General features: G+C 39.2%; 1 protein-coding gene across 2 annotated transcripts; it reads left to right on the top strand.

The window, feature by feature from the left end:
- Nucleotides 1-6700: 6700 nt before the first annotated feature.
- Nucleotides 6701-54149, top strand: ENAH (ENAH actin regulator). 2 transcript variants are annotated; one of them, XM_018085030.2, is made up of 14 exons: nt 6701-6862; nt 8267-8444; nt 19048-19059; nt 19420-19504; nt 34017-34336; nt 35537-36337; nt 38112-38419; nt 38686-38834; nt 39220-39274; nt 39541-39589; nt 41268-41334; nt 47343-47421; nt 49141-49198; nt 50336-54149. In XM_018085030.2, exons 1-14 carry the CDS (start codon nt 6731-6733, stop codon nt 50371-50373), a joined length of 2331 nt encoding a protein of 776 aa, XP_017940519.1. In that variant the 5' UTR covers nt 6701-6730; the 3' UTR covers nt 50374-54149. The 2 variants fall into 2 exon arrangements, with proteins under 2 accessions (XP_017940519.1, XP_017940518.1); XM_018085029.2 differs by lacking the exons at nt 6701-6862; nt 8267-8444; nt 19048-19059; nt 19420-19504 and adding exons at nt 23113-23203; nt 43785-43847.
- Nucleotides 54150-71933: the final 17784 nt, after the last annotated feature.

Genomic DNA, 71933 nt, shown 5'->3' on the forward strand with positions numbered 1-71933 from the left:
TGAGTGTCCTGCAATGATTTCCTTCAGCTGTTTGATATTCACCTGCTGCTATGGAACAAGCTACAATTGCAAAATCATCAAGGAGCAGATTTATAGCAAGAGGAGAAATTTATGCTGTAAATTTTCTGGCTCCAAGAGCAGACTGCTCTTAAATTAATGTTAAATGCTTTTATACACGAGATGAAAAGCAATTTTCTTTCAGTGGAAGGTGCTCATTGAGCGAAGTAAGTTGGCCTTCAACAAACTGTACCAACTAAAACTCTGGAGTGTTGCAGAATTCTGTGCCAAAAGCAAAGCACCTTTCCTATGCCAGCTATTAATCCTAGTGATTCAGTTTCCACTGCTTTTCAGCAGTACTGGTTTTATTTCTAGTTGGGACTTTCCTATGCAGGATTTTCCGCTGGTTTCTGATGTTGCAGCTAATCTGTATTCTGAGTAATTCATGAGAAGAAAAAGTGGGAGAGATGAATGAATCTCGGTTATCAGAGACTGAGAAGTGGGAGAGATGAATGAATCTCTCGGTTATCAGAGACGAAAAAGTGGGAGAGATGAATGAATCTCTCGGTTATCAATCAAAAGTTTTCTAGGCACAGGCAAGTACTAACTCATTAGCAGCAGAGCTGTTAGTGAAGCAATCTGGAGCTACTTCTGTATTCATCTCCTATTTGAACAGCAACTCTTGAGTTTGATCTGCTAGGAGGAATCAACAAGCACTCTTGTTCTCTGGGGCATTGTAGTGTCTGAAGAAAAATCCACCTGAAAACTGATGAGATCAATCAGCTGGTCCTAACTGAGTCTTATTTTAAAACCTAAATAGCAAGTAAATTCTGTACTAGCTGAGGTGTTGGAGTGGTCATTTGAAGTTGGGTGCAAGTAGAATAGCACAGCTTAGTTCCTTCTGCTGTACTAAGCCTGAAATTTTCTCCTGCAGCAGCATATTCAACTGGGTTTTAGTAATGCAGAAAAAGTTGAGACTCTTGCCTTTTAGCTGCGGATGAGTTAGAGAAAATTGGTTTATTATAAGAACCACTATGTTAATCTTTGCTGAGTCCAAATGGGTTGTATTTTCCATGATGTCCTGTTGGTGGTGTGGATGCCAGACTGGTTGGCAGGAGAAGGTAGCAATTGTTATACTCAGCCTTCTCTGAGATGTCCTTTTGGCTAAAGTTCAAGAAATGAGTAAAATTAAAGTGGTTGATTATGAGTTAAAAACTAAAGTAACCCAAAGTTCTTCCCCTCTACCCACTCACATCACCCTCCTCAGCAAATCCAACCCCCTTCCCCTACTCTCCAAAATAAATATTTATCTATATAATGGAGTTCAATCTGGATTTCAGCAGACTATAATGTGAGGAGCACATTTGAGGGCATAGGAAACATTTCTTGTGTTAACTTTAAGATGCTGACAAGTAGCTTAATTGTTGTGTTAAGCCAAATGAGCATCTTGGAATACATGACAACTTTGTCTACGGGGTGTCTGTCTTAGTTAATGAAAAGTAGAGGTACAGTGCACAGTGTGTTGTGGGCTTTTTGTTGTTGGTTGGTTGGTTTTGATGTTTTTAATAGCAAAACGGAGAAATGTGTTTTCACCAGGATGTGCCAGTCAGGGTTCATGAACAAGCAGGGAAAATCATCTTGCAGAACACCACCACCAAGGTACATAACTTGATATCTGGACCAGCATTTAACTGCTTTTCAAAAACGTGTATTTTTAAGACGTTGGGCTTGGAGGTGTTTGGAATTTCTTTCTAGCTTTGTGCCACATGGTTTGTAAATCCTAAACAGGCGTTTGATGAATCAGTGTCTCTTTCCATTCCTTCTGCCCCGCAAAGACTGCACATTTAAGAACATGTTGTTATGTCTCTCTAAATTGAGAACATAGCAAAAAAAATCCCTGAATCACCAGAAGCAGCGGTAGTGGGAAATGATTTTTCAAAACCCTAATTGTTACATCACTGAGAAAAATACTTAAAGGTTGAGAATGAGAGCAATCACAGCTTTTCCTTGCTCTTGTTAGTATAGTTAAATGATCTATTCTGTGGCTGCTATCGTGCTGTTTTTCATATGAGTTTGATCAGTTAAGTATGTTTATCCTTTTTAGTTCTTGAGAGAGGAAAACCAAGCATTCACTTTTTGTGGAGAGGGGGAAAAAAAAGGCTTAAGTCAGCAGACTGTGGATTGGTGTCACTGTGCATTGAGCTTAAGAACTTGGGAGTGAAAGAATGAACACATTCCATCTGGGCAAAAGAATGATGTCTGTTAGGGTTCAGTTTGCTATGGTTTTTGAGCTTTCCGTATGATCTCATCACTGGAGGAGGAAAGTATATTCTCCCATAAGAATAATCTTATAGTTATGATTCATTACTACTGTGGTTTTTTGTGTGAGCCTTTTGAGTGCCAGACCTCCCCCCACTCTTCCACCCCAAATAAAAACCAGCCACCCTGTCTTTGGCTTTATATGGTATTGCTGTAGGTGGACTTACCCAGAATAATGGTTGGCTTTAACAATCAGAGCCTTAACGTCTTTGTCTAGAGAAGAAGTCTTCCTAAAATATATTTATTCAGCTATTTGTCAAGCTTTACATTTTGGGAAGAAAGCTTGTACACTTTGTTTCCTAAGGTTTGGTAAGCACTCTTTTGTGTGACTGTTCTCTTGTATGAATTTTCACCTTTCTGCAAATATATATATATTATAACTCATATACTGAATTTAGTAAGTTTACTTGGGAACATACAGTTTCTCCATTTTTCACAGTTAATGTTCAGATTGTCACTTTAGTTCCCCAGACCACTGCCCTAATGAGTTAGCAATCAGTTCTTAGAGCAGCTGTGCCTTTTGGCAGTATCATTTGAAGCTGGAGATAGATCCCTTCGCTCCTTCTCCCACATCCCCCAGTGAGCTCTTATATGGGGAAAGGGCAGGCTAATCCAAGTGTAATGGTTTCTGGAACTGTTACACGAAACCAGGAAGAGGCAAATTTGTAGAAAGGCAAGTAAACCCTGTAGGATGCTTGGCAAATAGGTGAAGACGTGGCAAATAGGTGAAAACCCTTTTTGTTTTCTCTTTCAACGTGACTGTAGACGGTTTGTTTATTTCTCACTAGTGAAAAGTAATCTGTCTGTAAGAAATGTGCCTTTCTGAACAGACCAGAGTGATTCTGGTGCAGTGAATGAAGTCATCCTAGCACAGGTCAGTTCCTGCACGTAAGGGACATGTGTTACAGCAAACCCTGTGGAGAGAATTCATGTATAAATATGGAGATCAGTGAAGACTTGCTTCCTGTTAGAAGTACAACAGAGAAGTGTAATAAGCGTGATAAGCAAGAAGTATAATAAATTATACTGTTCTGATTCAGTTGGCTGAATTTTAAGTTCATATATATTTTCAAAGGAATACAAGAGCACTGGCTCAGGTTTTAGCAACAGTCTGTATGTTGAACTCGGCATTTTCCTAGGAAAAGTTGGAACATGGTAAAAAAACAAACCTTGTTTTTCATTAGACCAGTCAAAGACAATCATGAGCTACCAGCATGAATTTTTGATTTGGTGTAGTAGCCTTTTGAAGTTAGTGGAGTTGTAACAAAAAAAAAAAGTGATTTTTTTTTTTGAGACTTAAATATTTACTTTATAGTGTTTAATGGCTACAATATGTGATATACTGTATTGAAATGCTAAACTATCAAATAACCATTGAAGAGCAGACTTAAAGATTCTTTACTAAAGCTCATACCTCCATGCTTTTCTTCAAAACGAAATGTAATCGCTATAGAGAATTGTTACTAAGAGAAAGTAATTAAATAAATCTCCCCTGCATCTAGTAATATGGAATTATTGAATTCTGGAAAAAAGCTGGCATACTGTGATGGTTTAATTTGTTTCTAGTAGGGATAGCTTCATTTTTCCATCTCTCTGTTGCAACCTGATAAACAAAGTGATGATTGGTGGGAACTGTTGGCAGGAGGGGAGTATGTCACCTTCAAATTGATACCTGGATATGAAAATTACATACCTGGAACACTGAAATTTTAGTTTTAGGATTTATGTGAAATGAGGGCAGAAGTTTTATTGTGTAGTGATTGAAAAGGTCAACTGAAAATTGTTTTTATTTGTAACTTCTAAAAGTATGTGAATCATCTCATATCTTTATATGGTTAAGAATAATTCCCTCTTAAGAAAATTGTTTTATTTTAAATGGAGCATGAAGTATTTGAGATCTAGACTTGGGTAATAGTTCCAGTTACAAGGCATAGCCTGAGAAGCAGAACTAAAAATAGTTTAACAGTTGTTAAAGAAAAGCTAGAAATTCTACTCAAGGTCATCGTATTTGCACTTGTGAAGTGTGCCATTGAATACCAAATAGTTCTAAAATGAATACGTTTTTCTTTTTCTTTTTTTTTTTCCCTCCTCTCGGTATGTTAAATAAAATCATAAAAACTTCTATAAACTTAGGCCTGAGAAAGGACCAAGGCAAGGCAGGGAGAATTCTCTGAATAAGAACACCTGATCTTTGATGGTCTGTCCTGATAATTAAGTCTTCTGATCACTGTACCATTACTCAATCACTCTCTGGTTCTACCTTCATTGTAATTGGAACATATTAGCGTAGAATCATAGTCTCAATTTTTAATAGAATTTTTTTTTTTTAATCTGTCTGGCACATGACTGAGTTGAAGTTATTTTTTGGCAAGAACTCTGCGAACCACATGGCTCTGCTTCCAAATCAGTATCTAGGTCCTGTCACCTACGCTTTATCATGCCTGTGATTGATCCAAATTCAAACGTAGCAAGAAATTGTTATGGGTTCAGAAGTTTTCCAAGTTTACTGTAATACTGTTAGGCATTTTAGAAAAACCACTACTGTTTGTCATGTACTTTGTGAACAGTACAGAATGTTTCTGGGTTTGAACTTTAAGATGTGTGCCAAAATATCTAAAAATAAAGGAATCCAGTAGGTTCTTGCATTGCCCTCTCCTCGAATGAGTGAACATTATTTAACTGTGCCGTATTTTTAATGGCGCTGTGAAACACATAAAAGTTATAACTCAATTTATTTTCTTTGCATCTAATCTTTCTTCTTGGATCAGATGTGGTCCTTCCAGTCTAAACTGTAAATTATACTTAGAAAAAAAGCAGTGTATATATGTATATTATAATTTTAATGTCCCTACATTGAACTAGTTTCTGGCTAGAAAAAGGGTAGTCTAATTAGAGGTTGCAATCCAATTCTTATCTAGCTGTTGAATAGTTGATGAGACTAGAACACGTGCATTTTTAAAATTAAGAACGTATTTCCTCGTTTGGTCTTGAATCTCTTGTGTGCATAAGAGACATGATCTCAGTACTCCCTCTTCTCCCCTAGCCTTGAAAAGCATCCCAGCGTTCAGTGCTTTTCTAGTTGTTAGATTGTCATGGAAAGTATTGTAGAAATTGATGCTGTTTTCTCAAAAATGTCGGTATTGAAAGTTAACAAAACAGCTGGATACAGTGCAGAATTTTCTTGTGTTGGGAGACAGAAATAAGATATTAGGAAATTCAACATGGTATTTAAAAAAACCCCAACCCAACAAACACACACTCCTCTCCCCAAACCAACCAACCAACCAACCAAACCCATACCCTCCCCCCCTCCAAGAAAGATGGTTGGGAGTGGCATCCTTCATGAAATATGAAGAAATACTTCATTTCTTTCCTTTTGTAACTTTTGAAGAATGTATGTCTCTTCGGCCTTCTCAATTTTCCAAATGGCAGGCCACATTCCTTACAAGCCAGGCATCATGTGCTTTCTATAATGTTGGATGTACTGGAGTGGTATGTTCAGAGAATTTGACTTACTGATAAGAAATCATTCCTTTCTATTTTTACTTCCTGTCTACATCTGGACATTTCCCGTAAAGCCAACTTGCATGGTGTCACCCTTTCCTCTCCTAGTAAACAGTGTGCTTATGGTATGTTCTGATTTCTTGTGTTTCTAATATGATGACATTCGTGATACGCTCCTTTGTAACTTCAGGCTCTACCTTAGCTTCCAGATGACTGGCATAATCAGGAGTAGCCACTGATAGCAATCTCCTGATGAAATTGCACTTTTCAGTAATCAGTGGAACCTTTTCTCAGGGAGAAAATGTTACATCTAGGTGTCGACTGTTGTAAAATGTGACAAAGCCAAAACGCATTTCATTTATGAGCTGGTGAATTTTTTGTGCTGAACTTTGTCCCACGTGTGTTTGTTTTCTTCTATATGTGTTAAAGGGAGCAAGGGCCTTCCAATCCTCATGTCTTGTGGAAGTAACTGCCACTGGAATATCCAAACTGTATGAAGCTAGTGTGACACCACATTCTTTGCTCTTCAGATTTTGCAGAAAACTTTTGTGTACTGTTATGGCATTTTATTAAAATTCATGGTTGGTGGTGAGGAGAAAGCAGAGGGGGAAGGTGCAGGAAAAGTAAATATCTTCTTGATCTCTTTCATTAGTAGTTAGGCCTGCCTGTCTTAACCATAACTCTCTAGAATGAACACATGTAAGCAAAATGTCAAAGTGCTACAGGGTTTATATTCAGAAAGGTGGGTGTTTCAGCAAGTTGCAAGGAGTATTGCTTTAACATTTTGAGTTAAAAAAAAAAAAAAGCTGACCAGAAAATTGATGGTTTGCCCTAAGTAATTTTATTTTCTCCTCCAAAATATTTGTATTTTAACAGTGAACAGAGTATCTGCCAAGCACGAGCTGCTGTAATGGTCTACGACGATGCCAATAAGAAATGGGTACCAGCTGGTGGATCAACTGGATTTAGCAGAGTTCATATATATCATCACACAGGCAACAACACATTCAGAGTAGTGGGCAGGAAGATTCAGGATCATCAGGTAAGGAAATCTCTGAAAATTTGGAATGTTAAGAAATAAGCCTTCAGCAAAATTATGGGACCAGGAAATAATAAATGGATTTTTTTTTTAATCGAAGGAGCAAAACTGTATTATTGCTTTTTCCCCCTGAACTAAGCACTTTGCATACCTCCAAGGCAACAGTCCTTTTACCATTCCTTCCTACAGATATCTATCTACAAAGGCTAGTGGTGTACACAGAAGTCATCTGGTTGTTTTTAAGGCAAAGTAGCAACCTAAAAGCTTTTCTTCCCTGCTCTGTGCTGTCAGCTGCAGTCTGCGTAGACACCAGCAGTTGTCTTTTGGCTCTTCCTGTCTTATCAAAACTTGGATGCATGATATCTCATTTCCCCCGATCATTTTGACCAAAAAGCTCTCTGATATTCGGTAATGCTTTGAGAGACTGAGAAGGGAGTAATAAGGATTATATCTTAATTTCCTTGAAGAAGTTACTGGATCGGGATTACATGGCAAATTTGGCATCGTGTCTCGAAATATGCTCTGCCATGTGATACTTACGATGGGGTTAAAAATCCAGTCTTTTATTTGAGGAAAGCTTCTTATATTTGTTTCCCTTTCTCCCAGCATTTCATAGAATTGTTTTGGTCTGTTCTTGGTCATTTATCACACACCTGAAGCACAGACTGATAATCTCCCATGTGATTTGTCACTAAACACTTATTCCAAGTAATAAATGGTTTCTGTGCATTCATCTGGGAACAAACGTGGGGTTTTTTCCTCCCGTTATTCAGCAAAAAAGGTGAGAGTGATCCAGTTATCAAAGTGCAATGGGATCCTCTTAGTGGATAGCTTGTAGTAAATGGTTGTACTACCAGCTCGAATTTATCATCTTTTGTGTGAGCCATAACGATCCTGCAAAATAATACCTTGTGATGCATCGTTGAAGTTCACATGAACTGCTGCTGAGAGCCCTGCAGGCCAAGGGGTGCAGCAGCCTCAGAGAGAAGGTGATAACTTGGGTAAAAATAATTGTAACAAATACTCTGTGAAATTCATGGAAAACTGAGTTTCTGAATTCCAAGTGCATATTCACATCAAGCAGTCTGCTGCTGAAAGTCAGAAGTGTTGATGTTACTACATTGCTGTTACGAAACATCCCGGCATCTTTTGAAGTGAGAACACTTAAGCTACAAAAGTTGATACAAAATATCTCATTAGTCCCCTTGTGTATTCTCATCACTGATTACATGCAGCCTTGGAATTAAAATTGAAATGGTTATGTGCTTCAGCATTGTGGTCTTTCAGATTGTGGGTCTTGAATTAACCCATATGGTTAAGGAATAAAATCTACACAAAGCTGAAACTTGTGATGAAACAGCAATTTTAAAGAGAAGTAATATTTTTTTTTTTTTTTAATGATTGTAGGTGGTAATAAATTGTGCCATTCCGAAAGGGCTGAAGTACAATCAGGCTACACAGACCTTCCACCAGTGGCGTGATGCCAGGCAGGTGTACGGTCTGAATTTTGGCAGCAAAGAAGATGCCAATGTCTTTGCAAGTGCCATGATGCATGCCTTAGAAGTATTAAATTCACAGGAAGCTGGTAAGAATCTCTTAAGTATTTTTTTTTTCTAAGATTGTTCAAATACAGAAATGGAAAAAAAAATTCCATGATTATGCGGGAAAGTCAATAAATCTTGTTTCTAATCGGGATTCAGCCTCTAGGCATTTTAATTATTTGGGTGTTTTGTCTGACTAATTACTGCTTCTTAACAGTGTTTCTCAACTGCACTGCCATCCCTGTAAATGCAATTCCTAGCAAGTAAATCAATTTTCATATTATCTATTACCTATAAAAACTGCTGGGTTTGCCTTTTTTTTTTTTTCTTTAAGGAAGCAAAACCAAAAGACCTGACCAAGAAAGATGTACTCTGTAATTAGAATACTTTTCAGGATTTCTAGAGTCATCCACTGTTCTTATGGTGTGTCAGTATCCTTGCTTCTCATTGATTACTGATTTATTATACAAATAAGAGGTTTTTTCCTCCAAACTTTGGAATTCAGGTCATCCTCTTTGGCAGTTCTTACCGTAAAAGAGTTTTCTAGCTTGAAGACTTTAAATCTAGAGGTAACCTTCAGATGAGCACATAAAATTTAGACAACAGGTCTGTCATTTTGTCTGTTTGAAGACTGGGGTGACATAGGGTGTAAAACATTGGTGGAAAAATTAGTTGCTTTCAGTCTTCAGGTGATATCTGTAACATATTCTAGGTAGGCTCTACAGCAAATTGATCAGTATAACACTGTGATACACACACAGGGAGTTTTTCTTTTAAAAGACTAAGAGTCCTTTGTGTTCTTGTAACCAAATAGAATTCTTTTGTCCTCATTAAACTTTAAAGATTGCCCATGTAACAAGAGATAGTTCTTCTGTACTGGTTTTCTTTCTCGTGTGTAGGAGAGGCTGCAGATATCTTTACTAGGGCTCTCTCAACTACAGCAAAAAAGGTGACTTTATCAAGTTGCTCTTTATTCTGGTAGTTGTTTCAAGACTTACCTTTTGAAACTAAGCTATCTAGACCACGGCTGATACATTCTGCAGTGCTTACACTGTTATGCAACATATGAGGCCAAAATAGAAATGGTAGCTAGAGTTATAGGGTTTCTTTTTGCCTGCTAAAATAATCCAGTTGTGATTCCCATTCTCCTACCCTCAGCAGGCATGACAATGCTCACTTTTTGGTCAGTGTGTCTTCATGGATTATTGTAATTTGTCTAATCCTAATTCTCTTGCTGTCTTATGCAAAATATATGTGGGCTAACAGCTGCATTGATATATTTTTTCAGTAGCAGAAGTTTTACTGAGCTAAGGTGCCACTTCAGTTGGAGTTTGTCTGCTTCATTCAATTTAAGACCAGTTAATCTCTGATGATTGGTTGTTTTATTTTCAGGCAAATTTTGAAATGAGAGTTGAGTATGACTGTGGTATCACAGCCCAGATGCTGGCTACAGTGCTGTCATCTACTGGTTCGTTCTTGACAGTTTTGAGGTGTAGCTCTGACAAGGACATGAATTAAGTTCTGTAATTATGTCTGAAAGTGACTGATTGTAACCTTTAAGTTTTCCGAATTGTAAGGTAGTCGCTTTGTTTCTCCTTGTGATTTGACTTGGTAGCAGCAGTAGGTACAAGTCAAAATGCATTAATTAGCTGCATCACAAGCTAATGATGGGCACAGGAGATAACTGTTCTTCCCTAGCCCCTGTCAGCCAAAAAGAACTGTAGTTGTTTAAGATTAGCTTTTTCTGTCACTGACACATAGGTGCTCTTAAGCTTCATCAAGATGAAATAAAACCAAAGCTTAACATTATCAGCATGGTTTTCAGCAGATGTCTGAAGATGAGTAGTTTAGCACTGCTGCTTTTTAAAAGAAATCCTAACTATGCATATAGGATTGCTCTGTAAGCCTTGTAACATTGTAACATTTCCAGAGAATATTTAAAGATAATGTTCATAATGTGTCTGTGTTAGAATACTGTCATCAAGTGTTCCAGAGTTTTATCAGCTGGGAGGTTTGTCTTATATGTATGATCTACATATTTTAATATGTATGATCTACATATTTTATGATCTCTATCAGTGTAAGAATTAAAAAAGATCAAGTATCTTTCTAAACGTGCCTGCTTCAGTATTGGAAATGGGATACTGAGTAGCTTGCAGTTTAGGATCAAGCTAATTGGACTCCTTGCTCAAAGTTTAATGCATTTCTTCTCTCTATAGTTGATATAATTTCCTAAAAGTGCAGCTAGAAATGAATCCTTGCTGTTAATTTTTCCCCCTCAGCATCTCTGAAATAGCTGAATATTTACTTAGATGGGTCACTGGCTCTGAGGCTTTCATATTAGCTCTGCATTTTAGAAAATGGATTGCAACTTCCCTTCTTTTATAAACAAATTAGCCTATTTTTTGGAAAGGTGTTGAGAGAGTATATGTTATAAAAGTGAAGTTATAAATACGTGAAGATCAATGCATAATATATTGATGGTTTTGTTTCTTTCAATTATCTGCTAGGATTTTAAAGACTTCTAACACATGCAGTTGGTATTATGAAGATACTGCTTCAAAATCTGTACTTAAAGAATTGAAAAATCTGTACTTGAAGAGGACATCTTGTCTCTAATATTTTAAATAAATTGCTGTATTTTCTAGCGTATGAAATATAGCATATAGAGCTTCCAACTCAAGTAAAATAAATGATATATAGGTAACTTTCCTTCTCCTGTAGAATTGCTTACAGTCAAAGTTGGATTCTTGCAGTATCCTTATTTTCTGCTGTGTTTTCTCACTTTGGCGATTTCTTTTATTAGCTTGGTTATTCCATGTTGTATTTTATTCATAAAAGGAAAGCACTTTTAATGTTAGCTGAGCATACTATTCAGAAATTCATAAAGCTGGAGATGAATTTTAAATTTTATGCAAGGGTTCACAGAAATCTAAATGACTTCTGAGGAATATTAAAGATTGTGCTGTGTACATCCTTTTAGTTTGCAAGTCAGCTGTTGGGTATGGCTCTCTCGCTCTTTTTAAAATAAAATTAAATCACGGTCTCCTTCTCTTGCATATATTTGAAAAATGTCATTGATCTTTGCTTGCAGTTGGCATCCTCAGCTGTTCTGCTGGCTGCTGGTGAAATTGGAGGTTGCTTAATTTAGGATCTCCCTCTAGTGGATCTGCCGAAGCCGAGGTGAAGGCACTGGGTGCCCTGGTGCTGAGCTCGCAGGGATGGGCTTTTCCTCGTTCTGATGAGTTCAGAATGCAGAGTGAGAGTCTCTGAAGTTAAAGGCTTTACTGCAGCTGTCAGTTTTCTTCTAAAACAGTTTTCTTCTAAAAAAGCACTGCAGGTTTGTCTCAAAGGGCTCCGAAGCAGTGGCTGCCTTGTCAGTGAAACTGTCTGAAATATTCTGCAGGTCTAGGTTTTTTTCCTTCCCACTGATTTTCAGGGCTGATCATATAAACATCCTGACTTATATGCTTGAACTCTGCTTATTTTATTTTATGTAAAAATCAGTGTTTTAACTCTGCTCTGGTTTGAATAATTGCATTAGCTAGTTCAACCAGACACTATTTTCCTGCTGGCTAGTTGAGCAGATTGTAGGCCACCTGCAAATTCAGCAGAGAAAGACAACAACACAGGACTTTATTTTCTCCTGGAATTTTAAGGTAGACTACTAATACTACAGGTTCTTGCCTCATATTATTTAGAAGTTGCATTAAAACTGAACTAAGATTTCTTTCTGTCACACATTTGGGAAGACTTTGAAAGACTTACTTATTTCATTAAATGATTGTTTGGAGTTAGCCCTTCATCAAATGACAAGTGTGTGCCGTCAGTTTAAGAGGTCATTTGAAGAGGATTTTTAAGACTGTGTGCAATGAGTTCAGATATTCAGTTATCGATCTTGTCTAAAGCTGATGGCTCTGTGAAAGTTTTGCATTTAATTACAAAGAAAATATTCATATCTGCATTAAGTAGAGCTCAGTGTTGCAATCAAAGTGGCTCTGGAATGAGTAAAGTGTCAATGAAGGGAAATTAGATGGCTGGGAAAATTCTGTGTGTGAGACAATGGATTATTTCTTTGAAGGAATAAGGGCAAGTGCTCTGGGAGATGGGAGGAACAAAGGAGCATCATACTCAGTTTTGCTGCAGAAGTACCTACTAGTTCAGCTGGAATTGGTGTTGCTTTGTGTGGCATCTCTCTTCAATCTCAGGAAAGCCTTGCTAAGGGAATAAGAAACGAAAGATGAGATTTATATATGTGTAATTTGCATTTGAGGAGGTACTTTGAGTTGTTTGTTGCAGAAGATGAAAGCGTCGGAAGAAGAAGTGAAGGATGTCATACAACCGTAAATAAGCCTGTTCTAATTCTTATTACATATACCTAAGGTTCATGATGCTTTTTGTGCTAATCTTTAGCAGTTATATATTGATTCTTGAAAAGATTTTGGGGTGTTCTGGATATAAAGGCAAGGGGGGGAATGGCTTCAGTGACGCTGTTGTAGTACTGCCTTAGATTGCAGTTTAATTCATAGGAAAATGGGGAGGAGGAAAAAGAAACAGTTTTTGTGTTTCCAGGGTCTCATTATTTTGTTCATCTAATCTTGGGGAAAAAAGCTCCTGTGGTTCACGTTCTTTGAATTTCTCTTGAATTATTAACTCTAGAAGTTAGGTTGTCCAGTTATTAAATTAAAAAAACTTTTATGGGGTAAAGATGCGTGCTTTTTCCATGACTGTATCTGCAGTCCTTTTTCTTAAAGCAGAGATAGTTAATTAAATCCTTGCTGATAGGGGAATGCACTTATATCGTGGATTGAATAATTTAATATCTCTGGGAAATGCAAACAGAACCAAAAATTGAGGTTTCCTAATTGGAATATATTGAAAGACAATGGAAGACTGAAATGAGAAAAATACATGCGGGGCTCGCGGGGGGATCTCAGATGCTTCTCTTCATACTGTTTTGGTTCATGTCATGCTAAAACTTGTTTAGAGAAAAGAGAAATTCTACAGCAGTGAAGTAATTAGGCTATACCTGTACTCTAAGCCAGCCTCTGGAGCAGGCTGTTAGCACTCCCTGTAAGAAAGAGAGTAACGTGATGATATTATTACCTGTGTTGTCATAAGTTGGATGATATCTCCATTTTTGCTAGCAAGATTTTTCCTTCCTTTTAGATGTGGGATTGATTAAAGAAAAAATTTTGGTAGTTTGTAGATTTTTACAATAGCTAATCCCGATTTAACTAATCCTAATTTGTATGCCAAAATATTGACCAAGAGGAAGTTTTAACTATTTATTGGACAAAGTACTTCCTTTTATTTTAATTGCAGTTGAGATTATTGAAAGCATCATCAGTGTTGGTTGTGGTATTTAGAAGTGAAGAGAGAGTTCCTAAGTTTTATGAACTCTTAAGGGTTGCCTGTATGGTGTTTCTGATTTCCATGGTTCTTCAGAATTAGTGGTGTATCACATGAAAGCATTTAAATTTTTTTTAAGTGAACAAAGAATTTAATTAAAACTTGGTAGTTGGTCTAAACTGTATGGCAAATATAAATAGAAGTATATTAATTTGTGGATAAAGTTTTATTTAATAAATATTGGGGAATGTCAGTATATTTTACTCTTGAGAGTTCATATTGTTGTCTTAAAAATATTCCCAGTAGAAGTTGTGGATAGATTAAATCTGCCTTTTGGGAACAGGATGTTTTCATAAAAATCATGAACATAGTTGTGGAAATACAGCTTTGTTAGGCTCATTTCTGTAGTATTATACAGCAGTAGCAACAGTCATCACCTATAACATTGCTATTTAAACAAATTTTGTCAGAACGGGGTGGTGGTGATGGGGAAATAGTAAATATTCCACAGTAGATGGGACTGATATATTTTATTTCAATAATTGCTATTGTAAGTTTGTGCTACTGTAGCTTCTTTAAGCAACCATAGTTCTCTACTGCTGAAGCTTTGTCTCCCCCTGTATGAAAGGATGGCAGAGGGAAACTGGAAGGCTCCTGAAGGTTGCCCAGCACACTGGTGCTGAGCCAAGCCTGGCACTCAGGTTATCAGTGCCTGGTGTCCAAGGCACTACTGGCACTGATAGGAGGCTCTGCTGGCATTGATAGGAGGCTTACCTCTACTTAAATTCCAATGTATTTTAATGAATATTTTTGTTATTCTTGCTGCCTTTTATTATCTTGATCAGGTAAAAGTACTTGTGGAGTGAAATGGAAGGTATTTCCTTTAAGTGTAGAGTGATAACTAAATTAACTCAGCTGAAGGTACTTACAAAATGGTAACAGCATAAGAGGAAGGAGGTATTTGAAGGAAAGGGAAGTCTCAGCTGAAAGATGATTCACCCAAAAAGAAGTACTAGAGAACAGTTTTGTCACTGGTTAATGCCCTAGTTTTTGACCATTGTAGTCTTGCATATAAATCCATAACACAAGTCCACGTCTTGAGTTGTGGTGTGGCTTTGTTTCTGCTGGAGACTGGTTAGCAAGTCTCCCCAGACTTTGTTCTGTCATGTCCTAGAGCAGGACAGGCTCTGAATGGGAGGAGAAGGAGCTAGGGACAAGTAAAAGAAGGTACTTCACCATAATTGTGCTTAGTACTCCCTGCATAGGTCTCTGAAAAGCCTGCTTTCTGTTTATTCAGAAAACATTTAAGCATTTAGTAGAACACTTTTTTCTGTTATAAGTTCTTATATTCTAAAACAGAAGTACATCTTAGTGGCTGTGGCTTTGAACTCTTGCCTGTGGTCTTAGCTTAGTAGGTGTACTCAACCTGTCCTTAATGAAAATTGTCTCTGAAGATTATAGTTAGTCAGTACAGTTATGTTTAAATTATATACATGTATAAATAAACTTGCTGTTCACTTTCAGTCTTTGAAAAGACTTTGAAAAGTCAAGTCATACTTTGATTTGGATAGCAGACTGTATAATTGGAATGTTGCTTAGTCTTGGCACTAACATGCTGAGAAAGGAAAGAGTAGAAACTCTTAGTTACTGAGTTGTTTATATAAACTTTCTCTGGGGAGAAAGTAGAGATCTTCACCTCAAACTAAAATTCTCATGTGTGATAGTTGACCAGCTTTACTGGATCTATTAAAAAATTAGAGTTTTTTTCTCTTAATGCTCTACTCTGAACAGTACAGTAATTGGAGGAATGAGTTTTTTTGTGTGTGTTTACTTTCTTTAACTCTAGGGCATGTGGGGTTCTGAGGAAGATTTCATGTGATCTGACTGTCAGCAGTCCCCACAAAAACCATTTCCCCCATCCTTATGTTACCTAAGCCTGTCCACCCAAATGAAAATATACATTGTAGCTCATTGTATAACTTGTAATACATGTATTGTGCCAATCTTGAACAGCAGATAAATGGGGTTTTTTAAGGCTATAGAAACCTTATGTCCTCAATGTCAGCCAGGTGCTATGTGAACACTGATAATATAATGCAGGTGACATTAAAAGAAGGGGGATAGACTGTGGTGTGAAACTCCAAAACAGACACAATATAATTGAAAGACTGGAGGAATGGAGGAACCCAAAGGCATCGAGGGAGGAGAAACCACCTGTTTCCATCTCCAGTTTGCTAATTATGCCTGTATGGGATCGTGCAATGGAAGTTGATTCGGCTTTCGAATGGAGGTAGAGGTAAGATGTCAGTTAGGACTGAAAATGAAGTTAAGGAGTTTGATAAACTACAGCTCTGGCTGTGGTTTAAAAGGGTGGTGTTGGGGATGCCTAATTTGGTTAAAGCAGCCCCCAGCAGCCTGTTGTTCTCTGAGCTACGCCAGTGCCAGCATAATTGTCTGTGTGACTACATGAAGAACCAAAACTGGCTGTGATCTAGCCGGTAAAAATGCTTCATGCAGGCTTTTTTTCCCTGGGTTTTTAAAGATTTTTGGACTTCCCATCCATCTCTCACCATGCGGTTGCCTGAACTGTCATAGAGGAAGGGTGATGTGATGCAAAGGTGAGAATAAGCTGAAAAACAGAAAGCGCTGAAACTGGAATGGCTGCTGAACAAATTAGTATGAAATTATATCCTCTGTCAGAGTGTGCTGCGGAGTGCACCATCTGTGCTTTCTTTAGAAAAAGAAAGATGTTAGGTTTTCCTTAAAACTCAGAATGAATAGACTATTCAGCCTCATCTCTTACTTGGCTTGTACTGGTTTCTGAAGATTAAGTGATCCTGTAGAAAGATCAGACTTTTTTTCCAGGCAGTATCTGTGAGATTTTCTCTTGGGGCTTGATTTTTCAGAAGTATCTTGAAGTGTTCAAAAGCCTCTGAGAAAGCTTATTTAAGCTAGCTACTGCTTATTTAATATACCACCTACCCCACTACCCAGACAAAGAAATGATGGTCTTTGCTTGCTGTAATAAATTTTCTCAGATAAAATGTACTTTGCCACCTGGTATGTGCCTTTAACTTGCCACTGTCCATTTACATGGTAGTTGTTAAGAATCTGTGCTTGCAGAGAGAAATTTGATGAGAAAACTGGCCAAATGACTTGGTAGCTAAACTTTTCTTTCTTGAAAGCCTTTGGTATACTCAAATTGCATTTCCTTACAGCAAAAATTTGTACGAAATACTTACAAACCAAGTAACCAGCAAGTTAATTGTCAGCAGGTGATTGTGTTCTGCTCTCTTGCATATACAGCTATGAAGGAAGGACATCACTGGAGTAGGTTGGCCAAGTCAACTAACTTGGCTTGCTGATGATTGCCTTCTGCAGAATTGACAATATGATTTTCTGGCAGACAGAGCTCTGGAACAAAGTTTGAGGCTACAAGAACAGGTTTTCTCACTGCTAGGTTGGTTGGAATAGCCATGCAAGTGAAGCTCGATGGTTGGTTTCTGGAGGGGTTGGCTAAAAAGAGAGTGGGAGCACACTAGTAGGAAGGTTGTAGAGTGGTGGTCCATGTTGAGCTACTGCATCATGATAATACCTTGTTCAAAAACCCCCTGTTAAATACTCTTAAGGATTAAATGGGTGGAAGCTTGAACTTCTCATTTCTGCTGTACTTTCAGTGCAGTAAATGGTTGGTAAATGTCCATAGTATGACTATTTCTTTTTATTTCTGTTCTTTGTTGTTAATTTTCAGGTCAATGTGTTTCATACTCAGAAATACGAAGGGAGTTTCATCATATGTCGGATACTTAGTGTTACTTGGAGTTTACACCTCAGACTGTGAACCTTGACTTACTCCAAGCATTCTATTAGACGTGGCAAGCAGTAGTGGTGTATGTGGCATCTCTGAGCAGCAGCACAGCTGCTGCTGGATTGTGTCTACTTGTAAAAGTCCATGAAAGGCTGCAGCATGGTGCAGGCAGCAAATAGCCCGGCTGCCTGGGAGCTGCAGTCATGGTTTTGTGGGCCTTAAAGCCTTCCACCTGTCACACAGGGGAGATGAGAGCAGGACGTGTGTCTTATGGAAGTTTTAAAGCTGAAAAGTTTTCCAGATGAGCAGTATAACAGATGTTTCTACTTAGTGATAATTTAATTATTGATTATCATTGCAGTTTAATATTTTGCATTAAAAGTAGTATAGATTTATATCTGTGGTTATCTCTTGGAGATACTCGAAGCAAAAATAATACATCAAGGGCAGCATCACGTCATTAGGTACATGCTGAAAAGAATAAATCAGGAAGATACCATCTCTATAGTGCAATTTCTGCTTTTATCTTCCAGAAGTAAGTTCCTACATTACTTTTTGACTGTAGGATACACAGATAATGTACACTTTTATAATTTTCAGGATTAATTGTCTTTATGACCACAGTGGACACAATACTATGCTGTTCTGAGTAAATGAACCTTTTTGTATAGGCTTTAAACAGGGCACTTGTTTGACTGTCCTAGATGTGTCAGTGTATCACACATGGTCTTCTCATGGGTTTGGATGACTTTCACAGGTTCAGATGGGAAACAAGTTCTACATTTTGGTATTTGATATAGTGGAGATCTCATTACAACTCCATCACTGTAACTAGTTTGGTGGAATCTCAGCAAGAAATTACTGTTTTGCTTTGGGATGTTTTCAGAATTTGACACATTTTAATCTTTTTTAATTCTACTTGCTTATAAATTCCATAATCTTAAGTGTAGCTACAATCTAAATAATTTACTGGTTTAGTGCCCGTTTTTACAGAAATAATGCATTCTTGATCCCCTGTATTCCATTCCACACTTTGTAATTCTTCACATCTGTTAATTCTTTGTAAATAATTCTGTGCTGTAAATAGACTTGAGAAAGATGGAAAAGTCACTTCATTTCTAAATATACATATTTCATTTCTAAATGTACATATACAGTTATTTGAAAATTGTATGATTCAGAATTGCCCATCAATTAAAACTGAAGATGAATTTGCGTGTCCTTCTCTTTTGCATCTCATGTGCTTAGCAGAATTCACACTTTGTACATTGGTGATGTGCCTCTGTTCCTTTGGACCCAGTACTTACCTATCTAAAAAAGAAAGTCTTTGATCCAAGTTGATGAGCTAAAATCTGAGTAAATTTTGGTGTGACCTGTAGAAACATACTTTATCTTCCTTCTCTCAATGTGGTGATAAGGTTCTGATGTTTTTTCTCTCCTGTTCTTTTTTTTTTTTCCTTTTTTGTTTTCCTCTTCCCCTTTTCCAGTGTTCTATTTAGGTGAGTGTTTTAATTTTTTGAGCCCTTCCTGTTCCTCCAAGAGTATTTGTTCATTGTTTTAAGAAAATCTCAGACTTGGAGTGCTTTTCAAAGCTTTTGTCAAATTCCATCATATATAAAATCTGTTTTGCATTTCTGTGAAACCTTTCCATCCATGTGAAATAAATTCATTCCGTAAATGCATAAGGTAACATTTGTTGCAGCTTTTATTTGCTAAATTATGTTTTTGAGCTTGTTTGGCTTAAAAGGCAAAAGTGAACAGTTCTTAAAGTCATGTGGTGGCTGGCCTTTTTCCTTGATTATGTGCTTTTTTGCATGGTAAAAATTCAAACCATTTTTATGGTCTGTCTTCACTTTTAGGTCCTACGTTGCCTCGACAGAATTCACAGCTTCCCTCTCAAGTGCAAAATGGTCCATCACAAGAAGAATTGGAAATCCAGAGAAGGTACGGTATTAAAAGTGAACAGATGTTAAATTCAAGAAAGTGATACCTTCTAAAGATGAGAAATTAAATGTCAAGGACTTAGAATTACTCTCTTGCATTAGGGCAGCATTTGTATGCGTGTGGTTTTCCTTAGTGCAGCTCGGCCATGTAAAAACTTTGATTGTAGCTGATCCCTTGTTCCTGCTCTCCACCCATTCAAACAATGCAACTGCTATTGGCCTGTCAGGAAAGAGCTGAAGATCAGAGGGGAAGCCTTGGGAGGTTTCACTGCTGTCATTTCCAACCAGACTAATTAATTTTGCAGTGACTGTTGTGTCTTCAGTTTTTGACACACGCTTGTAAGGAAGAAAGCAACAAGCAAAGAAGGAAGTTTTAACCTTTAGAAGCAGAGAATTGAATCATCACAAATGACAGCTTTTCTTCCTGAACGTGGATGCAGTAGATCAGAACATTCTATTGGAAATCTTGTTTGCCTTCATCTGTATTACTTAGCAAAGAAACCTTCCTTTTCTACTTCTAGTGTATAAATTTATGTTGCCTTTAGTTGTTTAAGTTTCAGCTGTAGCAGTGCTGGTTGTATCTGTGCTGCCTTCAGCGAGTAGTCTGTGTTCCCCTGACCAGCTGGCACTTCTCCAAGCTAAGCTGTTCCCTGCAATGTGAAGCCACTGTACCCTGTCCTATGCCCTGTGGGATATTTTTCAGACCCAAAGCATTTTTAACATACAGATTCTTTCTGTTCCTTTTAAAAATTGCTATGTATCAATGATGTGCCCAAGTTCTAGGAAACTCTGTAGTTGCCAGGTTCCCTCATTTGTTTTGTGGCAGTATGGGTTAATGCTGTAGATTTGGTGTGTGGGATATGGGTATATGAAATGGCAAAGTCTTGTAGGACAGTGCTGTCAGACTGGTTAAAGGAAAACAGCAAGACCTTGGGCTGTGTCAAGCATACTGCCTGTGATGCAATCCTGGATTGTTTTACCATCAAAATACTCCCAGGAGATTAGCTGTTCCCTTCCTGAAGGGATGCTGGGAGACATTTAGGTCACATGCAGTACAGATGCAGGGAACAAGATCCTTGAATAAATGGGAGGTGGTCCAGACTGATGGTGTAAAAGCACCTAATAGCTTTCTGTGGTAACTGGAAAAATGCTTAAACATGTTTGGGTCTAATTGGCACTGAAGTTTTTTCTGTGTTGCTATTTGGCACTTAGTTTGTTTATGAAAAGGTGAGCAGAACCAGACTGCTAATTTGGGAATAATTCATATTACGGGTTTGATAAACTAGTAACTGAAACATATTGAACAAAGTTTTGACATCAAAATTGGTCATAGTTGTCTGTCTTTTTTCTGCGGTATGTTCTTATTCTGAGCTGGGATCACTTTATCTGAAAGTTACCTTGTTTAAAAACAAATAGCAAGAAGCTCATTACAAATTCGTCTGTTTGATGTACTTATGTACAAGTTTGCTGTCATAGTAAAGGTCTTTTATGTCACTTCTTTTGACAGACTTTTAAAAAGCTTTTTTTCTTTAGATATTTTTTTCTGTTCTATATTAGTGGCTTTTAGTATTTTTATTTCTTGTCTGTTCCTTTAGAAGGCTGTATTAACTGAAATTTCTAATGCTGAAATATTTTTCAGAGTAGCATTGTAGATAGGCATCCCTTCAGGAAAAAGTGCTGCCCTATATTAAGAGCTCTGCAAGTCTCTTGAAATTTTTTGTATATAAAGGACATATTATCAGATGGCATTCTTATGGCTTCATTTCTCATTTGATCAGCGTGCTCTAATTGTTTTCATCTACTGTAATGTCCTCTTTGAAGTCTGGTCCTGGTTTTCATTTGTTTTTTCCCTAAAAGAGAATGGAGCTCTGGAGTGTTTACTCATGCTGCCAGCCAGATTGTCTGTGGAAAGACTATTGGCGTTGTGTCATTAAGCTTTAGAAGAACATGTAATTTTGTTAAAACATTTCACAAGTGCTTCTTCAGTCTTGTTACTGCTGTAACTACATGGTTTTAATGAAGGTCAATTAACTCTAAGCTCGAACTTGTCTTCTGTACTAACTGTCTTTCAGCTTTCAGACTGTAAGAACTTACTCCCATAATGTAGAGAGTAGTAAATAGTTGGGAAAAAAAGGTTTAGGCATGTACTACTTGTGACATATCTATGAGTGACATTTCCAATCTCAGTAAAGGGTAAAGGCAGTGTGGGCAGAATTGAATCCTGTGGGGAGCACTAAAGCTACAGGGAATGTAAGAAATGGGAATAAATGTTACTGCGTAGGAAGGAACATGGGGTTTGTGACGGATCAAGAGAAAGGCAGGCTTTGCTAAGTCTATGGCTTGTGAAATATGTATCTGTTGGATGGGGGTTTTCTTTAAAATGTGGCTTGATAATAGTTGTCTTTAAGTGCTGTTCTCATATCCCTGCCCTTAGGTGTACCTGGATTTAGTAGTGTTTAACTGACTACCATGTTGAGTGCAGGAAAATATTTTTTGAAATTATTCTAAGCTGGAGGAAAACATCTGCTTGCGTGAAAATTAAAGTTGGAAAAAGGACCCTGTGGAGGTCTAGTCCAACCCTCTGCTCAAAGCAGGACTAATTTCAAAGTTAAATTATGTGGCTTTTAGCTTCAGGGTTTTCCTAGGCAGAAATAGAAACATTTCTTCAGAAGTATTTTGCCAAAGGACTGACCAGTGAAGAGTGGCATAATGAAGAGAGCTCTTCAACAGATCTGATGGTTTTTTTCCTTTGCTTTTGTAACCAGTGTTCAAGAATCTTGGGGAAATTGGGAACTGAATTAGATCATTCCCAGCAAAAGTGTATTATTTTGCTTCAAAGAATCTTTTCTATTTTAGAAAGGATTTAGATGCCTTACATTTTAAGTAGAAGTGCTAAAGTAGTAATATTACTTTGCTTATTTTGCTGCAGAACTTCTTACTTGGATGCTTGTATTGCTTACTGTGCAGTGAGACAATTCTAAAGCTACAAGGACCAGATGTACGATCGAAAACACCAAGGGTTTTATGAAGCCAAGATTACACATGAGGTGTAATAAAATAATTTTATCTGGTGAATTGTAACCTTTGTTACTCTCTTTTAAGAAACCTTAACACATGACTTATGCTTTCCCTTTCAGGGAGTACTTGAAGTTAACTGTAATTTTCCTTAACTTGCACTCACTCAACTACAGTAATAACAAGCTTTAAAACACTCCAGCTTCTATTTTTAATCCTCAGAACTGAAGGGATATTTTGTTATATGGGTTGTTTTACATTTTGTCAGCCTGGTAGTCAGGCAGTGTTTATGAATTCCACCGATTGATAATGAGCCAAGTTGAGTTGACATATGTATTTGTTAATAACTTCAGAGTTACTTAATGTCAAACACCATTTTAAAATATAAGATTAGTTCATGGCATGCTTGTGTGTGCTACTCGTGCATGTAAATTTACCTTCTCTTCAGACATGGTAAATATATTGTCAGGAATATGAGTCATTGGGTTGGTATCTAATATGACACTTGGGAATTTAATGAGTTAATGTTTATAAATAACTTCAAAATCATCACCGCTTCATAAATAAAGAGACCAAGAACACCAGAAACAGAGGAACTGTATAGATAGTAAGGAATAATGAAGGTATACAAGCCTCCTGTCGTCCTTCAGGGACGTAATGGACCAAAACTTGACCGAATTCTTTCGTAAGTACTCAGAAATGTTAGAAGCTTGCAAAGCGCAACAGCAGAATATTGGGGGGGAGGTTATAATCGTTAAATACTTCAGATTTGCTTACAGTTTTAGTTTGTTTTGTGGATTGGGTCTACCATGTTAAAGAAAAGTTGGTGTGTGACTGCTAGAAAATAGTGTTGATATGGTGTGGTGTTTTCATAACATCTTGTGAAAGGCTTCTTAGTTTTAGATAGTGCAAGTTCAGAGGCTGTCAAGGGTAGCAATTTCTTATTTACCAATAGACTCAAAGGAAAGATATTTATTTTACAGATTTAAAATGTTTTTTCTGAGACTTTGCTAATTTTAATTTTTTAACTATGGTAAAAGAATTCTCCCCCTCCTTGTAATTTAGTAATTATTACATAGGTAATTTCTGAGCTGTTTTGAAAACATGGACATGGTGAAAGAAAAAACCTGCATCCCACGATTCAGTGGTAATATAGCTATAGTAATTTGAAGAATGAAAGCTTGCCCATCACTTTCTGTCCCTGATAGCCTGGTTTCTACTGATTTTCCACAGCCTGTAGTGGCCAGATGTAGTGTTTCCAGTTTTCCTTTGCTTTTGAAATTGTACCATTTATCCAACAGCTTATTTCAGGAAGTAGGATTCCTTTAAAAGGCGTACAGATTGATTAGATTATAACTGACCAGTCAGTTCTAATCTGAAATACGCATATGAATAGATATAGTAGTTGGATTTTTGGTTCAGGATTTTCAGAGTGGTCAGTAGAATACAATCATATGATTGTATTGTGTGCTGTGCGTGTTACAAAATCTGCATGAAGTTTGCACCCCAGAGACATGGTTTACATGGAATTGTGTACTAGGACGAGAGACAAAAGGAGACCAAAGCAAGACCCATCAACTGGTTTTGTTTGTCATCATAAAAGGTTATTTTTTTTTTTCCTTGCCCTCAAAAGTTTCTTGAGAACAGGGCTGAGTTTTGGTATAATAATGACTATTTTCCTTTCTTTTTTTTTTTTTTTAAGATGTGTCATTTTCTTTCCATTCGTAGTAAGGTTTTCCTTAGTTTTGTCAAGTCTAGTTTTCAGAGACTTAAAAGGCTTTTGAGGAGAGGTGTAATAGTCTGTCTGGTTACAGCACTGCATAACTATACATGCTGGGTAACATTAGTCTGTTTAGCAGGCTGAGAAGAGCACTCTTCCATTAAGCAGTCTTTTGACTCCATTGACAAAGTTGCTATGAAATCTTACCCTTTTTGAAAAATTTTCAGTTCTATGGTTTTTTTTTTCTATTTAATGCGAAATGTGTAATTTGGGTTAGAAACTGGTCTATATTTTTCCAGATTTTTAGTTATTGTGGTTCCCTTTTATGAAATTGTGTTCCAGATGTACTCACTGGAGTATACCACTGAGAGGGAGTTGCCAATAAAAGTAGATTTTTCTACTACTGAGATTCTTATTTGTTTTTCTAAAATTGTATGTACACAGGTGTCTTCCTGCAGTCTGGCTTCTGCCAGGAAAGTTCAAGTGTTCTGTTAGTTTAGATGATATATTGAAAAAATCAAGGTGGGGGAAACTGGACTTAATGAGCTTTGATCCAAGAGTATTAATAGATCCCTTTGTGTATTAAAATTCCTGTATCTAATAAAAGGTTGTTGTATCTCTATGTCTTTATAGTGGTGGCTGGCTACTAGTTTTTGCTTGGCTGATAAAAGCTAGTTCTTAGTACTTGCAGCTAATGCATTTTGAGCTTATAGCATAAAAGCTTCTTGTTAAACCTTAAATCCCTTTAGATCAAGGAAATAAAAGCCTGTTAGTTTGACTTTGGTCCCAGATATGACATAGGATACTAAACTGGACACAGATAACATTTTCTTTTGCAAAAGCAGAAAGGCTGTTCCTGGGCTTTAGTAAGGCATTTAACAGATACCAAGAGGGAATTTCTTAGGTAATGTGGAAGAGAAAAGGATTGCTGTGGACGTGTGTGGAGCATAAAAACAGGCATCAGTGGGACCAGGAATAATCAAATTTGTTCTGATGTTTTGGTGAACAAAGCAAGTCCTTGATGCTGATGCGAAAGAGAGCAGGAGTTGGATGATCAAAATGGAATGAGAAATAGTTCATAGTAGGTGTTCTGGTTTTGGAGGGGGAAACCACCAATCTGTAGACCCTACCAGTGTATGGAGAAAATCAAATTGACAGTGGAAGTGTTACATGCAATGGTGATTAATCAGGAAAAAGTTGCCTGAACACTGGAAGTAGCTATAATGACCTAGTTTTTGCTTAGTGTTTCAAAATCATGATACATATAGTCAGTCAAATGCCTTTATAATTTTGCATTAAATTGTGTAAAGTGTTCTTTGATACAAATTAAAAACAAAACAGAATCAAAAAAATCCCAGACCCAAAACCCGCATAATTTGAAACAGTCTCACCTCTCACTGCTGTTTAAAGAACCGAAGGCCCACACCACTGTTCAGACTGGCAGTAATTATCAGTTTCAGAGCATATACATAAACTCATTTCACAAACCCTGGCCTTCAACAGTCAGACTATGCAGATCTTCTAAGTTTCTGTTTCTTGCTCATTGTATCAAGGTGACTAGATCTTGTCTGAGTTTCTCTTACATGATGTGCATTATGCTCAGGTAGAAGCTGTAGGGGCTGTCTAGCACTTGAAAAAAAAATAAAGCTAACTTGGTAAGAGTTTTAGAGCATATAGCAAGAGTTCAGTTTGTAAAGTGAAGTTTGTGCAACTGAGATTGCTTAGGAAGATGTAAAGAGGTGAAATATTGATCACTTCTGCTGAGGTTATGTTATTGGTGCATCAGTGTACTTTTTATTCATGAAGATTCTCAGCCTCTGTGGACTCTGCCTGTGTTTGATGTCCACACATATTGTATATTTCCAAGATTTAGGCTATATTTTCTCTCTGTAAATAAATTACGAAGTTCAGGGGGTGGTGTGTGTTCATTCCATGGTACATAACGTGTAGGCCTTAAGATACATATTCAGAAGGTTTGCGTGACCATACAGGAGAGTGAGCTGTGTGGTAAATGCTGAACTTTGGAGTGATGAATAAATATTTAATATTAACGATGGAAGGGCAAATTTAATGTTAGGACTCTGTTTTTATTATTCAGATAAGTTCCTACAAATTTGAAGGGCCATAACAGACACACTTTTCCTTTCCTGAACTTGTGCAGAAGATGATCAGGGGATTAAACCATTAAAAATCAAACTAGCAGCTAGATTCAAAATAACATGTTAAAATGCCTTTTCTTTGGTTTTTATTTTTTTCCCCTATAAATGCTTTTAACAGTGATAAAGTAGCTTGGCTCTATCTACTTAAATTGATGTCCAGGGTGCATAGGGTGCTGTGCAATAACAAGGTAGCTGCTCTTCTGCAGAGAACAAAGTGCTTCAGATGGAGCTGAGGTCACCCTGCATCTGGTGCTGGTGCCTCGAGCTCAGCCACGCATTGTGTAGCCTGTTTGCAGCCAGCTGCTCTGTTTGTGGCAGTGACTCAGTGGTGGGAGGAGGAGAGCCATCATGTGAGATGTATTCTAGCAAGTAGTGACTGTTGGATTAGATAATGCTATCTGTGCCCACATGCTGGGGCTTCCAGCATTTTAGAATAAAACTCAAAACGTTACTGTCTTGTTTATTGCTCCATAGACTGAGGCGAGGTTAGAGGAGCTGGTGTAAGAGCTTGGAGCAGCCTTGAAAGCCTGGATATACTGAGACTCCAGTTTGAACAACTCAATTGGTTTGGATTGATTAATCCAGGTTTAATTATAGCTGTGGTTGTACACTTTAACATAGTAGTTATTCCTAGATTCCTTGTTTGTGTTGGGTTATAAAACTTGAAAATAAACATAGTGAAGCACAGAATGAAAGATGTATACACTGCTGAATGCTTTCATATAATCACATTTGGTTTCTTATACAGAATGCAACGTTTTAAGCTAGCAGTAGTGTTGCCTTTTGAGTGTTATCCTTTTGTCTCTCTTCTGCCATACCATACTTGTTTGAGAATAAGTAAAAGCACAAGCAAGAAACTACTTTTTGAAAAAAAACAAAAACAAAACGACCATGTGGGTGGGTTTTTTAGCCTGAAAATCTCCCCTCAATTTTATGATTTTTTATTCCACGTTGTTTTTTTAAATTACTCAAATGATGGTTTTTGGTGTCCTCTTTTAATACAACAATCTTATTAGTGCTTTTTTCCTCCCCCATCCTTCTTATTGTTGTATCTTTAGGCAGACAAAACAGGGATAGTATTCTTATTGATCTTTCTGAGTGATTTGATGCCCTGCTTTGACATCAAGTTTTTCAGCCAAGAAAGAGTGGAATATGAAATTGGTGTGTACATAAATGATGACTAACAGCTGTCAAACACTATGTATTATCTGCCTGCAGCTGACCTCTTCACTCAATGCAGCAATTATTTCAATCAGGTCTGTTCCTCAAGATATTTTGTTTTCTGCAGGCTTTGTCTTGGATCTTTGTTTTCTACAGTGAGTTTTAAAATTAAATACTTCAAACCAGTTTCTGTTCATCTTGGAATGTCTATCAGCTCAGTGCCTGCTGAATTTGGATGTGATACAAAGATGCCTTTGTCTGTACTGTGCATGAAAATACCTCTGTTTTTAATGTATCTGGCTTTGTGGCAAGAAGCCTTCCAGGTTTGTGACTGAACTCTGTTATTGAGGTTGATATATGGGCTTCTCAGTGCAGTTTCCTATCATCTTTTTAGGAAAAAATTTAATGGTTTGATCTCACTTCCAAGAGCAAAGCAAGCTAGTGTTAGAATCCAGCAGATTTATGTGAATGTAAGGCAAAACTTTCACTTGAGGAAGCAAGGTGACCTGCCAGAGCAGGCAGCTATTTGCTTTTGCAAGCTGTTTCAGTTCTGGATTTGTTACTCATAGATTTTTTTTTTTCCTCTTGGTGCCTTTGTGACAGCAGCTCTGTTTCTTGACAAAATGAGAGTTGCTTAATTTTGGGGTGGACTTGCTCTGGTGGAAGGACAGTCTTTCCACAAACTGAGACACTTGCAGAAACTCTTCTGCAGACAACCAAGATACGGAGGCTTAGATGTGAAAAGTGTTGCAGAAAAGGACAGTTTCTCTCTGGCTATTAAGTCTGTTCTGACACAAAATATTGTTTTACCAGTTTCTTAATCTCTGTCAGTCATTTCATTTTCAGGAGCAGAAGTTAAAACAACCGCCTCTTCCCTTCTCCCTCAGCAGTATAGATCAAAAGATAATGGATAGTATTAATTTGAGAGAGCTTCCTGGTTGCCCATCACAACACACTGGGTTTTGAATGTACTGGTGCTACGTGCTAAAGGCATAATAGAGAGTGATCTTGATGTGCGTGTGTATTTGGCTCATTTCGTAGATCAAGAGCTGAGACAGCAGCACTTCTTAATTGTTATACCCTTTTATGATCTGACTCACAGCAAGCAGGAAGGCTTTCTGTGTACTCAAATAAGGAAATTAACTGCAATTGTGTTTTGCAGTTGTCACACAGGAGAAATTCTAAACCCTTTCACCATCACAGAGCGCCCGTTTCTTCAGCATAGATGCAAGTGTGTGCTTCATTCTGCTCACTGCATTTTTCTTCATGTGTTATTTCAATAATGTAGTTGTGCTCCTGATGCTTGTCTGCCCAAAGAACTGCAGGATTCATGCTGATATTAAGTCACAAGTTAGTATAGTAAATATGATTCTTTCTTCATCCTCTGCCAGTACCTCCCAGTATCTCCATAACTGGACAAAAGTATAAGAGCAAGAGGGGAAATAATTGTAAAAACTGATGCAGTATTAAAGTAATCTAATATAAAAATAGCACAAAAAACCACCCCAAACCAAAACAAAAAACCCACAAACAAACAAAAAACCAACCCAAAATCCAAAACCTCCACCAAAACACCCCAAAGTGAGGTTTCCCAAGATGCTTTTGACACAAAACTAATTAGGAACCATAAAGTTCCATGAGTAGGATCTGTGATAAAGCTAGCAGCTACTCTGAATTTCTGAAGTTGACTCTCTGAATCTAAACATGTGTAACAGTACCTTGTGTGTGACTGACATGCTCTACAGTTTTGTAAATTAACTCTTAGATTTAGTAATCCACACTTCCAAAATGGTTAGAATCACATTTCCTTTGCATAATGAGCGTTTCATTATCAGACAACTTTCTAGAGCACTTTTAGTACCTCTTCATCTTTTTCAAAAGTTGTCCTGGTGGCCAGATACTGTGCATTCTAAGGCTGAAGGATTTTCATATGTTGCTTTCACAGTGTTCTTGAACTACCAGTCTTGACATTCAGACATACTTTAATTGATGTGTGATGACTCTTTGTAATCTAATGATGCTTTTGCCTAATATAATTTTGATCTCTGACAAAATTTTAAAATAAAATTATACTATCTAATGCTAACTAAACAAAACCAAGGGGGATTTAATGCAAGTAGGTTTTTTGTTTTAAATAATCAAATGAGTTTTTAATCTTTTTTAAGCAACAACTGTAACAGTTGTTAAGCTTAGTTTGTAGTTTACAAAATTCTTCCTTGCTCATTAAGTTGTGTTAAAGCAGCTTAATTGCATTACTGGCACACTGACGTTCTGACCTGTGAACCTTTTGGTTTGCTGTTCAAAAGGTTTGTTGAAATTTCTAAAATTACAGTAAAAATGTAGTGGGTTGTGAGGTGGGGAAGGGTGCAGGGGGCTTTGTTTGTTTGTTTGTTGTTTTGGTTTTGTGCGGTCGAGTTTTTTTATTTTTCTTGTTGACAAAGGGATGGTTCAGCAGTGTATAATGAGAAAAAATGCTCAGTGATGCTGTATTTGATCTCATATCTTGCTGCATGGGAATTTTATATGTTTGCAAGGTATTTTGCTGCCCTCTCTTGGTAGAGCATTTGTATTGTAAACAAAATGCTCACCTTGTTCGTAATTTTTATTTGTACATTTCAAAAACTGATTTTATACCTTTTATTTCCTGTAAAAATGGAAAATGATGATTCTTTTACTAAAAAATGAAATGTTAAATTCTGAGTCACTCAATATTTATTAAATAATCAGTATTATTTTATTCGAGTCCTGCATGGATGAAAGTGCTTATCTCATTGCCTTTCATCTGTATCTCTTTAGATAGCCAATACAATTTGATCATGTTGATTGCTGATTGAAATGTATTTTGCCTCAGATTAAGTTTAAACACTTAGGTGCATTTTGTTATGACACAAGGGTGTTGTGTGTCTCTATAGCTCTGTGAAGAGAAGAACCCCAGGAAAGCTTCGGGAATGTGTTAAGATGTATTAGGAGAATCAGTCAATCCCAAACACAGTTTGTTTTAGGCATAGCTACATCTTGAACTTTAGCTAAAATTGTTAAATTTAGCTAAAATAGCTAAAATTTAGCTAACTGCACACAGTTACATGCTATATAAAGACAGAGTATTCCTTTATATACGCTCTCATCACCAGTTCCTCTGTGTATATGGTACATAATATACACACGTGCACTTACCCTGTCACTAGTTAGAAAAGCATTAAGTAAAACCCTTCTGGGCCAGGGCAAACACCTGGAATACTTCCCTCTGCTGCTCTCCCATCTTCTGGGCATCCCTTGGTTCAACAGCTTCTTGTGCATGATGCCATTTTTTTTCTAAATGGCTTCCCATGGTTGTTGGTTTTATTCTGTGGGCTTTTTCCTATTCTTTAGTTGAATCACTCTGGCAAGGAGTTCCACAGCTTGTCTGCCTGATGTTCAGAGGAGCTCTTTTCTTTTGAGCTTTGCTGTTATTAGTTGCATCAAATCTTTCCTCTCAGCTGTTGTAACAGGATGTCCTCATCACTCAGGATTTTGCAGAGCTCCAGTTGTCTTTTCCGGAATGCAGAATTCCAACTTCTTTAATTATTTTTAAGTGGAAAGTGTTTGGTACATTTGATCACAGTGTTGCTGCTCTTTGAATCTTTTCAGTTCTGCTGTTCTCCCCCTTTTGATGTGGGAACAGAGATTCGGGGTTTGTGAAGCAAGATGGTGCTGTTTTCTGTACTGCTCTGTAATCCTTTCCTGATGTCTAGCATCTGGTTTATGTTTTTGAACAGAACACATCAATGAATGGATGTTGTCACAGACCTGTGTGTTGTAACCCTAATATCTCACTCCTGAATCAATAGTCAACTCAAAGTCCAGCGTTTTGTATATGAATTTAGCAGATTTCCCCCCTCTCTCCCCTGCTTCACTTCAGTTATATCTCAGTTGAGTTTTATTTGCCAGGTTAGTTGAAGTTGGAAGATCCATCAGTAGTTCTTCATAATCAACCATCATCCTTGCTATCCTAAATAACTTAATATTTTAAGCAGCTTAAAGAAGAGCACCTTGGTGTTTCTTTTCCAGATTGCTTATGAAAATATGAATAGCAGAGCTCTTCATATGGCTTTATTGCAGAACTGCCTTGGTGATGCTGGTCTTGTGTGAGGAGTGACCTATATTGAGGTTCTATTTCTGTAAAGAAATGAAGAACTTGAGCAAAAGAAATTTTTTGGCAGTTATTTGATGTGTTGTTAAAACCCAGTGAATTGATACCTTCTAGTATTATAAACTAAATGTAACATAAAATGATTATAACCCCAAATGCCGTATCTGCATTTTAGTTTTAGGATTTATAGGTAGAATATGCTCATTTCTGGCAAATAAATGAAAAAGAATGAAGACAATAAACCTGCTTTGGAGTCTGTCATTGTTGACTTCTGCTCTGAATAGCCTTTTAGCAACAAATGTATGCCCATCCACCTCTCCTTTAGGGAAAAAAAAGAGCTTAAGATGAGCAAGCTCAAGTTAGCTATGATGAAAACCCTGCTTTCCTTAAATAATAGATTTTATCTGAGGGGGAAAAGAGTATATAGGAAAACTAGTTTTGCACAGTACAGAGCAACCAAAAATGTAATGTAAAAAATACTTTAATATCTCTTTTGGAGCTTACATTTCTGTGGTTTATATTACATTCTCTTAATATTTTATAGAAATCCTCTACTGGTTCCAAATATGTATGGGTCAATCACCAGACTTTTTAGTGGACTTCAGAGGCTAAAAATCAAACATTTAACAAGCTGAATTGCAGTTCTGGTTTCATGGTGACTGCTCTTACAGCTTTGTTATATGGGAGAGCAGGGGCTGAGGGAAGGACTGGTTAAAGGAGCATAACTATTTTGCTGCTCCTGAGGATGGTGGGTAACAAGTTCAGTAGGGAAAAAGTCCTTTTGCTGTACATAACTCAAGTTTTATTGCTTGTAGCAGTTTCAATATTTGTAATTTATTTTTGTTTATAAAGGAAAAACACTGGTCTGAAAAATGGGTGGACTTCATAATAGTTCATGGGCTAGAGTTTCCAATTATGCCAATATTTTCTAGGCATGAAAAGGAGTGAAACAGGTGAAGTTCCCTTCATTTTCAGAATTCAGTTTGTATGACTCTACACATTGAGTATGGCATTGCCAGTGACCTGTCCATGAAAAGTGCCCAGTGGTGTAGTATGGAAAACATGTATTTAACAGCTTGAGGTGTCAAAATTCAGGTCTCCTTTTTGCTTCATAGTTAAAAGCTGGCTGTGCTTTGTATTTGTTGAGAAACTCTCTTCAGTTTGCATCTGAAGCATGGAAGAAAAAATGACTGTGTGATTTCTATACAAGATTTTATTTTTTTTTTTGGAAACAGGAATTCAAAGAGAACAACAACTTATAACATTTTCAGTGTTATGTCCTGACAGGAACATACTGGCCACAGCTGGGAGGAGGATGTGCCTGTTTTTTGGTTTAGCAGCGAGTTATCCCCAAGAGATGAAAAATCTTTAAAAATCAAAAAGGTGTATTTTAGCCAACTAGGAAGATTTATTTATCTTAAAAACAATCAAACAACCTAAAGAAAGTGCAAAACAAGTTGAGGAGAAAGAATCAAAAAGGTGGTATATAGCTTTTCCCACTATATTTTTGCAGGAAAGTCCTTTCAGCTCACCCAGAGGCTTTGGCAGAGACTTGCAAGATTCCTCCTTACCCTGAGGAAGTTCTTTATATTTCTTCTGCCTGGCTTATACTTGCCTTCCCCCTCTCTGCTTTCCTTTGCAAAGACTCCCATGAGCTGGAAAACCTGCCAGCTCCCTGCAGTGTTTCCTTGGCTGCTACACCCTGGATTTTCTTTGACCATGTCCAGTTTTCCCCTGCCTTCAGGGTGTTCTCATGTCGTTGCCAGTTAAATTGTATGTGTGCATAGTACTATGCAAGTGGAGACAGACATGTCTATGTTTTGATGCTTCTGTAAAATTTGGATAAATACTAGCTGACTAGTTAATCCAAAAAACTTAGTTTATGTGGGGGTGGGGTTTTTTTAAATGAGTATTTGTGTTATTACTGTTTCACTGTACTTTTTTATTCACTGCTTCGGGTATAAAATACCATGCAAAGAACAAAATGTAACTCCATATCCCAAACTGGGAAGATTGTATCAGTAAATTAGCAGCAGCAGCTTTCTATTCTTACTTCTTGAAAGCTGTTTCTCAGAATGTTCAATTAGTTAAGAGGAAATTGGATATGTGATTTTTTTTTTTTTTTACTGTAAACATAATAAAACTCTTATCCAGCTCAGAAAAATGACACATAGAATTAAGAATTTTATGTAGGTACAAATGCTGTGCTTTTGTTTTTGCTGGTGCAAAGATTGTTGGTTAGTTTCTCTTCTTGTCCTCTTAACAGTTGCTTCATATTTTTGGTTTTCACTTTGCAGCTTAGTCTTTTTCCTTTTTTTCACAATTGTAGACAGTTGCAAGAGCAACAGAGGCAGAAGGAGCTGGAACGGGAAAGGCTGGATCGTGAACGAATGGAACGGGAGAGGCTGGAGAGAGAGAGGCTAGAAAGGGAAAGACTTGAAAGAGAGCGCCTAGAGCAGGAGCAACTGGAGAGAGAACGGCAAGAAAGGGAACGGCAAGAGCGCCTAGAAAGGGAGAGACAAGAGAAGGAGAGGCAGGATCGAGAAAGACTTGAACGACTTGAACGGGAAAGGCAAGAAAGAGAACGACAAGAACAGTTGGAAAGGGAACAGTTGGAATGGGAAAGAGAGAGAAGAATTTCAAATGCTGGTAAGAATTTCAAAACCTGAGTGTGTTCAACTATCAGACTACTCTGTTATGTGTTTTGGTGATGGAGTGTGAGAGGAACAACAAAGGGCAGTGAGTACAGTTTTGTGACAACAGGCTTTTATTTGCTGGAATTCCTTTTTTTTTTATGGCAAGAAGTCCAAGAGCTTTGACTTTCCTGTCATAATTTTCCATTAACCCTGAAATAAATTTTTTTGCACTATTTGCTCACTCCATTGCCGTACTCTGATTGCTTGAAGAACTTGAAGCATATTGGACGCCCTCAACATTGGTTAAAAGTGTGACGAGTTAAACTTTCTAAATACCTTATCATTGCTTGCTCTATTCAACAAGATGTATTTGCAGTGCATAATTTGGGAAAAAAACCCTAAACATGCCAGGTTGACTGTGTTAACATAGAAGGTATGTACCCATATAAGGCAAAGTAATATTGGAGAAAAGCTTCTCAGTCTGAAGTCTGGCTTAATTTATCACTGTAGTAACATTTCGGTGAAATGTATTGTATGTGCTTGTAGATAAGATAATGCAGTGCCTGTGGAAATGTATCCAGTGATGACTGAAAGCTTTCTCATTTTGGTAATATAATGGAACATTAGTCAAGTGCTTGGTTGTTCTTTAGTAACAAACTCAATTTGCATAAGTCAGCTCATGGTAGAAGTCAAGGAATACTGTGTAAGAGCTAGTCATTTTAGAGCAGAGGATTTTATGGGTAGTTGTATTCCCAGCACTTTCAAGTTTACAATGGAGCTTTTTCTGGGGAATAGAAAGATGATACTTGCTGCCTAGGGTAGGAATTTTGTTAGTGGAGTTGAAACAAATGTTAAGATCACTACACTTGCTTGCAGTTTGCAACCAAATACGAAGATAAAAGCTCATAAAACACTGATTACTCAACCCTATATCTAATCCATCTCACAGATGGGATTTGAGAAAACTTTCTCTGGAACATACTTGTAAATTCAAATGTTGGCACAAAAATAGTTGGTAAGATTTAAAAGCACCTGTTGATAATACGTAAAACTTTCCTAACAGTATTTTCACTTGTGCCTAATCCTCTGGTACTAACTGTAGTCTACATTTATACATTTTGTTTGAATGCTGGTTTTGTTGCTTCATTAGCTCCCTTTTTCTCTTTCTCCTTTTTTATCCTGCCTTTGCTGCTGCTTTCCATCTTCTGTCCAGCTCCATCTTTCGACAACTCCCCGTATAGCACTTCACTTCCTGAATACTCCAGTTGCCAGCCTCCTTCAGCACCTCCTCCATCATATGCAAAAGCAGTCTCAGCACCAATGTCAGAGGCCACACCGGAGTACGCTGTAGTGACTTCTGCACCACCGACTTCCACTCCCCCTACACCGCCTCTAAGGCACTCTGCATCACGTTTTGCTACATCTTTAGGCTCAGCTTTCCACCCTGTTCTCCCCCATTATGCTACGGTTCCTCGTCCGCTGAACAAAAGTTCTCGGCCCCCTTCTCCTGTCAATGCCATGGCGACTTTGCCTCCAAATACAAAGCCTGTTGCCTGGTCCGCACCCAGTTTTGCCCCTCTCCCCCCGTCTCCTCCAGTAATGATAAGCAGTCCACCAGGCAAAGCTACTGGTCCGAGACCTGTCCTCCCAGTGTCAGCTTCTAATCCGGTGACCCAAATGTCCACGTCTCCCACGGCTCCTAACGGGCTTCCTGAAAACCTGGCTTATCCGGTTCCTTCACCTTCTACCTCAGGTCCAACGCCGCCTCCGCCACCTCCTCCCCCCCCACTGCCTTCCCTTCCGCCTCTGTCACTCTCTGGACCTCAAGCTTCTCCTTCTCCCAACTCCCCGAATGCCTCGACTCCCTCATCCAAGCCTAGTGTTCTCCCTTCTCCCTCTGCAGCTACCCCTGCCTCTGTTGAGAACTCTCTAAACTCTGTGCTGGGAGACTCCTCTGCTTCTGAGCCAGTCTTGCAGGCAGCCTCTCAGCCGATTGAACCTACGACCCAGCAGGGTAAGGCTTTCTGTTATTGCTACTAATGCGCTAAGCAGGAACGCACTCGAAACCAATTAGTGTCAAAGCCCCTAACTGCCCCCAGGCATTAATACAGTGCTTCCAAAGTTGCAGTGATCTTAATACCACAACGAAATACCGTTTGGAAAACTGGGGTAAGGGAAACTTGAAAGCTCCTGTGCACAAGAGCCGGCCTTCTGTGGCCTGTCATAGGCAAAAGTCCGATTTCTTAAGCTCTCACCTGTCTACATCTGAGCTTGTCAAATGTTTGCTTGGTAAATATTGCACTGTTAGTTTATTTGGAATGAGGTGTTAACAGGCAGCATCATTAGTTTCCTCACAGTAGCCAACACAGAAGAACACGCGTGCAGCCTTGGACCTCAAGTGAGGAATTATTCAAATTTAGAAAGTAGCATGTAACACCTACAGCATTTCCTTTTGGACAGTGATTGTATTTGGATACATGGCTGTATGTGCACACACATATATATATAGATAGGTCTTCTGTGGTATTCTGTCAGCGTAGCTAAAGCAGCTTTAGACATAAAGTTTGATTAAGCAGGTGACAGTCTTAATGGACGCTCCACCAATGTGACAGACGTACGTGTTTTACATGGGTCTAAATGTCTTTGTTAACCTGAATCCTGCTTTTATATTGATTTGGTAGATTTAGATCTTTGTACATAAATCTGCAGTAGCTGAGCTAAAGGGATGGGCAGAGGGGTTCCTGGGGGATAAGCAGCCTGTGGCTTAATCACACACAAGCCATGCAGAATAGATCCTCTTTATACCCTCTTGTCTTAAATGAAGATGTGAACTACTCTGGGATGGAGTGGAAATAGGGTGAACAGCCTCACTTCTAGTATGGAATAAAAGTGTGCACTTGGATGGTGAGTGATGCCTAGAGAGTTTAAAAGGCTTTTGAATTTATGCAGTAGTTAGTAGACTACAAAACCAGGCAGACTTGTATGTGAAATTCCTGCCCTTAGAGACTGCTTAAGATAGTTGTGCAGCATTTTTAGTACCTTATGGCAGTTTGGATAAGATGGGGAGGGATGTGCAGAGCTATTGTCTTAGTCACAATTTCTTAAATTCTTCTTATAATAATAACACAGTGATCATCAGAATATTACTTTTTCGAAATACATTTTGTATTGGATATCAATGTGAATTTAAAGCACTAAAAGAATGATACATAAAAAATAGAAGAGCTCGTTCTCATCAGCTTGAAATATGTCAGTCTTCTAACTCACCAGTTAGTGTTTGTATTAAATTATTAAAGTTGATTAGTGGAATGTTTTTTAGAAGAAAGATTTATATATAGCTTAGAAATTAGCATTGATACTCAAGCAGTTTAAGGGCTCAGATTGGGTGATGTGTTAAATGCTTTTTAGTACAATGAAAGGTCACTCTGTGTTTAGCACCATGTGAACACACAGTATTGTTCCTACATGGTACGATGCTCGTGCCTTACTTGACTTCTTGCCTGTTTCCTGGTGTAAAGTTCTTGGTTGCAGCACGGAACCTGACTGGAGGGGTTTCCTATCTAAATGTCTCTGAAACTGTCTGATCTCTCATACTATACTATGTAATGTTTTTAGTACATTGAATAAGAATGTTTGTCTCCTGCTGAAACTTGCAGTGCTTTCTTGCCTAGTATCTTACCAGTTTTGGTGTTTCATGCACTGAGCAAAAGAACCACCATTTCAATGGAAATAAGACATTTCTTTTCTAAGTCCTTAATGTATTCTGTTTGTTTTCTCTTTGATACTAGGTGGTGTCCAAGGACCACCAGCACCTCCTCCTCCACCTCCCCTACCCCCTGGCCCAGCTCAGTCTTCAGTAGCAGCCCCACCTCCTCCTGGCCCACCACCGCCTCCTCCACTTCCACCTTCAGGGCCTCCGCCACCACCACCACCGCCTCCTCCACTTCCTAGCCAAGTTCCTCCTGTTCCCCTTCCACCTCCTGCTCCTCCCCTCCCAGCCTCTGGATTTTCAGCGGGGTTCGTGTCCGAAGATAATCGCCCTTTAACTGGACTAGCAGCTGCACTTGCTGGAGCCAAACTTAGGAAAGTCTCGCGGGTAAATATAACTTCCGTTTCATTTTCCAGTTCCTGTCTCTAAATCCTGTCTTCCTGAACCGGTTGTAACTTTTGTTCAAGATCAATAGCAGTATCAAGGCTTTTTGGGTAGGCTTAATTAATTATTAATAAAGAATTACAAGGTGTGCTACCAGCCCATCACATTCTTTATGCAGTTGTGTGTTTTCTGTATGTGAACTCTGCTGATTTCATTAAGTCAGCTCTCATTCTGTTTGCACATCTGCTGTTATTTTGTGTACTATGAAGGGTGAAGACTCCTCCAGTTCAAGTGGAGGAGGAGGAGGAGGCTCTGCTTCATCTGCTTCATCTAAAACAGATGGTGGCCGTGGAAATGGACCACTTCCCTTGGGAGGCAGTGGGTTGATGGAAGAAATGAGCGCCCTGCTGGCCAGGAGGTAAGGAACTGTTTGTGCTGTGCTCCAGCTGCTTGGTCATCAGAGAGGTAGGATTTGGGGTGCCTGTTTGCAGCGGGCTGAGGATCAAATAAACATCGGCTTGCTCATGAGGTTGATAATGTTTCATGAATACCCATTTTTATTTGAGTGTAATCCAGTACTTCTGTACAAGTCTTTGTGCAGCAGTGGGAGAGGGGATACAGACTTGAAATTGCACAGTTGGGTTCGCCAGGAGTGTGTTGTCCTTGAAAGTATTTCGAAAGTACCTCTTTAAACACACTAATTTTCAAGTATCTATCAGGCTGTGTAGGTCTTTAGTTGCAGTAAGCAATGTTCTTTCATCTTAAAACCATGATGGTCTTGTTAACTTTTGTCTCTGTTATAGGAGAAGAATTGCTGAAAAGGGATCAACAGAACCAGAGCAGAAAGAAGATAAAACTGTGAGTTGAGAAATTTTATCTACTTCTCATTACTCATTAAAAAGATTGAGAGAGATTCAAATGGTGTACAAGAGCTTATTTATAATTTACTATGCATTTCAACACTCACACAACCACTATTTTGTAAAGTGCCTAGAACTTGCACGTTTTCTACATACATTTTAAATCTGTATAAAAAGTGAAATAACTATTTAAACAGTTGAGACTGACTCTTGTGAGTCTAACACTCCTCCCTCCTTTCTCCTTCTCTCCTCCATTTTAATCAGGAAGAATCAGAGTCTTCAACTTCTAAAGTTTCTTCAACAAGCACACCTGGTAAGTAGCACAGGTTTATGGACACTGAGGCTCTATAGTGCTACAATCTAGTGACAAATCATCTCAGCAGCTCTGCTGAATTTTGGAACCTGCTTCTTCTCCATAATTACAGCCTTGAATTTTGCTGTAGAATGGGTCCTGGTTCAGGTGACTGATAAAAAGAATATAAGTGAATAAGGAATAGAAGTGTATGGAGTTGAATTCTTTATCCCTGATTCCTCTGCTGAGGAGTCCTAGGAGCTAAGTGTGTCCAGATGAAAATAACTGGAAAACTTAATATTGAGATACAGCCAGTAGTCTAAAGAAGTTAGACTGCAAGGCAATAAATGATGTAACACAAATGAAGTTTTTACACCCCCCTCCCTTCTTTTTTCTCTCTCCTTAGAAGTTTGCTTCATTCTGTTAAACGCAGGGATGAATTTAGCCTTAGGGAAATTAATATAGGACCAAAAGAGGGAAATGAAAGCCAGTAGAAGTGGTTCCTTTAATTGGTTGTGATGATAAGAAACCTCATCAAACTTGTTAATGTTAGATGCATTCAGAATTTAACCATTTCCTTCCAGTGGAGAAATTTCACTTCATTTCTTGATGTGAGATGCTCTGGTAATGCTGTGCCTCATCGCTGGAATGTGTCTTTAAAATGTTCTAAGAGGAATGCTTAGCATCCCCTTGAGCAAGCTGCAGCCATAGCAGAAGTTACTCAGTTTTGCGGATATGGCTAAAATCCCACTAAAATAACTCCTATGGCAGGACAAACCCTGAAGACTGGTGTGTAAAAACAAGCTTCAGAGTTATTACCAGCACTGGCAACCTTTATTTGGCTGAGTCACAGGCTATGCTAGCAGACTTCTGCAATTCAGATACTCTTCTCAGTATCTTGCTGCATCCCAGAAAACTTTCTGGGCAACATGAGACTCTGAAAGGGCATGTCTGCCTCCCTGCTTGCCCAGCTTAGCAGATCTGAGCAATATGAAAGAAAGGGAACAAACTCCAAACCTGAAATATAGACTGGTCAGTAGCACATTGAAGTCCTGAGTTAAGTAATGATTGCAAGTAGTAATATCTCACACTACAGAAAGTTCCTTTAGTTTTGAGTCTATTATTTTGAAAGGGGAAAATGATATATTACAACTGTAGAAGTATCCTTTTGGGGACAAGACTTTGGAAAATAAATATCTTGTTGCTGAAAAGTTATTCTAGTTGTGTGAGGTTGTATCATACCTTCTGTAACTAAATTGAAATTGGCACTGAATTAATTTTATATAATTCATTAGCAGCTCAGGAAAACTCCTTTAGCTTAAAATCCTCTTCCTCGAGTATTTGAAGCTGTTTCCAGAATTCCATATTTCACAACTGAAAGCAATCAGATACATAAAGTATAGGCAGACCTTCTCCCAGTTGGATTAAGAATCAAATGGCATTTACAGTGTCTAGGACACAAGTGAGACTCTAAGATGCTCTCACAACATAACTGGTAGTATGACTGGAAACTACCAGATGAATACAAAAGATGGGTACAAAAGGAGGCAGTTTAGTATGAAAGAACTAATGCAATGTAGGAACAACAGCAAAAAAACCAACCTGCTGACTTAAGTTGCCAGATACTTGAAGTTTCCTCATATAAATTACACAAGGAATGGAAAAAGATAGCTTTTAATCTCCTCACTATGTTTTCCAGAACTAACAAGAAAGCCTTGGGAAAGGACAAATACAGTGAATGGAAGCAAGTCACCTGTTATCTCCAGGTACTCCCCTCAGCTATCTTTTCCTTATGTTTGCAGTTGCACATGCTGCTGAAGATGGTGGGCTAAAATAGCAAAGCTCACCTTAATAGTGTTAAAAGTAAAATGTATGGGTTTAAAATTACTGCTGTGAAACTGCTTTTTGGCAGTTCTAAGTAGGAATCAGGAGTCACTTTTGGAGAATGCTAGTAAGTGAAATTTTTGACAGTAAAATCAAAATTAAAACTCAAAAATATTCTTTAACAATTGCTAGTGTATAACTTGAATTACTAAGATGTATCTGTGCCTATAGCAATGTTTATTTTTTTCTCTTTATTTGAAGTCTGAAATTTCCTGCAAGGGAAAACCAAATTCAGTGCTGCAGTTCACACATTCAGTAGTAAATCTAGTGAATAGGTGTTCTCCCTTCTATCACTGTGCTAGCTTAAATGTCTAGAATACCATTCTATGACTATCTTGGTAAGATTTGATTCTGTGACAATTTTCAGTAGCTGTCTCATAGCAATCTAAGGAAGTCTGTCATTAAAAACTACATCCTTCACTGCGTTAACCAGTCTTTGGTGACTTGTCAGCTGGAACTTGAGTAGGTAGTGGGTGTTTCAGTAGGCATTTCAGTAAGTGAAATAGTTGCTTTAGGTATTTTTTTTGGAGGTATGTTTACCATTTACATTAAGCAGAAGGCTTGGGGTTCATTTAGAATTCCTGTATGTTGTGTGTACAGAGGTTAAAGGATTCGGAACTGTGATAATCTGACAGAATTACCTGAATTTCTTGAGAGAAAACAAAAGAACATGTTAAACTTTAGAATGCTATGTTTGAAATTACTTGAATTCTCCTTAGAAGTCTGGTCTGTTGGAAACAGCTATACAAGATTTGGTGATTATAGTATTAAAAACAGCTGTTCTTTAAGTGGCCTCACTTGTAGTTGAGTTTGCCAGTTCAGTTCTAAAATGCAACACTAAACATTCTCAGCCTGTATCAATATCCTTGTCTGTCCTTCTTAAGTAACTTAATCCCAGGAGCTCAAGGTGTCTGCAGCCTTGATTCTGGTTGCTTGCTTTGTTTTTTGTCAAAAAGCAGGTGACATTGGTGACGATGTTCTCTCTGCTACACTGTCAGTGTAACAAAATGCTGCATTGCCTTTAGCTTTGACTGTCCACTGCCTTCTTCCCTCTCACCCCCCAGTAGGTCTTACCTGCTTTAACCAAGGTCTCTTGAACTGATACCTCATTCTGCTTCAAGGTGTGGCATTGAGGGGGAACTTGTCACAGAAATATTTTGTGTAAGGAATCATAAAGAGCATTTTAGATTTCATATTGTTTAAAACAGTTGCTGACCTGTCCCTTTGGCTGTAGATACCCTATGGATAAGCAGTTGAAGAAAGTGAAGGGATTAATAAGTAGGGCAGCTGTCCACATCGTACTCTTTTGGGGAGTCTGGGATGTTCTTAAGTCTTGTTTCTACCTGCCCCTACAACAGCAGGTTCTTGTAAACTGTTTTATGCATCTAATTTCACTGATCTTTTTTCAACTGGTGAAATTCAGAGTTGCTGAGGTCTTTTTAAAAAATATTTTCTGACCTAGAGGAGTACAGGACTACAGAGGATTTTTGAGATTTCTCTTGAGATGCATTGAGACATTCTCTCCATCAAGCTTTTGTCTTCACTCACGCAGTGGAAAATGTTGATAGAATTCAAGTTGATATGGGCCTTCATTGGTGTATACTCTAAAAATACTTCTAAAATAAGAATTCTATGTTTATTGAACATCAGTATTATTTTCCAATGCTGTCACAACCTACTTGAAAGTGCCATAAGCGTATACTTTAAGATTGCTGGTACAGCTTTCTAGTCAGTGTTTACAAGTTGCTTTGCCAGGATGAGGAATGTTTCACAGACCAAGAAAGGAAAGGTGTCAGAAGAGGTCTCCCTTGAATATCCTTGCATTTTTCTTAATTCTCTACACTTGCTAAGTTTGTCTCAGCAAGCAGCTTGTTAAACTTTCTTTGAGTGAGTTAATAAAAGTGTGTTGCTATTTGAAACACTAGTACTGTGTTTGCCAAAAGGGGATATCTTTCACCTGGTAGGGCTTGAGAACCTGCTTCCAACCTCTACAGAGAGGATATGAGTCATCTACAGAGGTTAAGCAAAGTGTGCTTAAGAAACTGGCAAGTAAGCAAAATTTTCTCTTCAGAGCTTCCAAACAGGTTGACAATGAAGTTGTTGTTATTCAGAATGAATATTCTAAGCATTTTAAAATAAGCTAGTGTCCTGTTTAAAATCAGGCCTTTTTTTTGTAGCAAACCGAAAAGACTTAAGCTTTGTGCTTTTATTTCCTGAAACATTCAAATAGAACTCTTGGACCTACTGAAACTCCATGGTGTTTAAGGTGCTAAAACTGAACAAAATTAAGACCTATTATAGCTTGTTAAGGTAGTGTTTCTCCCCTTCGTAGACGGGAATCTCCGTGGAAAAATCTGCTTGCTTCTGAAAACAGGTTCTATGATTCATTAAACAGGTATCATCCTGTTGGGATTTGAGACTTTATAATAACCACTTTGACCAGTTCAGGGTTGGACTTTTTTTACATGGATTGGTAATCACCACACTCACCTTCTCTTTACATTTTGTTTGTCCAGTTGAGCCCATTTTTGCACTTGTTAAAAGCAGATGGTGTCAAAGGCAAATTGAGATGGCTGAAGAACCAGATATGAATGCATATTAAACACTGGTTTTCTGGCAGTCTCCACCTGCAAAGATGCCAATTCCTGTTGAATGCCAGGATTTAGTGAACCGTTTGTGGCATTTTGAGAGGCAGGTTTTCAAAACTGTAAAGTTTAGATACACAGGAATAGCAATTACTTTTCCGAGTGAGTTTTCACATTTGCTTTTTGATAGAAGACTTGTTAAACATAAATTAATGTTTCTGTTTGGAACATACTCACAAGTTAGAGTCCACATCATGTATTTTTTTTTCTGTAGATCTAAGTTTCACTCTCTAGCGATACTCATAAAGTACTGACTGACATTTAAACCTTTCTTAGGAGAACTTTCCTCAGGTAGAAGTGTCACAGACCCCTCAGAATTACTGAGTCAGATTCCAACTTTGCTTTTCGTGAAGGCACTCACTGTGGTGATTACTTAATCTTTTGTATGAAAAGTTCCCCTTTTAGCTACTTATCTTGGGTGGTGTATTCTGCATGTTGGCATGAAAAAAAATCTTTACCTTGCATGCTTGATTTAAGGTGTGTTAGGGACTGTCAGAGTTGCCTCACTGTCCTGTTAGGCAATGCTATGAAAAACCACACGGGAGAGCTCTTTAGCTGTCTATGGATCGAATGGTTGGGATGATTTATTGACTGACTTTCAGTAGTTAACATTTTCCTTAATGGCAACTGCATTCACTGTTAATCTTTCTTCTGAGCAAGTTGAAGAGGGAGGAAAGACAGGTAGATTTTCCTGATAATAGAAGTTATTTAGTTTACAAGTTGCTGTCTTTCAATATTTAAATTAAGAATGTCTTGCATTTCGGAAAGCAAAAATGGAAGACATTCTTAAGACTGAGGGGTAGAGTTTTATAAAGAAGTTTTCCTGTTGAGATTTTTGACAGCAGGAGTAGGTCATGTAGGGTGGGTAAAGCTGACTTTTTATTCTGAAGCTCTGAAGAAAAAAAACCATGAAGCAGTCGTTTTGTGGAGAGCTTTTCTTTGAAGTCATCTCATTAAAACATTAAAGTCATAAGTTATTTTTTAAAAATTTTAAAAAATATTTAAGTATATTCTTGTTTGGGCTTTTCTATTAAGGCAGTAGGTGCCTGTTATCAATTACCAGGAGCTGTATTTAAGAGGATACTGGGGGGTTTTTCAGTCATGTTTGTTAAATGCTGTAATACCATAGTGCATGGGAACAAAGTGGTAGTCAATGGAAGTGATCAGAAGCTATATATGAAGAATCTGAAAAACTCATGCTATTCTGCTTGGAGTAAGTCGGTGTTCACGGTTTGAGGTGTAAACTGCAAGTAACACTTCAGATATCAGGTACTTCGTGAAACAGCAATTGCCAAAGATCTCATCTTGATGAATATTTTAGAGCATGGAATTCTTCCATTATGAACTAAGCACTGTAAATACGTAAAGAGTTTTGTAAAAGATCCTAAACCGTGGTTTGCCTTCATAGCATTAGCACACACAGTAGATGTTGTGGTGGTTGCAAGGTGAACTCTGTTTTTCAGCTTCTTTCGCTATCAAGTTATTCAGTATTTCATCTTTTGTCTTACTTGGTGGATTGTGTATTTCTTTTTGGGGTGTTTCAAGCAATACTAATGTTAGCAGTTTCTCTCTTGGAACTTATATTTAAACAGTGTAGGCTTAAGTCTTAACAGCCATAGCAATTGAGTATTGGGATCCCACATGAAGAACAAGTATCAAACCAACATTTTGGTGTGTGCAGTCTTTTCTGTTTGGAGTCATGTTTTGAGTGTTCTTGCTTCAGGGAGCAAATCCAGAAAATATTCCTGTCAGGTTGTAAAAGTCATCAAAACAATCCAGTGTGATGTTCATTCAGCTCTTATTGAACAAAACCCATGTAATAGGATAACTTCTCTGTGAATGAACTGCTGTCTTGTAAAGGAAGATGTATGAAAGCTGAAGGGTAGCGATTTGATAAACTAGGAAATATATGCATATATATGTTTGCTATTCTTTTTCTTTTGAGTGGGAATACAACTTTTTTTTTTTTGGTTAGCTAAATTAAAAATATACAAATAAATGAGAATGAAAACATGGGATACACTGCTTGTGTCCTTCACGCATTCTGCTTTTTTCTGAAAAAAAGTAGTTTTTAGTGCATATTCAAAAGAAGATAAATCACAGAATTGTGCCTTTTTTGCTGGTTTTTTTCTTTTTTTTGTTCCTGTCCACCTTCCATTGTAATAAATAAGGCTGCACCATCAGGTGACAAATCCAGAAAAGTGCAGTGCTTAATGAATTTCTCCTGTGTAGGAATTTTGAAGTGACACACTGAGTTTAGGCCAGGCTTTTTTTGTTCAGTGAAATAGGTCTCAGTTTAGTCTACTAATACCCTGCCCTTCCTCAAAGTTAGCATACTGTGATAATCCTAAACACTGGGGAAACCTCTTGACATGAACTTTGTCCCACACCATCCATCCATCCCTCCCTGCTTTGGAGAACCGTTTTGGTATTCCTGCTGTCAGCATCCAGATACTGTCTCTGCTCCTAGCTGTAGTAAGTACATGAGTCTGAATTACACCTTCTATAAAAGAGGGGGTCGGGAAAGAGAAGTGAGAAGACCCACTTCTTTTGGAATCTGTGTTAAAAAATGTAAGATGATCTTGGAAAGCAAGTCTTTGTCTTAAGAGAGTATTGCATCAGGAAACATCGAACATAACCTAGTCCAAACCACTGAATTTCCTCTCACGTATTATCTTACTGTTGTTACAATACCTGCTTTCAGTAGCTTTAAAAAGTAATTGATGGAATAATTTAATTTGGAAGGGTGTCACATAAGGTTGCTCAGCCATGTCCTGTCAAATGCTAAAAATCTGCCAGGGTGATTCCATGGCATTCATACAGTCAGCATCAACATGTAGTCATTAGTTAGTGGGAGTGTTTCCTTGAGAGAGCCTCTTTTGAATGAGTAAGCAATTGAAAAGATAAAGTATTTGACGTCTGAAGGCGTTCAGCTTTTCATGCTCATTATGAAGAAATCAGAAACCACTGACAGTGAAATCTGTCTGCTACTTTGAAAGTTCTTGGTTTGAACTAATAACTCTTATTCATATGGTAATTAATATTTCCAGAGTGTGGAGAACGTTCTCGGTTGTTGCTTTCTATTCTGTGTGGTATTTTGGGTCTGCTTGATTTCCCACCCTCCCACTCCCAGCATTTTTTTTTTCATTCTGATTCTTTACTATGTTTTCGATAGACAAGTGTTAGTAAGTTTGATGGGGAAGTCCTATGTATCCTGTACTCATGGATGTGTTTTTGTACTGCAGACCAAAATCTACACCAACGGGACAACCTAGTGCCAATGGAGTACAGTCAGAAGGTCTAGATTATGACAGATTGAAGCAGGTATGTATATAATGCTTTGAATGGGCAACTTGGATATATAAGGGCTTGTAGCTGTCCCATACCAATTTTTAACTGTGTTAGCTAGTTCCAGATGTAATGATTTAGTAATTGCTTGCAGGGCTATGGTGGTGGCAGTGGTTTTTAGAGGGGTGTGAATTGTCGAGTTGAAGGATCTTCCTAAAGAGCTGTTTGAATCAACGGGCTTGTCCTGGGGAGGGAGATTCTGGTGCAAGCTCCAGCTTGGTGGTTCTAGAGTGGCTTTTAACTTGGTAGTTCCTTCTAGACCATTCTGATTTAGTGGTTGGCTCTAAATTGGGTTATGGATCAGCAATCTGTTCTCATTGCTTCTGGATTGAGTCCTGACTCAACAGGCAGTTCTAGAATGGGTTCTGGCCTGGTGGGAGGTCCTGGAGCGTGTGTGGGTTTGTTCTAGAATCTAGTTTTGTCATCTCAAGAGGATTTGTGGGACTCTTGCTACAGCTTCCATGAAATGCTGCTGCAGATAGGAGTCTAGTTACTTTTTTTTTTCCTTCCTCTTTTTTCCTGGTCTGCTTTTATTTCTTTTCTGTGGTTCTTTCAAGTTGAAGGCACAGAAGATGAGGACCCCATCATCCCATAAAGCACAGCTCTCCCATGTTTTACAGTGCACTCATTCCCACTGCCCCAGTTAAGATTATTTTCTCTGGAGGCAAAATCATCTCAAACTCTATGTCTACTGGACACATGTCAAGCTCTTACTTGCCCTTGCCAGAAACTGGTGGCCACACTCCCACTCCGAGGGTTCTTGCTGTTTGCCCAGGAGTCTTGTATAAGACTTGGTGAATGGGGAGACCTACCTACTCTGCAGCTTTGGTACATGCTCTTACACCAGGAATGCCTTCAGGCAGGAAAAGTGTGTCCATGCATGTGTTGGTGCAGCTCATAAGGGACCCAACAAATGTAGAGCACATGACAGTAATTGCATGCTCAGTTGTGAACAGCACGGTTGTGAACAGCATGCTGACCCCAACACTGGAAAAGAAGCAGCTGGAATCCCCTGGATGACTTTTGTGCTCACTACGGATTTGGTGAGGAGATGACAGTCTCTTTTGCAGAAACAGACACTACCCCCCCGCTCTACTTGTAAACACATTATCAAATCATCAGTTAACATCACTTAGAGGAAAGGATGGAGAAAACAGCAAGCAGGAGGTGGAACCTTTGCCCTGTTGCCTTAATTCCCTCACATTCCGCTTGGCAACTGGGACCGTGATAACTTGATCTCCCTTTTTTCTTCTTTGACTATTTCCTTGGCTTGTGGTGCTTAGTTAGCTCCTTCTTTTGCATTCCACATCACATTTCACCTGTAGCAAAGCTTCCTTAGTTTAAAGGAACGTGTCAAGTTTTGGGTTTTTTTACTTTTTTTTTATTTGGCAGTTACATTAGTGCACTATTCGGACTTCAAAATGTCACTTCTCATAAGTTCTGTGGAAATCAATTTATAGGACTTCTATGGAAAGTTTTTCTCTGTATTGTACTGCAGTAAGGATGTTTTATGGATGCCTGCCTTAGGTTTTGAGGATTAACTTGGAAGCTGAAGGGTGGGTTACGTGTTTCAGAAGGGCTAAGTGTTGTTTGGAAGAATTGGATTGGAAGAATTTTCGATTTCTCTCCACAGAAAATTACAGGTGGCAAAACTAATCTGTTCACTGATCTGTTATTTTTGTTTTGACACCACAGGACATTTTAGACGAAATGAGGAAGGAGTTAACAAAATTAAAGGAAGAACTCATTGATGGTAGGTACTGCTGTGTTTGCTGTTGCTGTTGAGTTTTAGAGTAAGTAGCTACAGGTGCTTTATAATGTGTTTACAAAGTGTTTCCAGCCTCGGGAATTATATATTGGTAAAACTAGCTTTGTTCTTAGCCTGGTGGCAAACCATTTGTGCCAGACCTGTTCTGATTGATGTGCTTTGTTTTCTCTCCTGGGAATTTTGCTTTAGTAGAACATTTATACCAAGTAATGTCTTTTAAGAGTGGTTGGAGGGATGCTGTATTTGGGTGATTTGCAGCTGTCCTTAGTATCATGTGGTGGTAGGTAGGTTATTTTGAAATAATCCAGAGATGCCGAGGTGCGTATTTCAAAACTGGTAATATTCAGACTAGAATGGTGCTTCCAGCTTTGTCTTCTCTTTGATCTGTAACATAGGAGTCAAAGAAAAGAATTCTCACAATTTTAATTTTTAACAGAAGACCTTTTCGTAAGTAGTCTTCTGTAGTTAAGAGAAAACACCAAGAAAGAGCAATCTTAAAGGTCCACCAGTCAGGAATTAAATAAAACTCTGTGTATAATTTCCTACCTTAGTGGGCTTTATTTTTTTTTTTTTTTTTTGCTTTGTGGAATGTACCAAAATAAAGTATTGGGGGAAAAAAAAGTCATATTAAACTCATACGACTGCTGATAAAATATCAGATGTCACCAGCTGATGTTGTAGAAAGAGCTGGCTGGTTTTGGGCTACAGAAAATGTAGTGCTTTTCCCTGTATTTTGACTGTGCTATGTTGTACCTCAGCCTTTTACAACAGTACAGTGCAAACTGTACAGGGCCCTGAGGCTGCTCTTAGAACAAACAAAAAAACTTAAGTGAGCCCAGACATATGCTCCTTGATAATCCCAGTGGTAGTGATTGTCATTAGGTAAGGTCATAGGCTTGCTGGAGATGGGAACTGAAAAATAAGATGTTAACTTTACAGGAAGGAAAAGAGCAGTGCCTGGTTGATAATGACAATTGTCTGAAGCCACATGAGACTGTCTTATTCACATTGTAAGACTGTTGGAGCAGGGTGAGCCTTCTTTAAGGGGTCAGTTGTGTATTCTGGCTTTCTGCCTTGACTGTGACTATTTGATTTGCTAATTTTCTCTCTCTTTCTCTCCAGCTATCAGGCAGGAACTGAGCAAGTCGAATACTGCATAGAAAGACTAGTACTAAGCCGATGTGACTCTTTAACTTGATATAAAACTGACTACGTTTTGTGAGCTGTTAGAAGAAAACGGAGACAGACAGACAGACACTTGGAAGGAGGGAGAAACAACCTATTCTGAAAAGCTTCAGACACATCACTCTGGTGATATGCTATTCCCCCTCCTAGTTTGCAGCTTTTTTCTGACCTTTACAGCAGGGTGGAAGAGACTCTTAAAGTTACTGTAATGATTATGCAGAAATTCCTACACCTATCAGACAAGATCACAATGCTTTGAAGTCTACTCATGTCAAGTTAAAATTGCACATGTTTCAGAATTCATGCTGGTTTAAAGGTAAACCGGTGGGAGAAAATGAACCTAACTTGAGAGATTACAAGTCAGACTTACAATTTACTAAGAAGATTACAATAAATACAATGATCCAGAGAAAACTGGTTTTAACCCCCAAAGACAGATGTATAACCCAGCACCCTGGGACGAGAACAGTGCTTGTTAGCCCCTGTGCTGAGCACCACGTGGTCCCTCGGGTGCAAAGTAAAAGGAAAGGAAAACCTGTTGGTCCAGATGATGGTCGCAGTCCTGTTGAGGTAATGATCGCAGTTGCAGTCCTGTTGGAGTTCTGGTCTTTCTCTCGATCTGCTGAGTGGTTACCAGAAGTCCCAAAACCCCAAGAATATATGTGCTCAGGTTCAGGTGGGAATGTCCAGTACCTCCCCCAGGGCAGGGAGTTTCACAATGGGTGATTTAACTCTGTGAGTCATGGGACATTTTTGGAGTCTTTAATGGTCTAGGTCCTTGCAGCTGCCTATTATGCCAGTCCAGTATGGCCCATTAGCAGAGATGACCCCTCAGGCTGGGTGTGAAGGTGCTAATGCTTCCCGGAGGGGAGTAATCACAGCTGAGTCATTAGTGTAAAGACAAAGAAACACTCCTCACAGAGTTCTCTAACGCCCAGCTTGTAGCCTGAGGTGTCAGGTGTGCCCTGGGCAGCTGCTGCAAATGATCTATTATTAACAGTCCATCAGAAATGACATAGAGGGTGTAGAATACACAGTTTTGGTTATACCCACATTGTGATAAACTGGTCCCGACCCCTGTAACTAGGACAGTTGTTAAGACAAAAAACAGGGAAAAGCTTGGGAAGGCTTTTCAGAGAGGTTTTCTTTATTAATGAAGGAGTTAGCAAGTTATACTGTTGTACTTCAAATGTATCTCAGGTTTGTCTTCCTATCATATCTGATATTTCCATGAATAATTTAAGAGATCAGATGTGTAGAAGTTCGGTTCACAAAACACGGAACAATTAGAGACGCGGGCTTTTAAAGGGCAATATTTGTAAGTGAATGACCCAGACGGTGATAACATATCAAGACTTTGGAATTTTATGATAGGAAGCCTCTCTAGTTAGCCTTCATGCAATTTTATAGGAAAACGAAAAAAAAGCAAATACAGTCCAGAGTTTAAAGATGTAGATGCCTTCCTACATTGTTACGATGCTTTACCAAATCTAAGACTTCTACATAATGCGAATCAGCAGTCAAATGTAAATCATTAGTATGTTGTAGATTTACAGTAGATTTTGGGGCTTTTTTTAGATTTATGCATGTGGACATTTTTGTAATGTAACACAACACAGCCAGCTTTTTAATTAAAAGAAAAATTGCATGTCACAGAGTAGCCTTTTCATTTGTAAGGCTTAATTTATGCCCAGAAAGATGTGGGATGAGGGAGGGGGAAGGTGACACATTTTTATTACTTTCTACACTTTTTCTTCATCTTACATGCATGTGTAATAATGAGGAAAACATAACTTTTATCAGTAACCATGTTAATGGAACCAGGTACTTAATCCTTTTGTATCTTTTTTCAGTTTTCTATTTGAAATTCAGTAGTACTTCCATAATGGTTCTGAAACTCCCAGGTGAACCAAACTCATTTCTCAGTGAGAGAAAAAATGTGTAGGCATCTGAATTACTGAGGATGCCCCTGTGTAAGTGTGTTGTCCTTTACCTTTTTACCATGACCTTCTGCTTCACTCTTTTCTGAGACTCCTTTTTTGATTGTTTAATGAACAGAACAGCAGTTACCTTAGAACAACAGAGCATCAGGTCACAGTAAATGTCCCCTTCTCCTCCTAACTTATCTGCCATCCTCCTTTCCAAAAACAATCAAAACCAACAAAACCCCCCACAGCTCCACACGACCCAAACCCAGAAAGACAGCAATGCCATTGGTTTTGTTCAACAATTTGAGAATCATTTTTAGGGGAGGTGATACTTTTCTGTTTCCCAGGGTTTTTAGATCTTATGCATTTAATTTTTTTTTAATTTTTAATGTTTTTTTTTTAATGTGGTACAATTCAGTGGAATAGAAATTCTTTCAATTGGATCTGTAGTGCTTTGGACAAAGAACATGGATCAAAATCTTTCCTTTCCCTTTGCACGGTCAATTTTTCCAAGCTGTAACAGTGCCATGTTTGCTTTGGGATCTGTGCTGATCAAAAAGAAAAGTTTACTTACAACTTTTGGAGAGATTAGCGTTTCAGCTTACGTGTATGTGCAGCTTCATTCGTAGGACAAATGCTTTCCATAACATACTGTCTTGAGTGCTGAACACCAAAGCAAAACAGCACTTAACAGCTTTGGAAAGGCTTCAGTAGGAGATTTTTCACCTGTTCAAACATTGCCTATTTCTAGAGGTTCAAATTCTAAGAGTTGACAACAGTGGAAATATTACCTAACTCCATTTGTTAATTTTTTTTTTAAATAAAGAGAAGCAACAACATTTTTCTGCATGCATTTATTGGAGGCATTAAAAAAAAATCCATAATAAGCTTGTCAAGTACTGTTTTTCTCAAAACAAGAGGAGGCATTTTCATCTTTGTTGATGTAACTTTTTGTTTTACATGGACTTTTTGAGCATTAAGAATGTTTACCCTTGTCAGAAATCACGTTTGATTTGTTTCTAGGAGAGTTCAGGAGTAGCATAGTGGAATAGTGAATGGGTACAAGTGGTCCAAAATTAAAGGCTGAACTACTAGATTGTGCAAGGAACTGGCTTATGCACTAAACGTTTTGTGCCTTGGTCTACAATTAACATGATTTCTGTTTAAAAGAAAAAGGAACAGATGTTGTCTTTTGTGCTGCTTCTACATACATACTTTCTGTAATCCCAAACTGCAGAATTGGTTCTTTCCAGGAAATCGGATTGAATTAAAGATTACTGTAGACATTTCCTGACCTACTGACAGTTGCACCGTTTCCAGAGATTTCAGTATTGAAAATGAACTGCAGAAGCTAAGATTATTTTGCTTACTGGTGACTAAGTTCTTTAAAAACCATATTGTGGTGGTTCTGTGCTTTTGTACAATGGATGTCTTAAGCTGAGGGCAGTTTAAGGGATCCTTTCTAATGCCAGGAGGGCGTTGCTTTCCTCAACACTGTGATCTGACCTGTGATAAACCTGCACTACAGACAAGTGGCTACCAAGTCAACTGCAAACCAACTGAATGTAAAAATCTTAGTGCTGGTGCTGAAATCTCTTCAGATAGTTCATAATGATTTCCAGTTCATTGTTTTAAAGTTATCAAGCATCAAGTGTCAATCAAAGACTGAAGCTGATCACTAATGAATGTTGACTTTTCATGCATTTAGGTTTACCTTCTTTTTAGTTTCTCAGTTCATTCTCTGCTATTTTTATCATATTGTGTCATTTTAAATTTCTTACATGCTAACGTTTTGTTTGAGCGAATGAAATAAAATTGCAATATATACACGTTGCCACCATTTATTTCTGGAATGTCATAGAGACTCTCTGAGGTTTACTGCTCAAATTCCCAAAATTTTTAATGACCATGGTCATTCCTTACCCCTTGATTCCACCTCCCCTTTCTGTTTCTCCATCAGAAGATTCAACAGAGGTCAGTGAAGACTTACCTTATAAGGAATGTAATTGCAGGGACTGTGTAACATTCATGAATGGTAACTGCTGTACATAAATTAAAATTAATTTTAAATGTATGATGTGATTTACATTCTCACACAGTATATATTTTGATCTCTGTATCCACAGAGAACTTGGAAGGGAGGGAGAGAGGAAGACCAGGGGGAAAATACTTGCAAACAGTCCACCTTTTTCTCTTACTGCTTTTATGTTCGTGACTTATTTTCAATAGTGGTAAGAAAGCAAACTTACCATGGCAGATCAATAGAGCTTTCTGTACGCTGAGGACAGTTTTTTGCTCAATTTATCTTATACCAGAATATTGAGCATTGCTGTTTAAATGTCCTCGACTTGACATTCTGAAGTTGTACTTCTCTGCTGTTGTTGTTTGGCAAACTGTTGGTCCCAGTGCCAAGTTTGGCACCAACCTTAATGAGTTATAAAGGTTGTTTTTTTTAAATAAAATTATCACTAGATTCTAAAATGGTCTGCTGTTATTGGGGCAGTGTTTAGGCAACAAGTGTAAACATTCCTGATTAAAATGTCTGAACAGTGTTACCAAATCTGTCCATTGGTGTCAAGAGATGGATGGTATCTACTTTTTAAAGTTGTGTATTCCAAAAGCAGGAAGATGGTCTGTGATTGATCAAACTGATGATTGTCAGCACTTTGCATGGGCTCTTCTGAAAATGTTTAACTGGACTCGGTTCCAGTGCTAAATATTACTTACCAGCACGTTCTTACATCTAGTCATACAAAGCCTGCAAAATCAAGAGAAGATTTCCTCTATTTTCAGTAGGTGAACAAGACTGGAAGCAAGAAAAAAATTTTCCCAAACCGACTTTTAACCAAAAAGTCACAGTTCTTTTTGGGGCTGTAAATTTTCTTGACACTGTAGGCTACTGCTGGGCAGGGGGTGATAGAGAGCGGGTGACAAGGGAACGAGAGTCTGATTTTGGTGGAACTGGGGCCAGTGCAAAGTTCTTGAAGAACAGGCTAAAGATCACTTAAATGGTTTGTCTTAAGGGGTTATTTTTGGGTATGAGGATTATTTAATGCTCATTTACATGCTATCTAGGAGAGTCTTAATGAAGGGAGAAGCAGGATGTTAAATCAGCTGTCGCCGTATAAATTTACGTATTCAAAACAGCACATCTTTAAGTCAGCCTATGTGAAGGCCTGACAGGAGTTAAGTATTTATTTCAAAACTTTAAAGACTATTGAAATTGGTGTGTCAGGAGATATATTCAAGTCAATTAGGTTTATAATAATAATAATAATAATAGACATGTAATAGAAATTGGTGTAATTGTCCAAGATATGGAAGAATAGGTATAGTTCTAGATGTTGGGAAAGCTCAGCCAAACCTTATAATCACAGCACTGGTATCTGCATGTTACGTTGTAATCAGCATCTTAATTCATTGCACAGAAGGTTCTTTGGGTAGTTGGTTGTCACAGTGATGCTGAAATTCAAGGAGCTTGAAAATTACCTCCATTTTATAAATGGATCCCAGGTAAACACTGTTATATAAATGCATTGTCTTAACATTTGCTTTATAGGGCTTAGTGTCCTGAATCTTACCCAATGAGTATTCCTTATCTGGTGTCCTATTGAGCTGCTCAGTGGTGAAGATGTGGAGCAACTACTGCAGCTGAGCTCTGTTGCTGCTCTGGCTGTTGCAGCTTTTGACTGCAAGCTGACAGTTCTCTCTGAGGTGCTTAATTTTGCCACTATTGTTATTCAGTGATGGGGATCACCTTCTCTCTTCTCAACATGTTTTACAGCTTTTACTGGTGTGATGTTTTCCCTTCTCTTTGTGACTTCAGGTCTCTTCTGCAACTGCTCAACCACAATAGAGTTGGAAGTGGTCTCCCATCATCATCCAGTGTTTACCATCTTAAATGTTATTTTTTATCACCAACCAGCTGGAGCCACTTAAGTCCCTTCCTACTTTCTGAACAACTTTCCACTCAACAATGAAGTTATCTGTGCTAATTATACTGTAAGTGTGCTGAACTGGTTTTCCTTGAAGAGTCTCTGGGAATTGTCCCACAAGCTGCTGACACAGGCAGAGGAAAAGGTAAACAGTAGTGAGGATGTTGCTGAAAGAAGAGAAAGTGTCAGGGAGTTGTGAAAGTGTTCAGGCTATAGCTGCAGGGACAGACACTGCTGGAAATGGCCTGCAGGAGGCTTGGAGACACACAAACAGGTTTTAAACCCACTATGGATGCTGCTGGAATCCACAAATAGAGACAGGCAGGAAAGGTGGCTTTCTGGACAGTCTTAAGGCTGCTTGCTTGTCACTGTAGGGTGAGGATGTTAAAAAAAAATGTCTGTGTTGAAGTTCAGTTTTCTGCTGCTTGACATTTTTTCCCCAGTACTGTATTGTGAAACCCTCTTTGACCCTACACAGCTTGGTAAGTCCTGTGATGCAGCAGAACCAGCCCCAACAGCTAAATCCTGTGATGTGGCAGAACCAGCCCCAACAGCTGACATGTAGCCCTGACAAAAAGAGAGGTGCAGAGACGCTCGTTGTGCCTCCTGATTGTGGTTCCAGGGGTGTCTGTCACTGCCGTGAAGCCTTGTGGTTGGAGAAGCTGAGAAACAGTTTTACATGGCTCTTAGGCTGAGACCTTTATCTCTGCCAGTGACTGGCCAATTCTGCCTTAAATGCAAGCATCAAAAATGTACCCAGTAATCTTTGCTTCCCTGATGAGAAAAGCTCTCCTCAGCTCATGGTGCCACAGGTTGACACACTACAGGTAAGAAGTGGAGGGGGGTCCAAGGAGTCCAGTCCTGATGGAGCTGGTCCATCAAAGGACTTCATAGGGTAAGTGAAAAATCCTTTTCCTTGCTCAAAGTGCATCCTGAGGAGTACTGGCTGATGCTGCTGGCTGCCTGTGATGCTAGAAAGACACTGGCATTCATGAAAGACTTGGCACCTACACTGGATTTGTCAGCACATCTTCAAGGATAACTGGATATTCTGTGTTAGTGCAACATACTCATAGCCTGACCCAAAGGGCAAAGCTTTGTATTTTGCATATAATGTGGCCTTAAACATGATCTTCTTTAGTTCAGATGTTTGCTGGAGATGTTTGGTTTCTCAGAGGTGAGAACCTTGTTATATCCTACTCTTATTCTACATGTTACTACTTGTATGGGAGTGAATCTCTCAGTTATGGAACCAGTTTACATGTTCCACCTCCCAAAAGTGACTTGAAGTGGAGTTAGTCATGTAGAAACCTGTAAGGAAGCTGAGGAGTTCAGTCCCATCAGACACTGGAAGTTCAGGGACCTCAGAGTATGGTGCCTAATAAATACTGTGTCCCCAGAGGGAGAGTGCAGTTAGCTATGGATGCACAGGTTCAGGCTTTGATGATCAGGAGGCCTTTGTCCAGGAGGGAAAGGAAATACAATGCTTGTGGCCTTTTATATTTTTTTTTCCACCTGAAATCTGTTATTAAAGAGATAATAAGTGATACTCCAGTCTCCAGCTTCTCTTAGTATCTCCATAACATGGCAGGTCAGTGTGTGCTCAAGATATTTTTAGAGGCAGCATTGCTGAATGAGGCCTTTAAATTTGCTTTGTTGTCCTGTTTCTGTTTGATAGGGGGAAAAAAGTCCTTCAAAGATTTAAATATTATTCTCAGATACTTTGGAGTCAAGCAACTTTTCCTGAAGCTGTGGTGACAAACTCAGTATGAGTCTTCACAAGGTCACATTCCCACACAGATCTCAAAGTACAGGAAAGGGGAACACACAGGCTGCATACCAGAGACAGCTTTTAAGTACTCTTTAAATAAATTATTAAGCAAAAATAGAAAAGAAAAAGAAAGAAAAGCACTCTTTGAAGGCTTTTACAAAATAACTTGCAAGCTGGAAATACGATGGTTCTGCAATTTATTGGTTGTAAACTGAAAACATGAGTTTTCAGTTCTCTATCAATCTGTTAGTTTGTGTTGCTTTCCAGATGGTTTTCTATCTCTTGCATCTTGTAATGCTTGGTGATCTACTTGCTATAATAAGTTATCATAGAACCAGTGAGATGCTCTGTGCTCTCAGGTGGGAATGAACAATTCTGAGTTCAGTGACCAGCCAGGCTTGGTTACCACTTGCAGTCAGTGGCACAGGGTGCCTGGGAAGAAAAACCCTCGTGTGAGCTCTTTGAAGCACCTCTGAAAGTCACCTGAAGGTGGAGATCTCCAGAGATGAGCTTAGGGATGGAAATGGAGTAGTGCACCTTTAGGGAATGTAGGTAGAGAAATCACAAGTCCACAGCAGTGGTAGGCAAATGAGAGGACTCCAGAAGAGAGGGATTCTGACAGCCAAAAATGCAAAGTCCTTCCTTCAAAATGAAGAAATAGAGTTGCAAAGTGCTTTGAAGATGGTGGCACATTTAGCATGGTCAGAACAACCAGTGTGAATTCGAGCATCCGGGTTTCGTGTGTTCCCAAGCACTGTGTGTGAGGAAAGCCAGAGGTTAATAAGGGGAGGGGAACGAGCACTTCATAAAATACTGCAGTTTCTTGCTTTGCTTGCTTTTCACTTACATGCTTTTACTTTTTCACTGATGGCATAGAAACATAAGGCGAAATATGTAACCAAAGTCATGTCTTTTACATACTTGACTAACGTAAAGGAAGAGGAGTTCAGGTCTGAAGCACTGCTCCCCAAGGGCAGAGCCTGGCAGGGTCACAGCTCGAGGTCTGAGCATTGCACAGGATCCAGCACAGCCTGTCCATGAAGCCTTGAGCACAACCAGGGCTGCACCAGCAGCGAAATTGAGGTGTTTTCATTGCATAATAATTATGTTTTACATATCTGCTGAAGGACAACTTCATTGCCTTGAAGTCATTAGTCTTCTGGGGAAAAAAACAACACAATTCCTTTAAGTGTCAGTCAGTCAGCCTGCAACCTTTAGAGCAAACAAGTCGTTCTGTATTTACCCTCTACATTACTCTAAAGGCAAAAGGTTTTGTTCTTTAACTGGACCCAAATTGTGAGTGTTTCTCTATATGCTCTCAGCTGTCATGAACAAAAGTTGCATGTCTTCAAGCCCTGAGTGTTCTCAGCTTCTCTGAAGTCAATACTAGTTTAGCCTTTTTAGTCTGAAATATTTCCAGCCATCAGATGTAATTGTCTTGTATTTATACAACCTAGTAAATACTGCCCAGCATTTCTATGCATTTATGAAAAATATCTAAGCAATAAAATAAAACTTGAGTTACAGGAAATTACTTTTTTTTTTTTTTAGCAGGAGGTTGAGAATCCTGCTTCTAATACTGTCAGGGGTGCTACAGAATGGCTCAAACTATTTTTAATTGCTTACTTCCAATCTGTATGTGCCTTTTCTGTCCAGTGTTTCGTGTTATCAGTGTCCTCTAACTTCCATACTACCATATCACTACACTGTCATATGATATGTCATATACAGTATGCTGTGAGTAAAGAAAAGAAAGCATCTGGCAGTATTTCTAAACTCAAATTGATTTGCTGAATAACTGAGATACAGATACTGAATAAATAAATAGCAATTACTGACAAGTAAGGTCTCCTTTTTGAGCAAGGAGCTGGATAGTATTGCTAGCTGGTGTAATTTGGAGCCAGCATTGCAGGGAGGTGCAGCCATTGCAAGCGTTGAGGGACTTCTGAGCTCTGCTACTGAGTTTCAGTGGCACTAAATTTGCTAGAGGTAAGAAAAACACCTTTTTCTGGAGAGATTCCGCACTAAAATTTCAGAAATGGCTTGATGGCTGCTTTAAAGGGAATGAAAATGAAAACGCTCCAATTACAAAGTTAGAGAGGCTTTTTTTTATATCATTGCCAAAGCTAATGCTCCCAGAGGAAAACTTCCCTGAAGTGCTGCGCAGATGTATCACAGACAGATTGAGATTCTGTATTGCAAACAGTGACTTAAAAATAGTCTTTTTATATTTTACGAACTGCATATAAATTTCATGTTCCAGTTAATTTCAGGTTTTCCTCTTGAAAATATGTTCATTTGGAAAACGCAGGGGGAAGCTTGTATTAAAAGTTTCTTGGTGATAATGGATTAACTCCTCATATCCATGCTTTGCTGGTTAGAAAAAGGTGCTATTTTGATACGGTCAATATCAGTTTGCTTTTTGAAATAAATACTGATAGTTTGGCATGAATGTAAACTGTGTAATGTTTCTCTAGCAGGGCAGCACTGATTTTTTTCTGATGCTGGAGAAAGGTAATTGAAGTGCTTGAGAGAGGGTAGAAACCAGAACAGTCTGTGCTCTGTAATGGCTTGTTTTTAACAAAAGGATTTACATGCTTAATGAGGGTAATCAAACCAGATTTGTTTCACAGTCACCATAGTTTCAGCCTAGGGGATATCCTACGGTGCAGTTGAAGCAGTTAATGGAACTGTTTCCTTCCAAATCAGGTGTTTTCAGTCTTAAAACAACTTCAGAAGAGGCAGGGGATGACTGTTCAACTGTTCATAATCTTTTTAGACTTAAATTAATTTTTAAAGGTAGATACATGGATATGGATTCTTGTTCTTCCTCCTGGCTTCCCTAAATCTTCTCGCTGACCAGCCTCTCACTTGCCTGTTGACCAAAGTTCTCCTGCCGCACATGTGGCAGAGCTGTACTGTGCACCACTTGTTTCTCTTGGAGTTTATTTATCTCTCTGTTATTATTAGTAGTAGTACTTTCAATTATTAAACTGTTCTTATCTCAACACATGAGTTTGTGTTTTTCGCAATTTTTTTCTGATTCTCCTCCCCATCCCACTGAGGGAGGAATGAGCAAGCAGCTGTGTGGTAGTTAGTGGACAGCTGGGGTTAAACCATGACACTTTGCCAAGGTGACTTGGATTATACTAATTAGTAACTAGGTTTAGGTTCCAGAAAACCTGCTCCTCACTGGGAGTTCACTGGGGCTTTTTTAGCAATCGTGTGTCAGTGGTGTATTCATTCCCTACAGCCAGAGTCCCACCATATCAGGATCTTCTTTGGTTATTATAAAAAAAAAATTAGTGATGCTGTAATTAATGGAAAAATAGCCTATCTGCAGTTAAGGAGGAGAGAGGAGAAGGCAGGTGATGTGGACTATGCTGCTTGGTATAATGTGCTTTCCCATTAAACAAGCAGAAAAAATACCTGGCAAGCCTCAGGACACAGTAGTACAAATGCCCAAGTATTCAGTCCACTATCAAGAATACAATTTAAAAATAGAAGCCTATGAAATACCCCCCAAGATTGCTCAGTCTGGAGTGTTACTCAGATGACTCTGTATGAGCAATCAAATAATCGTTTGCTGAGAAATTCCCCTGGAAAGGCAGCAGCAGGAGCAAACTCCAGATACAAAGCCCAATATTGTGCTATGACATGGGTAATGTGTAAGAAAGCTGGAGCCAATGGAGGGGGAAAATAAGGTCTGCAGGAACAGAGGTATTAATTGTAATTTGTGTGTGTGTGTGTATTTACACTGTACTAGCTTCAGTAAAAATACAATGGGTGGATTAAGATATGATCCTGTGTATGATTCCTATTCCTAAACACAGGACATTCTATTTAAAAAGGAAAACTGAACATAGATCTTTCTAAGGATATAATGGGATTGATGAAATGGCGGTCTGAGTGGGATGCAGAGGCAAAAGTATCACTCACAAAGCTGGATCAAGACAGGCATAAGGAAGAAGTTATCAGTGGCAGAGACAATCTCATGGAACAGTAACTGGGAAGCAATGGTGGAAAGGTTTGGGAGTTGAGGAAAGGGTTGAACCTGTTTGGGGATAAGTCAGAGGAAATAAAGGGTGGTTCTGTCCTCGCAGCTGATGTGCAGCTGCTGGGACAGCACATACAGGTCTTCTCTGCCAAGTGGCAGGCGTTGTTCAACAGCAACATTCTCCATCTTCAGAAGAAGCCTTGGAGTAAGGGCTGGGTATTTTAATGTCTATTTAATGATGTCTATTTAATGTACAAGTGGTTCCAGCCCATGGCCCTGGCTGGTAGGGCAAAAAGGCTTTGGGGAATTAGTAAAGTGAGAGTTGTCACTGATACCAGCCTGACATGTTATTTGTTTAGCTGAATGTTGGTGCACATATAGTGGTGTGTGTTGGGGGGCTACTGCATCCTCAGCACCTTGCTGTAGAAGAGATCTGTATCTACCTGAAAGTCTGGTCTGTCCACAGAGAGAGAGAAGGAACTCAGGAGTGGTGTCCAGACATCCTCTTTTCCCAAGTGTGACTGGAAGAAATCATCTTGGGAATAGGAGAAGGTCAGGAGCAATAATTGCCAAGGGTAGTGCTGCTAGCCCTAAAGGCAACCTACAGCTTCAGGAGGGATTGGCACCGTCAGTTTTCACACCCATGTTAGGCCTCCAACTCTAAATTATTCAGCCTAGACAACAGTCACCAGAGAGGAACCAGCATCTCCAGAGGATGAAGACTTCATCTCTTCCATGGATTGTCAATATGGGGCCATAGTTGCTCAGGGAGAACCTTTTGGCTTTTTTTCTCACAAGGAATTTGTTCCAGTTCCCTGTGCAGCTGGTGGTTTGGATGCTATGGTAAGGGGGTTTCCGTCATAACTTCAGGTCAGTGAGATTATGAAGGAAACAAGGAGTGGACTCCTGTGGATGCACCTCCTTCCACAAGGGCATCCTGAGTGGAAAATTCCCTTCTGAGAAACCCAAGAGCCTGGAGGAGAATTTCTTCTCTTTCCTCCTGGGAGGAGAGTGCTTCTCTCCTGTGTCCCTCTCCATCTCTTTCAGAAGCTGGTGGGCTCCTTTAGTTCTGAGGATATCCAGGAACTGTGTGGATGCCGGGGTGCTTTTTTTAAGGGTTCACCTTGTTCCTATTCCCCCTTCTAAGTAAAGCTATTATTGATGTGTTTCCTTGCCTTCCTGTGCCCAACAGAGCTGTCTTCAGAAGCGGTGATACCTTAATTATTGCTCTGCAATTTGCAGGCCCACCCTTGTGTTGTCCAACCTTTATTAGAGCACATGACCTACTGTACATGATCTCCCTCCCACCTCCTTTACCGTGTCTTTGTAGCCATAAGTTCCATTTAAAAACAAAGCCACGTTCCTGGTGCAGCTGTGGGAGGTCAGGGCGTGGTCACGCCTGCCTTGCTGCTGGGACGAGCTGCTGCCTGGATAAGTCATAGGCCACCACTGTCAAGCCCTGGTGTGGCATTTTGAGCCTTATCAGGCTTCTCAGGCTGCTGAACTGGCAGCAGGCAGGAGAGTTCCTGCAGCTGGGCTTCTCCTATCACTGAGTAGCTGTCTCCAGCTACCCTAGGCCAAGAACAGCAGAAGGGCTCTTCCACTGCTTCCCCACAGCCTCTTCAAGGACAAACATGTATTGTCCAGGCAGTTTACTGGCAATAGCGCTGCTCTTTCCTACTCTGACCAGCGTAAAGATGTTCAGAGACCAAGAGCCTGACCAGGAAAATACTCCAGCAGAGGTGGAGCCTGATCTTCCCCAGACATGGCTGCTGATGCCTGCTGATTGTGGGATTTCCATGCCTCTGCCTGGCCAGGTTTCTTGTATCAAGAAGCAACAGTCTATGGTGAAACTTCAAAAATAAATCAACAAAAAAAACCAAACCAAAAGCCAAGCCCTTTTCAGGTTATATTAATTCCCTATGGAAAGAGACTGGGATGCTTCAGTCTGCCTGAGCACCAGCAGGTCTCTAAGGATGCAGGCAGCACAGACTTCAGGCAGGATGCTCCAAATGTGGCTGTTTCTCCAGGTTTCTGTCATGCCCCTCACTGTCCTCCTCAGCATCTGTCAGGGCAGGTTAAATACAGTGATCAGATCTTGCCACATCCAGCCTTTGTGTGGCATCAAGCAGTACCTTCTCCCTTTGCCGTGCTGTGGTTTTCTTGCTGCACTAAACCCAGGAAAACTCAGTCCTCTGAAAGGGGTGGTGGTGGCGAGGATTTGGGGATTTTTTTCCAATCACCAGCTTCTAATTTAAGTAATTCTGGGAAGCTGCTAAGTAAGTACCAAGATGTACCAAGGAACAAAAGGTCTTAATCTCGACTTTTTTATCTTTTATAACAACTTTACTGCAGTGGCATCTGCTGGCAAGGTTAACAACTGCAGGGCTTGCAGTGATGCTGGATGGGATTGTTGGGTGTTACTGCAGGCATTAAAGGATGTTTTGTTGAACTGTTTAAAACGCCATATCAAGGGCATTTAAAGCTCTGAGTCAGCAGGCTTGACCTTACAGCTGACCTTGGTTTGAGCCAGAGGTCTGACAAGGCATTCACTGGGTTTGTTCCAGCTGGAATTTCCCTGTAATCCACTTTACAAGTTTGATTCTTTGCTTCAAACATCATGGAATAAACTCCCTGATTTGCACTTACTTATTTATTTATTTTTAAGGATTTGCATTGCCTGAATCAATGTCAGTCCAAAACATCTCAGCCCAGCTGAGGTCACCTTTCTTTGGGGTCTGGCACAGATGACAAACAGCTGAACCACGTGGATGTGTTTCTCTAGTCAGGCCGGGTAATTTCAGTGTTTTTCACTGGGACGCTGTTAAAGCAAGTGATATGTCCTGAAGGAGGAGCAATGCAAGCAGGAGGAGGGACCTGAAGAGTCCCAAGCATGCCTTCAGCTGCATGTGTAAGTGTTTCCCTGGCATTCACCCATACTTGTGCAGCCTCTCAGAGGTCAACTTAAGCCATTGATGCAGATGTGTAGAAGAGGGAACAGGTATCATGCAAATCATGCTTGAATTAAGATTGCTGTGAAAACCCCTCAAACACCGTGCAAGGTTGGGGAACTGCACTTCACCTCTCAGGACAGACTTTATTTTAAATGCTGAAAGAAGTTATTTCTGAGACAAACATTCAGTGATTTAACCTAAATAAGCAAAACTCTCCATTATTCTCTCCCAAGGCTCCCCAGCAGAAAAGATTCGGGGTCATCTGAATCTCACATCACGTGGAAGAACACAGCATCTGCTTTTAAAACACAGAAGGGATTCACTGTTTTTCAGGTAATGTAAAAAGATGCATTTGATGCATTCAATTATTCAGTTGACACATCTCTTTACATGCAAAGTCAGTGGTAAATCAGAAGCAATTGTAATAGAAGCTTGAAAGTCCTTGTAGTTAATTTTATCCTATAATTCGAAACATCATTGTCTGGTACTGATGATGTCTTTTGAAGACCCAAATTGTATGTTTGGTTTCAAGCTGTGTATTTTATCTGAAATGGCATTAAATGTATGGTGTATAAGTAATCAAAAAAAAAAATCAATCATCTGAAATATATCTTTTTCCACTGGGAAAATTTTAACTTGACTTAGTAGGCCTGCATAGATACTCTTTGGCTTCAGTGTTTCAGATCAGTACAGAAAATATCTACATATGTTTTATAATTATACAGTGAAAGACTAAATTAGCTAGATGGCCCTACTGCTACACTGCATAATAATTTAGCAACTAAACATATTGTTGATGAATAATTCAAAGGCATCATAAAAACACCATTTACCTTTTTTCTTGGAGTTGCAAGAGCCATTTGTACACATAGCATATTCTCTACAGCAGGAAATGAGAGAAATTACACAGCAAAGCACTGATGAGCCTTTGTGAAGCCTATTGTACACTGCCTTGGTGTTACATAAATGAAATTGTTTCCTGTGTTATGTTTCAGAGCTGCAACGGCATAAACACAGCACAACTTGATCCTAAGTAGTGTCTGAGGTTTTTATTGATGCAACTCAATAGGACCGATGCTCTGATACAGTATATTGCACTTTTGAAATAGTACAACAGGAACTGTTTTGAAACAGCATAACAAAAGGCTTAAAGGAGCTTAATGTTGACCTAAATAATCCAATATATTATTTTTAAAAAACTCTTACCATACCATCTGGAGGGGTTGATTCCTGACAGCTTACTGAAACTTCATTTTGTTTTAAAAAAAAAAAACCCTCTCTGTGTGGCGAGCACTTCAGCACCACCGCGGGGAAATGAACGAGCTGCGGCAGCGACAGGAAACCATCTGAGGCACAGAAACCACGCGGCCGAGGTGTGCAGCCAAAGGCACAGCACCAGAAAAAAAAAACAAATGAAAAACCGAACAAGCCCCCTGGCCCTTTCCTCCCCACCTTTCAGATGCCACCAGCTCGTCCTGAGGGTGAGCAAGGCCTCAATGAAGTTGGAAAAGCTGCTGCAAGCCTTTCCTCCATGTCCCAAGTGTGGACGGCTGCTCAGCTCACTAACCCCGGCGAACCCATTTCCTCCTGAGGAGAGCTTGGCTTCACTTTGTGTCTGGCTCCTCCTGGAAGCTTAAACCGGTGCTCTGTGTGAACTCTCGCTGAACCTGACTCTCAGTTTCCATATTCACCATCTCTTTTGCTTCCTGTAGTAAAGTCCTTCTTGGTAATCTGTGTCCTATGGAAAAGGATCTGCATTCCTGCAGCCAGCAGCCAGGGTGGAGGAATGGGTAGGGAGTCCTGGAGATACAGCCAGTGCCCATACTCAGGTTAGCTGTACACTGGTTACACGTTCCATGTCCCACAATCCATCCACAGCTCAGATGGGGCACCATCTGAGTTTAATCCAACTTAATAAACTGAAACCAGAGATTTCATTAATTTAACTTAATTTTTTTTTTTTTTTTAAATTGCATAATGCTTAGGAGGTGGAAAAAAGCCCAGTTGCTGGGAAGGTCCTGCCCTGGTTGTCGGAATTCTAGGAATTTAAAAACATGACATTGAATTTCGCCCTGTTTATTTTGGGGGAGGACAGCAATCTGTAAATGATGACGTATCTACAGAAGACCATGGTGTACCTGCACACAAAAGATTCACAGGGACTATCTTGTGTTCCTTTTTTCTAAGGCAGGTGCTTCTAGAGCTGATGTCAGTTTGCTGCATGTTTGCCTAGAATTATCCCACTGTAAATGCGATACAACCTGACAGGTTTTAGGATTCAACATAAAATGCTGTGTCTCACTCCAAAATCAAAACATGCACTGCTTGTTACCAGCTGCAACTGATGAGGCCACAGGTGTAATATTAAATGGATGCTTCTAGTTTTTTATATGTGACTTCCAGTATGTTAAAACTTTTCGTTTTGTGAGGAGTGTCAACACTTTAACAATCTCTTATAAAATATACATTTCAATAATCAAAATTTAAATCATCTTTCCACCCCTTGGGTCTAAGGTTTGGTCAGAACGGTTCTTACATTCTTGCCTAGCAACACAGAAGTGGTCTAGAGAAAAATTTACTTCTGAACATTTCTGGAACTTCATATAAATTCACATTTTAACATATTTCTAGTGAAGCTGAGGTCTGAAGTGATCTAGCTCCATTACATACGTGAAGCAGCGTGGTGTGCATGTGTGTGGGAGTGTCTGTTGGTAGTCTGAATTGGACCTAACCCTGAATGTATAGATTATAGCTGAGGTTGAACTTGAATTAAAAGAAATGCCAGTTTGATTCCCTGCTATCCTAGCTGATCTTTCTACTCCTTGAAGCATATTTCAATAACTCGCTTGTTATCTCCCTCTGAGTTCCCGTATGCTATTATTGTTCTTATCTAAACGTTCACTTGATTATGGGACTGCCCTCTGAACCTGCCATCACTGTTGCTGCTTCATAATGCCCGCAATTATTTCTCTGTGGGCTGCCAGACCCACTAATGATGCTGTTGTTGCTGCGAGAGGCGAGGGCTGAGTGTTCACTTCTGCGGAACGTGATTGAAGCTGGAGCTTGGCTGGTAAGAGCAATGTAGGTCAGAGCAGTCTCGGGATCACTTTGTGGGGGCATTAATGGTGGCAGGGGTTTTTGCACTGAGTTCACAACAACTTACTCCATTAGGGCCCTTGGAGTCTCTTGGGCTTTCAAAAGGAGGGTATTCTTGTGAGTTTATGCTGTACCTTTTGATTTGTGCATCGCCCACAGCTGCTGCTGAGATCCCCTCCCTCAGGGTTCCCAAGGTTGGTGCTTTTACGGACCCTCTCCAGACCAAAATTCATCTGCTCGTTCAAAATGCTCTGCTCAGAATTGGATACTGTTTACTGATGAAAGAACACATCCAATTAGTTCCTCCAATTTACCAGCCAAAGCAGCCTTCCCAGATTTCTGTGCTATCTGGAAGCTGACAGTGAATCCAGTAAGCACAAGATCAATCTTTTCTGTGCTGCTCAGCATCTTCACATGTGAATTAGCCTATGTGCAAACAGTGAAGCTCATGATGCTGAAATCACAGATAAAAACTGAGACCTTTTATTACCGCAGCTTGAAATTAGTCTTGTAAAATTGTAGAGAAATATTTTTGCATTTCAATTTATTAAAATCATATTGCAGAAGTGTAATATGGTAAATAACACACCAGTGCAGTGGCACAGCAAATGCAGGCTTTGTTCTTGGAGATCTCTAAGCAGCAACAAGTACAGGTCACTAAATGTGGAAGGAAAAGACCATGAAAGAAGTGTCAGACCAAGATTTTACACTATAAGTTATTTCCCACAAACAAGGGTGGGAAGGGAGAAAAAGTAGGGATGAGAAGTGCCTCAGCCTTCGGATTTCCTTTGCACTGCCTGTTTAAGATCAACATCTAGTAAATGAGACTCAGTTTTACTTGGATAAATGGGGCATAAGCCCAAGAGCAACATCTAAAGTCGGCAAGGACAAGGTCACAGCTGTGTGTAGGGGAAGACAGCACAACCCCTGCCTCCCAAAAGCACACGTACATACACAAACACAGACACACACATATACTCTCACGGGCTTCTGGCTTTTGGATTGACTCCAGGGATGATTGGGAGATCAATGTAGGGAGTGTACTCTGGGCTATGCCTTGGCAGAGCCCCGTAAAACAGCTTTGTATCATCGTGCTGCCATTCTCAGCCAATGAGCCCTCAGTGATCCGCCAGTGACTCTAAGGAAAACACAGAGAAGAATGAAGAAATGTAAGCCTTTTGCTCAGTCCTACCTCTGCAAAGCAGTGTTTTGCACTTCTGTTGAAAACAGGAAAAAAAGTTGAATACTGTGAGACACCTTGAGTCAGGAACGTACTTTCCCTGCTTCCCAGGAAAAGACAGGGCTGGGCACCTCACAGGCTGTTTTTCTCACGGATAATTAGCATGGTAATTGTGATGTGTTTAATACACTAGGTGTATTATTACCTAGTGTGAGATGTTAGAGCAACACTGATTGCTTTGCTCTCCCCTGGTCTAATTGCAGCACCTCAAGCCAGAAACCACAGGTTCACAGTTCATGCTCTAATGTGCAAGACAGGGACTGATAAATGGTCTGTTGTGCTCTGAATGTGTTGTCCTTTCTGATTTTGTATGTGAGGTTGCTGTGGAGGCGAGCTGCCTAGGATCTTTGCTGAGAAAAGCATAATTTACCTTGAACTCTCTCAGTACTGTGTGGTACTGTGACAGAGAGGGCTGCTAATGATGCAAAACCCTGCCCACAGCCTTGATCTTTACAACTTGGCTGCATGCACACACATGTGAAATGCTGCTTCAGCTGGTTTTTTAATGAGGGGAGGGAACCCAAGAATGAAGAGGGCTCACTAGCACACCCCTCTGCCAACCTGCTGCTTCGTGAGACCTGAAGGCTATTGCAGAGCGTTGGAGTTGGACACAAAACCACTTGGAGTGCATCCCTCATTCCCAGACAGGTATTTTAAAAGAACCAACTGTGTGGCTGTTTTAATACTGAGAAGTACCCTGAGATTAGCTCAGTTGGTTAGAGCACAGTGCTGATAACACCAAGTTTGATCTCCACGTGGGCTGTTCACTTGCGGGTCCATTCCAACTCAGAATATTCTGTGGTTCTGGGAAATATCCTTTAGTTAGCAGTATGTTAGTTACACTGGCACAGGGCAGCCTTTCTCAGCTCATACTGGCACTGTAATCAACCTGTTAGATGTACACAACAAATAAATCCTAATTTTCAGGTAGAATGTGGAAAAATAGGTTTTCCAAGTATCATTCCCCTGTCCCCACTTGAGATGGCTTTCAAACGGCCTCCTCAAAGATGAGATAAAAGAAACACATATATTGAGAGGACAGTAGACTCAGGTTCAGAAATCATGTCATGCAGTCATCTAATTCTGGTTCTACAGTCACCAAATTGTGTGGTTTTATCCAGTGGTAAACATCTCTCTGCAAGCTTTAGAAATGAGAGCTCTTTGAATGGAGAGTTGGAACAGCCACTGAAGCTGTTGCAGATGGAATTTGCTGCTACAATTTCAACAGATAAAATTTAGAGGAAACTTTGTTTCCTGAAAAAAATAATTTATCAAGCTAGTGAAACAAAGCCTATTTTTTTTTTTTTTAAGTCAGAACAATTCCTGGGGTTGTCAAGATATCAGGACAAGCAAACTGTGGTGTAAGAGTTGTTCATCTTTCTTCTGCCTCCCTGAAAGCTTTTCAAAGGGGCCTTAGAAAGCACAGGAGAGGAAGAGCTGGCTGTGGCAGCAGGAAGATGCCTGCCCAGCTGGGTCCCACCATCCTCCCCTAATCCCAGTGAGTCTCCAGTTCAGAGCCATCAGTTTGGGCTTGCAAACTACTCCCTTTGGTCTAGTGAAAGCCCTGTAATGACCTGATCCTTCAGAGTCACCAGGTTTGGTTGGGCTGGAAAACATGGATGGGACTCAGCTGCCATTGCTCAGCTGACCTCCTTTTGGGAAGGAGCACAGTGATGTGCTCACGCTGGTGGGACGGCCACATGTGCAAGTGCTCTGCACCATCCAATCCCTTCCAGAGGATTTATGTGGAGAAGGATGTAAGGGGACAGCAGACAGGTGCAACTTTGAATGAGGGAAAGGGAAGAAACCAGGATAATAATGTCTGTATGCCTTTCTTTTTCACACTGTGAACTTTGTGTGGGGTGTTCATCCCTAAAATAAGTCGCCAGCCTGCAGTAGCTGATGTCCACATGGAGCCAGTCCCCCAAGGCAGGACTCCAGTGTAGGCACATAAAGTAGACAGGTGAGGGGGCTGTTGGTATCAGCTCAGTAACAATCACACACAAGCTACAGCAGTTGAAATATGTGCTCTAAAGGAACATGAAATTGTAGTAATACTAGGGAGGCCTGGGATAGCCCACAGCCTTAATATCCTATCAGATATCGTTAATGCCTCCATGTTCCTTGCCAGCATGATAGGAAGGATTCCAGCTTCCATCAGTTTAGGTGGAGGTCTTATTCTCATTACCAAAACCAGATTCTTCTTTAATGATCTGTGTATTTGTTAATTTTACCCCTAATATTTTTAAATTATTTTGTTCTGTATCATATATATCAGAGAGCAAATACACCCTAGATTAGACTGCATAGACTAGACTGCAAGGTAGACAGCTGTGAATAAACTAGCTGTGTGTTGTGCAAAACATGTCTAATTCACTGTAGTTTCTTCTCTCTGCCTTGCCCCATTTTCCTCCATCTGTAAGATCCTGCAGGAAACCAATCCCGGAGACCACAGGATGAAGCCCAGAGGCAGCTCACCATGACCTTGCTGTCAGTGGTATCTTCGAGAACAACTCTAAAAGGTATTTCTACTGAGAGGTAACAGCCTGCATCAACAAAAATGATCTAACTTGTGGGGCTTCCAGGCCCCAAATGGATGGTCCCACATCCAAGC

Source organism: Manacus vitellinus, unplaced genomic scaffold (genome assembly GCF_001715985.3).
Source record: "Manacus vitellinus isolate BGI_N305 unplaced genomic scaffold, ASM171598v3 scaffold_8_pilon, whole genome shotgun sequence".
Lineage (NCBI taxonomy): Eukaryota > Metazoa > Chordata > Aves > Passeriformes > Pipridae > Manacus > Manacus vitellinus.

What these genes read in the sequence shown, in the direction of transcription:
- ENAH (XM_018085030.2), top strand. Translation starts at nt 6,731, where the DNA reads ATGGTCTACGACGATGCCAATAAGAAATGGGTACCAGCTGGTGGATCA. An exon ending in GGAAGATTCAGGATCATCAG is followed by an intron (nt 6,863 to 8,266) that starts GTAAGGAAATCT and finishes TAATGATTGTAG; the next exon opens with GTGGTAATAAATTGTGCCAT. An exon ending in AGCGCCCTGCTGGCCAGGAG is followed by an intron (nt 38,835 to 39,219) that starts GTAAGGAACTGT and finishes TCTCTGTTATAG; the next exon opens with GAGAAGAATTGCTGAAAAGG.